Source organism: Podarcis muralis, chromosome 12 (assembly GCF_964188315.1).
Source record: "Podarcis muralis chromosome 12, rPodMur119.hap1.1, whole genome shotgun sequence".
NCBI lineage: Eukaryota > Metazoa > Chordata > Lepidosauria > Squamata > Lacertidae > Podarcis > Podarcis muralis.
This window is the reverse complement of record NC_135666.1, coordinates 25,681,551-25,753,493: the sequence shown is the minus strand read 5'-3', so window position 1 is coordinate 25,753,493 and position 71,943 is coordinate 25,681,551. Positions and strand designations below refer to the sequence as shown.

General features: G+C 42.9%; 2 protein-coding genes across 5 annotated transcripts; one reads left to right on the top strand and one right to left on the bottom strand.

Moving 5' to 3' along the window:
- The first annotated feature begins 19,956 nt into the window (after positions 1-19,956).
- On the top strand, positions 19,957-52,399 carry PTER (phosphotriesterase related). 4 transcript variants are annotated; one of them, XR_013394798.1, is made up of 6 exons: positions 20,090-20,155; positions 39,848-40,296; positions 40,850-41,115; positions 46,938-47,078; positions 48,033-48,175; positions 50,241-50,376. XR_013394798.1 is itself a non-coding variant. In XM_028749917.2 (5 exons), the coding sequence occupies exons 2-5, from the start codon at positions 39,865-39,867 to the stop codon at positions 50,449-50,451; spliced, it is 1,050 nt and encodes a 349-aa protein (XP_028605750.2). In that variant the 5' UTR covers positions 19,957-20,151; positions 39,848-39,864; the 3' UTR covers positions 50,452-52,399. The 4 variants fall into 4 exon arrangements, 3 of the variants coding, with proteins under 3 accessions (XP_028605750.2, XP_028605751.2, XP_028605749.2); XM_028749917.2 differs by lacking the exon at positions 48,033-48,175 and having other exon boundaries at positions 19,957-20,151; positions 50,241-52,399; XM_028749918.2 differs by lacking the exon at positions 48,033-48,175 and having other exon boundaries at positions 50,241-52,399.
- Positions 52,400-55,623: 3,224 nt separating this feature from the next.
- C1QL3 (complement C1q like 3) lies at positions 55,624-64,566 on the bottom strand. The gene is made up of 2 exons (XM_028749919.2): positions 63,658-64,566; positions 55,624-56,282 (listed from the first exon to the last, which is right to left on the bottom strand). Exons 1-2 carry the CDS (start codon positions 64,243-64,245, stop codon positions 56,103-56,105), a joined length of 768 nt encoding a protein of 255 aa, XP_028605752.1. The 5' UTR covers positions 64,246-64,566; the 3' UTR covers positions 55,624-56,102.
- Between the last annotated feature and the right edge of the window lie 7,377 nt (positions 64,567-71,943).

The window sequence follows — 71,943 nt, the reverse complement described above, 5'->3', positions numbered from 1 at the left end:
GCATATTCTTGCATTGTAAGGGATTGAACCAGATGATTCTCAGCGTCCCAACTCTACAATTCTATGATTCTATGATGATTCACCCATAAAAATGGCCAGGAAAAACGCTATGCTAGAATACCACCCAAATGTCATCATATGGCATGATCCATGAAAACCTTGGGAAAATTATAGTACAAAACTCCCACGAAACTCTAGGTTAACAGGCTTGCATTTTTCTTTTCGGGAAGTGATTAACATGGATATGGGCACTAAGCTTCTACTAGATTCCACTAGATTTCCAGAAGCGGCTTTTACATTGGGTGAAATATAATATAAAACACAGAAATTATCTGGTAAGGTGCTGTCTGAATGAAGCCAGAAGCCACCCATGTATGTGATATTATTATTATTATTATTATTATTATTATTATTATTATTATTATTATTAATTGCAGCACTTAGGAGACTGCCATATAGCAGGTTGGACTATTTTTCCATCCAGCCCAGTGTTATCTCTGTCTGGAAGCAGCTTCTGATTCTTCTCAATGGAGATGCCAGGGGTCTTCTGGCAGAGGTGTGGAGCAGGCTGTGAGTGTCTACAGTCCCTTTGCTAGGAATTAAAGCTTTGCAGCATCACATCAGGGATGCGTTGTACCCTGATAGATATAGGTATGCTCTAAGTCAGTGTTTCTCAACCTTGGGTCCCCAGATGTTGTTGGACTACAACTCCCATCATCCCTGAACTCTGGCCTTGCTAGCTAGGGATTATGGGACCCAAGGCTGAGAAAGACTGCTCTAAGTATTCTTATGATCTTTTCTAAATATAATTCTCCAAGGCGGCTATTCTCTATCCACTTTGGAGCAAGCGCCATTGGAAACAAATACATTTGGAACTGAGCAGCAAGAATGTGATGAAGTAAGACTTGCCTCCTGCCCCTCCCAAGAGCTGCAAGGGGTTTCCTAACAACTCTCAGCACCCTTAAGAAACTACAGTTCCTAGAATTGGGGGAAGTCACAGCTGTTAAAGTGCTATAAAGGTAAAGAGACCCCTGACCATTAGGTCCAGACTCTGGGGTTGCAGCGCTCATCTCGCTTTATTGGCCAAGGGAGCCAGCGTACAGCTTCCGGGTCATGTGGCCAGTATGACTAAGCCGTTTCTGGCGACCCAGAGCAGCGCATGGAAATGCCGTTTACCATCCCACCAGAGCGGTACCTATTTATCTACTTGCACTTTGACGTGCTTTCAAACTGCTAGGTTGGCAGGAGCAGGGACTGAGCAACGGGAGCTCATCCTGTCCCGGGGATTCGAACTGCCGACCTTCTGATCGGCAAGCCCTAGGCTCTGTGGTTTAACCCACAGTGCCACCCGCGTCCGTTAAAGTGCTATAAGAACATATTAAATGGTATGTTGCAGTGGCCTCTGTGATCCTTGACAAGTATTATTGGGTATAAACTCATGTGAGGTGGGGGGCAACACCACTGTATATCTTCAAGATTGACCCAAGGCATTCTGGGTAGAGCTGCCATTACTTGCCTGCACACATTCTCCTTGCACTACTGACCTCATGTCTCTGAGGTACATATGTTACCATATATATACGCATCATTAGATTGATACTAGTTTTCTGATCCTGAGAACGTTTGTCTTCTGGTCCCAGCCTTTCAGCAAGAGCCATTCAAGGAAAGCATCATCTGTCTCCAGCACGACCCATAAATCCAACTGTAAACATTAGAGCTGCCTTTTCCGTTCCTGGCCTTTTGACACACCCAACTTCCGAAATCTGTTCAGTATTCATTTGATACCTTTTCCCCAAGGCACGGCCATCGTCTTCAAGCAAAGTTGCCATCCGAAATCCTTTTCGGAAATCAAATATAGATGGTGACATTTAACTTAAGCAATTAATCATTATTAATTGCTTTGGTATTCACAGGAACAATAATAATTAGCTCATCTGAATGTAAGGCATCCCTTCACTGAAGATAGGACAGACTTGATGATGAAGCTAGATCAAGAACTACATTTGCATTGGGTTTTTTTTTTTTTTAAGTCATGGCCAACTCCATGTTCAAGCTGAAATGAAATTCAAATATAAAAAAATTCAATCAAAGAGTTCCATTTTTGAAAAATACATTTTAGAATTTTGTCATGTTATTTGGGCAAAAACAGCTATTTCTTGTTTGTTTTTAAATCCGTTTAAATCTGAAAAAGTAACACATTTTGAATATAGACAATGTTTAATTCTATTTGGTCACTGCTACAGTTTGTGGACCTTCTTGGCTCAGCTTAAGTGAATAACCCACTCTAACCAGAAATCCTATTTTTGTGTGGTTCTGCCTCTATTGCTTGCCATAGTGAGCACAGGGTTGTAGCCACCAAAGTCCTACTCATGGTAGACCAATTGAAATTAATGGGCCTAAACGCTGTCATGACCATTAATTTCAATGGGCCTAAGCTGAGTAGTATCAATATGGGCTACAACTCATAAGGAGAAACAACTTTTAGCACTGCTTTATTCTCTAATCTCTCCTACATATGCTTTGCCCCTTGAAGTGATGATACCAATGACAAAAAACAGAGCATTATTATTAAAGGTAAAGGTACCCCTGCCCGTACGGGCCAGTCTTGACAGACTCTAGGGTTGTGCGCTCATCTCACTCTAGAGGCCGGGAGCCAGAGCTGTCCACAGACACTTCCGGGTCACATGGCCAGCGTGACGACGCTGCTCCAGCGAACCGGCACCAGAGCAGCACACGAAATGCCGTTTACCTTCCCGCTATAAAGCGGTACCTATTTATCTACTTGCACTTAAGAGTGCTTTCGAACTGCTAGGTGGACAGGAGCTGGGACCGAACGACGGGAGCTCACCCCGCCGCGGGGATTCGAACCGCCGACCATGCGATCGGCAAGTCCTAGGTGCTGAGGTTTTACCCACAGCGCCACCCGCGTCCCCTAGCATTATTATTACAGTATTATCATTATTATTACTATTACTATTATTATTACTACTACTATTATTATATATTTTTATGTTTATTATTTATACCCCACCCATCTGGCTGGGTGGCTTCCAACACACATAAAAACACAATAACATCAAACATTTAAAACTTCCCAATACATGGCTGTCATGTTATAGTTATGTTGTAGAGTTATTTATCTTCTTGACATCTGATGGGAGGGTGTTCCACAGGGAGCAATACGCAGTAGATCCACTGAAATCCATGCAGTTTGTCATGACTAATTTAAGACCATTGAAGCCAATGATTACTTTGAGCGTGACTAGGTAATAACCTGGGAAGACGATGTTAATCACTAATAGTAGTAGTGCAAGATGTTGCTTGCGTATTGTCAGGCGTATTCTTGTTCAGGGTTCCAGTCAGCTGTGCCCTCTGCCATGTTACCATAAGTTACAAGGGCCGAAAACAGGCTCTCTACTCCCCCTGTGTTCCCATTCCATATTCTGTTTTTCCTTTCCAATTCACATTCAACCACCTGTGGCAACTGAGCATGGCCAGTCTTCCTTAGGCTCTCGTCGGGCATTTGCTCTCTCGAACACACATGATACGTGAGAATCAGGCCATTGGCTCGCCTAGTCCAGCATAGTGTTCTCAAAGTGGCCACCCAGAGGCCTTTTAATAGCCTGCAAACAGGACCTGAGTGCAAGAGCATGCTCTCCTGCAGCAGTTTCCTGCAAGCTGGTATTCAGAAGCATACTGCCTCCAACAGAGACATCACGGTTAGCAGCCCCCTCTTCTTTCTCTGTAGTGTATCTTTCCGTTTCAGTCCTGCTGGTTTGCCAACTGAGTTAACTGTTTGGCAGTGACTATGATGAATTTATTGGGGGGGGGGGGTTGTCAATAAAAAGTTGCAAGGTTGCCTGTTGGATACCTTTCCTGCACCAATTCCCCTCCTCCTCCCCCGCCACCGCCCATGCTGTTTCTTGTTTCTTCCCTCCCTGTTCCCAGTTATACATAAATCAGAAGAGAGAGATATGGGGATCTTCTTTTGAGCCCATGGAGATGAACAGCTGTGAATAAGACACACAGATAAGAGAAACCCCTAGTAAGAAGGGAGAATAAAAACTGGGAGGAAGAAGATACGGGAAATATTGGTTTTTGAAATATAAACACATATTATTCAGGGGAGAAAAGTATAACTGGTTTTCTTCCTTTTACCGTAATTCTTAGACTCCTGTGTTGGTTCATTCCCATGAATTTGAATTAGGCATTTACCTTCTGCAGCACATTTTATTCCTTCTGGACTTCTGGGTTGCGATCATAACCTAATGAAACTCGGGTAACAAATACTAATGAACTATGAGTTAAAAGTGAATGTTTTCTGGGAGATAATAAAACTATTTGGGGTATCAATTTATATTCCCATTTCTGATTTATTTATAAGTAAGAGTGGAAATGCTTCTACTTCACCTGGCCTGTGGGGAAAAAAATCTCTGATTTTGTACTGCATATCTAGTCACAGCTCAGACAGAGGGTTTGGGGTGATGATACTGTGCAAATGCATTTTCTCTGTCATATTTCAAAGCATAGGTTTGCAAACACTCTCTTTCCAGTCTGGGAAGTTTAAATTGAAATAGCCTTCAGCTGCCCTCACCTGGGATAAAAATAGTTCTCTCTTTCACACACACACACACACACACACACAGAGAGAGAGAGTTGTGAGCAGGTTTTTTAAAAATCCAGGCATCCAGCTGACAAAATGGTCCTGGTTGCCAAAGAGGTCATAAAGCATGTTGCTTCTCCTCCCGTATGAGCTGCTGTATGTGGGAGCTGGCCACTTCTTCATCTTACACCTTGCTGCTTAGGGAGAGAGGAGAGAGTGACAAAACAGAAACCCCAGCAAGGACAGACACTCTCCCACTGTTGTTCATGCAACTTAGCATGTGCAAGGAACATGAGGGAAGCTATGCATGTCAGTAGTGATGTATGGAAGTGAGAGCTGGACCATAAAGAAGGCTGATCGCCGAAGAATTGATGCTTTTGAATTATGGTGCTGGAGGAGACTCTTGAGAGTCCCATGGACTGCAAGAATAGAATAGAATAGAATAGAATAGAATAGAATAGAATAGAATAGAATAGAATAGAATAGAATAGAATAGAATAGATTCTTTATTGTCATTACACAAGTGCAACATTGCACAAGTGCAACGAAATTGGATGCCATCCCTTAAAAACAACAAAAGCAAAACAACAACAACAACCAAACAAACCACATTCCAGCCACACCCACACCAACACCCATCAAACTCCCAGGTCACACTATCGAGTTACAGCATTCAAAAAGGCCACAGCTCTTGGATAGAAACTGTTTTTCAGTCTATTTGTCCTTGACTTGATGTTTCTATATCTCCTGCCAGAAGGCAGTAGTGCAAACAGACTGTGTCCCGGGTGAGATGAATCCTGCAGGATGTTGTTTGCTTTCCTAAGACAACGGGAACCGTACAGTTCTTCCAAAGATGGGAGAGGATGACCAATAATCCTTTGGGCTGTGGTTATGACCTTCTGGAGCACCTTCCTCTCCCTAGCTGTACAACTGGAGAACCAAGCACAAATACAGTATGTAAGAATGCTCTCTATGGAGCCTCGGTAGAAGGACACCAGCAGTCTCTCACTCAGATTGTTCTTCTTTAAAAGTCTGAGGAAATAAATTCTCTGCTGGGCCTTCTTCACCAGAGCAGTGGTATTTGCGCTCCAAGTCATGCCCTGATCGATAGTTACTCCCAAAAACCTGAATTCCGCCACCCTCTCCACCCGTTCCCCGTTGATATACAAGGGCTGAATGTCCGCCTTTTTTTTCCTGTAATCCACCACCAATTCCTTGGTCTTAGCCGTATTAAGAGCCAGATTGTTCTCTCCACACCAAACACAGAGCCGCTCCACCTCGTCCCGATAGGCGGACTCATCCCCTCCTGAAATGAGCCCTACCACCGTAGTGTCATCAGCAAACTTGATGATTTTGTTGCTGGAATAGATGGCTGTACAGTCATACGTATAGAGAGCATAGAGCAGGGGACTCAACACACAACCCTGTGGTGAGCCGGTGTTAAGGCTAAGGGCTGTGGACATATGTGACCCTACTCTAACCCTCTGAGAACGTTCTGACAAAAAATCCAAAACCCAGAGACAGGTGGAGTTGGAGAGTCCAATCGCCTCTAGCTTGGACACCAGTCTATGGGGGAGGATAGTGTTAAAAGCAGAGCTAAAATCCACAAACAGCAGCCTCACATAACTCCCCGGCTGCTCCAGATGGGACAGAGCAGCATGGAGAGTGGTGGTGATAGCGTCTTCTGTGGATCTATTTGCCCTGTATGCAAACTGGTAGTTGTCAAAAGTTGATGGAAGACAGGAAATAATGTGACGGCACACCAGTTTCTCAAAACACTTCATGATGATTGGAGTCAGTGCAACTGGTCTGTAGTCATTCAAACTACTGATTGTGGATTTTTTAGGCAGAGGGACAATAGTTGACGACTTCAGGCAGGGTGGGACAATAGACTGGTGTAAGGACTTATTGAAGATCTTAGTAAAGACCCTCGCCAGCTGATCCGCACAGCCCTTCAACACCTTTCCAGTGATGCCATCAGGTCCAGCCGCCTTCCTCGGATTCGCCATCCTCAATACCTGTCTCACCTCATGTTCCTCTACCGTGAATGAGGGGCCCCTATGGGCTGGTGGCTGTAATACCGGCGTCTCAGGTGGCTCCTTCTCGAAGCGAGCAAAGAAGAGGTTAAGCTCCTCCGCCAGCAAAGGGTCACCGTCGACAGCACCAAGGTTAGGTTTGTAGTTGGTAATATGCTGAATCCCCTGCCACATCTGTCTTGTGTTGTTGCTCCTTAAATTATCCTCAATCCTCAGCCTATAATCCAATTTTGCCCGTCGAATACCCCTCTTCAAGTTTGCTCTTGCCACACTGTAAAGCTGCACCTCGCCTGACCTGAAAGCCCTGTTCCTTTCCCGCAACAGGCACTGGACCTCTCTATTCATCCAGGGTTTCTGATTGGGGTAAAACCGGATGGATTTATTTACTGTGACAGTGTCTGTGCAGTGATTGATATAGCACAGAACTGCCGCCGTGTGCTCCTCCAGGTCTGAACGATCGAAAATATCCCAATTGGTTCTCTCAAAACAGTCCTGCAGCTGGTGAATAGCACCTTCAGGCCAGATTTTAACAGATTTTAATATTGTGGGAGCCCGTTTCCTGAGTGGGATATATGCTGGTACCAGGAACAGAGACATATGGTCGGACTGGCCCAAGTGTGGCAGCTGTAAAGCCCTATAGCCGTGATTTACATTCGAATAAACTTTATCCAGTGTCTTGTCCCCTCTTGTGGGACATTTCACATGCTGATAGAGCGTTGGGAGCACTATTTTAAGTTCAACATGGTTGAAGTCTCCCGCAATGATGTGCACAGCTTCAGGATACTTGTCTTGCTGGCTGCTGATAAGGCTCTGCAGGCATCCCAAAGCCAAGTTGGCATTGGCATCTGGTGGCACGTACACACCAGTTAACATAACAGCTGTGAACTCCCTAGGGAGATAGGCTGGTCTACATTTAACAGCCACATATTCCAAATCCGGTGAACAGTGACTGCCCACAGTCTTCGAATTATTGGACCAGCATTTGTTCACATATACACACAGCCCCCCTCCTTTGGTTTTTCCGAAGTCCATGCCTCGGTCATGACGATGTACCGCACAGCCTTCCAACTGAATAGCTGTGTCTGGTATGGACGGTTGAAGCCATGTCTCAATGACAAATAAAACGCAGCAATCTTTTACAAGGCTGTTCTTTGCTGCCTGCAGCCTCAATTCATCCATCTTGTTGGCAAGAGATCTCACATTAGCAAGAAATATGCTAGGGAGCGGTGGTTTAGATGGACTCCTCTGCAATCTTACCAGGACGCCAGCCCGACAACCCCGCCTTTGCCTCCTGTCTCTACGCCGCCTTCGCCTCCTCCCTGGAGGCATAGTAATCCATGGAGAGCCCGGTGGCCTGGCTACTCCCACAGGAACGTTATCTGGGCGAAAATAATCAGCTCTTACAGCTTGTTCACACTGTAACCCGACCTTCAGAAGTTCCTGCCTGCTGTAAATCTTTCTTGCCCGGCCAGACATACTCAGACCAAGTAAAAATAATAAAAACAAAACAAAACGCTAAGGGAGAGCACTAAGCCGCAGCGTCTATGCGCGCCGCCATCTTGTATATCTTGTATCCGGTTACTGGCTATTGGATTTCCATTAAACCACTCCTTTCCTTATCTGCTTGTTCAAGGCTGAATTAATTTTCGGTCCTCTTCACAATCAGGAAGGTGCAAATCCCGTGTAGACAAATGGCATCCCAAAGCCAGCGCCCTACAGCAGCTGAACTGCCAGTTGGACTTTAACTGCCAGTTGGACTTTACCTGGCTACTCCCACAGGAACGTTATCTGGGCGAAAATAATCAGCTCTTACAGCTTGTTCACACTGTAACCCGACCTTCAGAAGTTCCTGCCTGCTGTAAATCTTTCTTGCCCGGCCAGACATACTCAGACCAAGTAAAAATAATAAAAACAAAACAAAACGCTAAGGGAGAGCACTAAGCCGCAGCGTCTATGCGCGCCGCCATCTTGAAAAGAAGATCAAGAAGATCAGACCTCTCCATTCTGAAGGAAATCAGCCCTGAGTGCTCACTGGAAGGACAGATCCTGAAGCTGAGGCTCCAATACTTTGGCCACCTCATGAGAAGAGAAGACTCCCTGGAAAAGACCCTGATGCTGGGGAAGATGGAGGGCACAAGGAGAAGGGGATGACAGAGGACGAGATGGTTGGACAGTGTTCTCGAAGCTACCAGCATGAGTTTGACCAAACTGCGGGAGGCAGTGGAAGACAGGAGTGCCTGGCGTGCTCTGGTCCATGGTGTCACAAAGAGTCGGACATGACTAAACAACAACAATGCATTTCAGAACTGAGCCCAATTGGACCCACCCTGTCTAGGGATAGGAAAATATGTAAATTTTGCTTTCTCTCTAGCTCTCATTTATACCAATCCTAAATTCAGTTCTATACATTTTCACAACAGTCTGTGAAGGAAAACATCATCAAAATACATCAAGACTTTACTGTGAATTTCTCATTGTACACACAGTTTTCTATGCAATTTTGCCTCATATACACATTTTGGCAAATTTATGTACACTGTTTTCACTAATACATGAATATATGCACACATTCCACTAGTATATGCCCTTTTGTACACATTATTTGACTGGATAATTGCGTTCAAAATTTGGAGAACTGCAAATTTCAAAGAATGGCTGTTTATACACACACACACACACACACACACACACACACAGACACAATATTGTTTGGAAAGTGCAAATTAGGAAGGGTTGCCTTTAAATATAAACTGAATTGAATTGCTTGCCCCACGTCCCTAACTATGTGTTTTCAATAGAGGTTGTAAAAAGGACTCTGTAAATACAAACTATATAGGCTTTGTATGTGGAGTCTAGAACCTCGTAAAAAACAAAATCCCTAAATGTGCAGGCAAGCCTACTGTCACAGAGCTGTACTTCAACAGAGTCTGTTGTCAAGCTCTTTTGAACATATGTAAATTGGGGGCAAGGTCAATCCTGTAGCATGAACTGAACAGCTGTTGGTGCTATCAGGTCTCTGCTATTTCCTCTTTCCAGTCTAGCTCCTGGAAACTCTATCTGGTTCCTAATTTCTAAACAAATAATCAGACCATTGATACATTTATTCAGGTCCAAAATAAATTACCCATGTCATTTTGCTATTTTGAAAACACAGTTGGAATTCCACAACCAGCACCCAAGAGCAGAAGAATCTCATGTGATTTTGTAACAAGCAGAAACAGCTTCAAGAACATCCTAGCAACATTGTAAAATGTGCTGCTAGGGAAATAATAAAAGTCTAAATTTAACCTTAAAAAAGGACATTCAAAGCCTTTAAAAATTGATTATGGAGTGACACTGAAAAATGATTCCAAGCTTGCAACTGGGGGGGGGGGGGAGGTGAAGAAATTTAGAACTGAAATATTAGAGGACAAAAAGAGGGGAAGGAAGATTAGGCTGCAACCACGCCTACTCAAGATGCAGAAGCCCCATTGAATTCAATGGGGCTTACTCTAGTTTAAGCGGGGTTGGGATTGCTATGCAGCTCTTTTTCCTGAAATATTTTTTCCTTGTTTGTTCTCCCTATTCTTTGAGAATGCCAGTGAGTATATGGATACAGGTCATTTGAGCTATATATTGTACTTGGGTTATCAGAAACCCTTTCATAATGGAGGAGATAGCTTTAATAATGAATGCACCAGCAACTGATTTAAAGGGGGAGAGTTGCTAGGAAGAAAAAGCGCACAATTCAGTGGTAACTTTACTTCTCCCTCTGTGTTCTTGTGCACCTCCCATTCCTTAATATGGCCCAGTTGACTGTACTTGGATTTGTAGTAGTCAATAAATGTGATATGCAGCAAAATGGACAGAAAACAATGCAAACAGTACAATAAAACACTGTCAGTTCTGTGCATTATGTGCAATTCTGATCAGTGCTTTAATTTTTTTTTAAACAAAGCAAGGCCCATGCTGATGAAATGCATACTGACCAGTACAGGCCAGCATACACAACGATCAAATGAAATGCTTTCATAAAGTAAATGTAAAAGACTGGGACATTTCCTCTTAAAATGGCATTCTTGGATGGGATTAGGATAGATCTAGAGATGACAGTATTCAGTCCCAGAAATTTATAAGCATAACAACAACAACAACAACAACAACAACAACAACAACAACAACAACAACAACAACAGCAACAACAATTTATTATTTCTACCCTGCTCATATGACTGGGTTTCCCCAGCCACTCTGGGCGGCTTCCAACAAAAGATTAAAAATACATTAAAACATCAGTCATTAAAAATTTCTGTAAACAGGGCTGCTTTCAGATGTCTTCTAAATGTAATATAGTTGTTTATTTCTTTGACATCTGGTGGGAGGGCGTTCCACAGGGCAGGCGCCACTGGTTCCCTGTAACTTCGCTTCTCACAGTGAGGGAAGCGCCAGAAGGCCCTCTGTGCTGGACCTCAGCGGGGAAAGAGGAAAGAATGTTAGGGTTTGCTTGGCACAATGATCTAACGTGGATGCCATTGCAATTAAGGTTTTTGTGTAGCATACACTACCAACATCCACAACCATTGCTTGGCAACTCACACACAATGTTTCTGTGGAATACTGATGGGTCCCAAATTAATCATTTGTAGATAGTAATCAATCCTATCTTCAAAGACAAGAGCTAGGGGACATCTGCTGGCAATACTGGATCCAGGGGCAGAGGAAGGGGGTGCGGTGGATGCAGGTTGCCCCAGGTGTCACCACTGAGGGGGAGATACGCTGTGGCTTAGGCTGTCTCCTGGGAGCTACACAGTGGCTTAGGCATGTGCAGGCTCCGCTCTGCCCAAATGGTCCGCCTGCTGCCTCCCCCCTCAGCTGTAGGGCAGCTGAGTGGGAGGAGGCAGGTAGACTCCGGAGGCCCTGCAGTGTGCCCTGCTCCTCTGGGTGGCTCGCCCCGCCCCTATGGGAGATACGCTGTGGCTTAGGCTGTCTCCTGGGAGCTACACAGTGGCTTAGGCATGTGCAGGCTCCGCTCTGCCCAAATGGTCCGCCTGCTGCCTCCCCCCTCAGCTGTAGGGCAGCTGAGTGGGAGGAGGCAGGTAGACTCCGGAGGCCCTGCAGTGTGCCCTGCTCCTCTGGGTGGCTCGCCCCGCCCCTATGGGCAGCTCGCCCTCCCCTGGGCGCACCTTCCCAGGCACATGAGCGGCTTCTTCCGCTGCTGGCTGGATCTTCAGATACCAGCAATACTTTTTTGTATGTGAGGAGGAAACAAGCTACTTGGAGGCGACCCGTGTAAATTCAGAGAGTCTTTGGGAGGCTGGATGCGTAACATAGGCAAAGGTCCAACCTATATACACATTGTAACATTCCTCATTGCATACCTTTTGGAATGTGGACCAAAAACAAATTCCTTTTTTTCTGCAATACCTAGGATGCTCCACTAAAGAAGTTTGCAACGGTTGGTTGTGGCTTGGGAAACTTACGGCCCTTCAGATATTGTTGGACTCCCGTCAGTCCCTGCCACCATGATTATGGGTGATGGGAGCTGTAGTCCAACAATATTTGGTGGTCCACCACCCCTGGTCTAAATGATTGATCTGACATTGTAGAAGAGGTCATAAAAATGTTACAATATTATGTGATATTAATTAAAAGGCTAACATTATTGGGGATTTTTTAAAAAAAGAATACAAGTAGGTGAGTTTGAAGAAGACAGGTCCTTCAGTAGTCAATGACCTAATAAGTAGCTTGTAGTCAAATTGTCACAGCATTTCCATTTGCTGAAAGAGAGAACGGAACACCTGGTGATGCTATTATTGCACTATGGAGGTTCGTACATTTCTTCTGAAGCATCCATTACTGGCCATTATTGGGTATATAAGACTGGGCTAGGTGGGCCAATGATGTGACACACTATGGCAGTTCATTTGTTCACATCAATGTTACGTGCAATTGCTGCAGTAAAGTGCTAAACACTGACCTGCCACTGGTCATACTGTAGCTGCTCTCTAGATAAATAGAGTTAAGTCTCTAGGGCTGTTAATCTGACACTTTTCATGAAAACTAAATTCGCACCATAAAGAAGCAAAAAGGGAAAATGCACAGCCTGGTTTAATAAAATGATGTTGAGTTGTACAGACCTGTAATAAACCAATAAAACTGGGGAAGTGGCTCTATTTTCAGAGCCATTGAAAAGATGTTTTCGGAGCAGCGCACTAAATAAAACTAATTTATTCTGGTAGTGTTTCCAGATGGACGAAGGCATTCTGAAAGGAACCCCATTTAAATTTAGTGGTAAGCTTACAGAGGCTTTGTGTAATTGGAAAACAATGGTAGTGCCATGGCTTTTTGCAAAGAATGGCACTGGTACAGAAATATATATATAAATGTATTTCTATGGCACCGGTATCAAAATAAATTTGTTGTTTTTCCTCTTTCTCTATGCAATAATTGCATTTTTGTATCATTTACATCCCTAATAAGACACTACAATCACTATTACATGCGGGTTTCTCTTGCTAGATCAGTAAAATTAGAAGAGACAGGCACCACTTTAAGGCACTTGGGACAATTTACTTTGACATAATAGGGCTTTTCTGGGGGACTAAGGAGAGAAGTAGAAGCCTTACAATGCATTCCCATTTTAGTATGGTTAGATGGACCTGCTGCTTTTCATATTACTGATTACAGAGGTTTTTTTAACTTGCTATAAACAGAGCACCACATTATCCTGGTTCTCGTTTTATCCTCCAAATTGTTCTCTTCCCTCTGTTATTCACCCAAGGTCATACATTTAAAGCACATGGCTTCCCCCCAAAGAGTCCTGGAATCTGTAGGTTGTCAACAGTGCTCAGAATTTTACCTCTGCGAGGGTTTCAACTACAGTTCCCAGAATTCTTCGAAGGGAGCAACAGCTGTTAAAATGTGGCATGGATGTGCTATAAATGTATGATGTGGGTGTGACCAAAGTATAACCCAGTTCATTACAAGGTTCCTCCTATATCTGTTGTGAATTCTGCCTTTGAAGAGCTGATATACACCTTTGGCGCCTGCATTTATTCATAGGGATCATGGTGTGTTATACTCACTGATTAATAGTGAAACATTGTAAATGGGCATACTATCACCGAGCCATGATTTTGTCTCACTGGAGTAGTTCAAAAGCAGCTGCCAGATGGAACATAATATTACATACCGCTGCAATATACAGAATGTCTAGGTTTGGACATCATATGTGATTTAAATCATCAGAGGAACAATCTAGAAGCGTTTCCTGTTGTGCTACCATCCCCGTTCCCACTCATCTTTCCCGTGTCAGCATACACAACCAAGCTCTGGGATACAAACATATCCGAAACTCTATTAAGGCAGACTATGTGCCCATATGGCCCAGTCTGGCTATACTGATGTCACACCCACGCCAAACCATAGCTGTCAACCGTCCCTTATTTGGCGGGAAAGTCCCTTATCCCAGCGCCGTGTCCCGCGGCTGTCCCTTATTGATGATGTCACTTAAATTTCCTGGGTTTCAAAGGAAGCAGCTCCTCTCCCTCCCTCCCTGCCGGCCAGGGAGGAGGGAGGCTCCAACTGTGTTGCTTGGCTGCGTTGCTCACCCAAAAAGGAGTCTAAGTATGACTGGGGGGGTGGAGCTTGCATGCTTTGTGCCGATCAAATCGGCTGCATTGCCTGGGGACTCGCCTTTGCTCAGCGCTTCCCAGCAGAGAGGTGACGGTGGTTTTCCTTGCTGCATTCCCTTTGCTGGGTTGCTGCACTATGGGAACCACCGCTTGAGGCTTCGTTTGACTGCTGGTTGACTAAAATCCCTTATTTTGGCAGCTGATCCCTTATTTTCGAGGCTGCTGGTCCCGTATTTTCAAATCTGTAAGTTGACGGCTATGCGCCAGACATTTATTGCATTTCAACCATCATGGTTTCCCACCTGCAAACAATCCTGGGAACTGTAGTTTGTTAAGGGTGCTGAGAGTTGTTTTGGTACACACACACCCCCAGAAAAGGTCATTTATGTATGCAACAACTGTGGCCCATGTTTTTGTTAGCCCCCAAATGGAAAACAAGCGAGGTCCCAACCAAAGAAGATGGGCAGACTTAACGTATAGAATAAGAGAACAAGAAGAACATACGTTTAAAGAAGATGGGAAAACATTGATTGAATATATGGAAAATAATTGTGTACAGCTGAAAACACCGGCAGCATTAACAGTGTAAATAAGCTCTGATAGATGCAATACAGTAATGGAAAATGGATTGTTATAGTTTTTGTGAAATATGAAGGGATATAAGATATGTAAAATGAACCATGGAAAGAGAAGAAGGGAAGTCACTGATATCTTATGTAAAATGTTTGTTTGAAATTGTAAAACAGAAAATTTAATAAAAGTTAGAGAGAGAGAGAGAGAGAGAGAGAGAGAGAGAGAGAGAAGAGAGAGAGTTGTTTGGGTACCCTACACAGAGCTCTAGCTCCAAGGGAGAAACATGACTGTTAAGGTGTTTTAAATGTATTGTGTGGGTGTGACTACCAAAATCAGTATGTGACCACCAGAGGATGTACGCTTCTGAATACCAGCTGCTGGAAACCACAGGGTGGGAGAGTGCTGTTGAGCTCATACCTGGCTGGCCACTAGGAAAACAGGATGCTGGACTATAGATGGGCCACTGACATTGTCCTGTTCCAGCAGGGTCTTATGTTATTATGGCCGCCTTTCTGATTGCCTGTACCTGGCTCACTCCTTAGTGCCTGCTAACAGCTATAAAATGAGTCTTAAAGCAACAGCACTGGATGGGGTTGGTTTTTTTCATCGTCTGATAACTACCTTTCATAGTACATTACGCACAAACTTTGTTCCAAATGGTTAGCTCTGGGTCCTTGGGGCTATCTGCATACTTCTCTATTCTTCTCTATGCTGCCAGCTTCCTTGTGCAGACCTAACCACCTTCTTTGGAACTCAAGTTCGCCTGACTGAGCTAATCTAAACATAAGAGCAGCAAGGTGCAGATTTCATCCTTAAAATGTAATAGATTTTATTTATCCAAGATCAACAAATAGCATCACAATGCAAAGTCTAAATTTCTTTGTTGCCCAGGGGAGCCCAAGAGGCAATAAATCAAAGCAACACAGCAGCCAAATGGGTGATTGTTTTCAATTAAAAGAAAATAGACCTTGCCTTTCCTTGTCAGGATACACACTTAAGAACATACTAAATAATCAAGCTAGAACGTCTGCTCTCAGGAACAGTTGTTTTGTTTTAATGGAAAACCCTCGATGAATAAAAAAGTAGAAGGATGAAGCTTCCTACACATAGCAACTTCTGGTTCTGTTTTGAAATTTATTAGCACTAAAGGTGACAGTGTCAACAATTTTGAGTTTACAATATGCATTACCAAAATGGAAGGCACATAATGCTGCTTAATCCTAGGCAAGTTTACTTAGAAGTAAGGCACAATTTTTAAACTGGCTTTCTTTTTTCCTTAATAAAAATGACTTTTTTAAAAAAAGAGTAGAAGTCAATTAATTCAAGAGGACTTACTCACAAGTAAATGTGCATGGAACTACAGCCTATATACACACTTGAGAAGCAAATAAATGAAAAAAAAAATGGCCCCCTATTCTGCAGATGCTCTTGGGGGCCTTGCCAATTTTGGGGGTAGTTTTTCAATATAAATTTTGCCCAAGATGACTATTTTAATTTTCTTTGGAAAAGCTTCATGTAAATATTGGAGGGAAAGTATTAAAATCCCACCTCCATTTCTGTGATACTCATTTGGTTTCATGAGCTGCCAGAGTACAATAATATCTACTAGCAACAATAAAGTCCTTTATATTATATTTAAGCAAATGTTTAATGGTTGGGAATAATATGGGCTGTTTAAGTGATGTGATTTTTAAAATAATTTAAACTATATTCAATATACACAGAGGCAAGCAGCATTAGATCCCTTTGTAGCACAAGTCCAGGAGTTCCTTATATCTATGCTGCTGCAAGCATATGTGATATTAAGCACATGATAAACAGCAGCCAAGAGGGTCTGGATTAGGGGTCAGCAACCTTTTTCAGCAGGGGTTGCGGTCCACTGTCCCTCAGACCTTGTGGGGGGCCAGACTATATTTTTTTTGGGGGGGGGAAATGAACGAATTCCTATGCTCCACAAATAACCCAGATATGCACTTTAAATAAAAGGACACATTCTACTCATGTAAAAACACACTGAATCCCGGACCGTCTGCGGGCCGGACTAAGAAGGCAATTGGGCCGGATCCAGCCCTGGGCCTTAGGTTGCCTACCCCTGGTCTGGATCAAGACCACAATATGCAAGGAAGAGGGTTTGATTCCTTCTTCCTGCACCATAGTCGGAAGAAGAAGAAGAAGAAGAAGAAGAAGAAGAAGAAGAAGAAGAAGAAGAAGAAGAAGAAGAAGAAACAAACCCCTTTCTTCCAAACTGCTATATTCTCCCCAGGAAAGCAGCTTCTATTGTTGTAAATTATACACCTACAGTCAGGAAAACATTTGCTACATTTTCTCAATAGGTGATCAAATATAGGCAACCAATGCTGAGTATTCATTTACCACAGTGTTCACATAACCATTTGACAAGCTGGTTGTCTGCGTTGTTCAGCCAAGTAGGGAGCAGTACTTTCCTTTTTAAAACAATCCCATCGCTTCTCTTGATTTCTTACTAGGTGCAAAAGTGTAGTAAGAGATTCCTCATGGTCGGACAATACTTTTCCTATTTGACCATGTGTACTGGTAACATTTCCACTAGGCAATGAGCATTTGCTTAATATAGTCATGGGCACCCTAGAATTCTTCCTTGAAAGTCATCGCTGACCTACATTATCCACACAGAATTGTTTCATCAGAATAATTCGTCCAGGCAATATGAGTAGATACCGATGGGGCTTCTCTGTTGATCTTATTAATAACTCTCTTTTTTTATATAATTTTTTTATTAAAGTTTCAAAAGTTTTTTATAACAACAAAAACAAACAAAACAATACAATAAAAACGACAAACAAAAAGAAAGTACAAAAAACAAATATAATTTCAACTCTTATTTTCTTGTAACTTATTTCCCCGACTTCCTCATACCTCCCCTTTCTGTATTCCAATTTCTAATTAATTATTTAGCAAATCCTTCCCTTCTTTTTAACTTAATTTTGATCTCACTTTTTCTCTTTAACTTATCCATTACCGCTAATAACCACATATTTTCTAATCAGCGTCATTTTAACATTCATTCATTTTACAATATTTCTTTAAATAGACTTTAAATTTTTTCCAATCTTCTTCCGCTGTTTCTCTTCCCTGGTTTCGGATTCTGCTCGTCATCTCTGCCAGACCCATGTAGTCTATCACCTTCATCTGCCATTCTTCCAAGGTGGGTAGATCTTGTGTCTTCCAATACTTCACTCTTATTAATAACTCTCCTGGAGTGGGTTGCTTTTGGTTGAGGGCATGCCACTTTATTATTATTATTATTAATTGAATTTATATACTACTCTATACCCACAGGTTTCAGGGTAGTTCATGGAATAAAATCAAAATAGAAAACCACAAAATAAACAATCAAAATAAAAACAACAACAACCCAATAACCACCCCCTACTAGAAATAGAAATATAATACATATCAAAGTTAACGAACTTCAGCCTGAAAGTGAAGGCTCAAAGTTCTACTCCTCTCTCCCCACCGCAGGTCTTCCCATCTTGCTCCTGCCCCCCCCCCCTCGCAACCTTGCTGTGCTAATGAAGTATTAACAGGCTTGTCTCTCTGGATCAAGTCAGATAAGGACAAAGTATGATATTATAAAAGGCCTCACACGAGTACCCTGTCACAGTTAAAATTCAATTTAGTACAGTATAGTCTTAGGACACCAGCTTGAGAAATTTCAGTTTCAACTGATCTAAATCATTTCAGATCCATCTGTTCGCCTTCTGACAACACATTATGTTAACATACATGCTGTGAAAGTACCTGCAATAGCTTCATATGCTTAATTTATGTTCCACACCTGCCACGCAACAGCATCTTGAGCACATTGCAGGTTTTGGCCATGCAACCTCACCAAACTGGATTAAGGTGAACATGATGCCACAGGAAATGTTCTTTATGTGAAGTGTAAAACCATTTTTATCATGGCTGTTTTCTAAATCTTTCGGTTTTCCTTTGCTTTGCTTCTAGATGCACAATGCACTTAAAGCTCTAAAACTGTTGTTGGTGTTTGGTTATATAAAATGCCACCGAGTTTACAAGGCACTGATTAACGTAGCACTTATTGTTTTGTTCTCATTAAAGATTGCCTTTTGCCCTGACACTGTGCAGATCAGGCTGCCTGTTAAGATGGCATACCTAGGGATCATGGGTGTAGGCAGGATTTTTGTTAGGGGGTGCAACCTTTTGTTAGGGGGGGCAGCACCTCATATTTGTATTGTATTGATTATGTGGGGGGCAGCTTCCCCCCTGCCCCCCCAGCTATGCCCATGCCTAGGGTGCTCTCTTCTGCAGAATGTCATGTTCAGTTGTGCATATGAGCCCCACGTTGTACATATCCGGATTCCAAGCTAATTGGCAGCAATAATATGGGATGGAGCTGGGGGGGGGGGCTTCAACGGGAGGGGAGAATTGTGCCAAATGGGCTTGGATCCTGTTATGTACTGAGTTGAATAGGATCCAAAATGCAGCAGTCTGATTGGTCCTAGAACAATGCAGCAGTATGATTGGTGCGCAGGAGCCACCCAATCCAGCTCCAGGTGGAAGTGAATCCACAACCTGATTGGCCTACAGGAGAATCCCGGAATTAGCCAATCACGTGCAGCCCATTGTGTAAATAATGTATATAAAGCAGATATTTTGGGGGAACTTCCATTCCTCCTCACCACTATGAGCTGAATAAAGAGCATGAAATCCACTCTCGACTCCGAGTATATTTCAGACCCTAAAACAGGTTAACAAGCAGCTTGGATTCGAATTGGGGAAAAGAACAAGCCGGCTGCCTTTTGCGCCCGTGACGTGTCCACAGCTTAATTCCTTGCTGATCGTCACAGCACCTGTCGCATATGGCGAGGGAGAGACGAGTGTGGCTTCCTTCTTGTCCGCATGGCGAGAGGGTGCACGGAGCTCTTCCCCTGCTGCGGGCTCCCTCAGTAAACGTGCATAAGATCGGGTGGTTTGCAAGGCAAAGTTAAATTCCTGCGGGTTTAACTGGGGTTTCCCTGAGGCCGCCTTGGCGTTTCCCTTCCTACGGGCGCGCCGCTTTCTGACAGGTCCTGAGGCGAGCAGAAGGGAACTCCAGCTTTAGGCGGGAATCGCCTCCCCGGGCAGGCTCCGGCCTGGGGCCTCAGCTGCCGCCCTGGTTGGCCCAGGAGAAGGGCGGAGTTCAGGAGGCGGAGAGGCGCGGCGAGACGAGCGGGGCCCTCTTGCTCCGGAGTGAAGTCCACTTCCTTGCAGGGAGGGGAGCTGCGAGGGCGACGGCAGCAGCAGCAGCAGCAGCAGCAGCAGCAGCAGAGAGTGACCTGGGACGGTGGGTGAGCCTGGAGAAAAAGGAGTGAAGAATCAGTTTCTTTTAGGGGCCTTGCGAGCCCCACCCGCGCTAGCAAGGCGGGAAGTGTAGGGCGCCGCTTTTGTCAGTCTCGCCTGCTTTGTTTGGTAGGGACTCGGCTCTCTCCCCGCCCAGGGTTTAATAAAAGGGCGCGAAACCCGGCTGAAGGGTCCCCGGCCCCGCTGCTCGATTCTCTATGCATGTAACTAGTCCCCTCGGATATACTGTATTTGCGGGGTTGAGGCCTTTCATTGCCACCAGCTTAGTGGCGGTGAGCGCAGGGATCTCTTCGTGGCTTTTCTCATCGCGGTGGACTTTGGGTCGTACTTTCCCCCTCCTTTTTAAAACCTAATCTGGAATTGCAGAGATTGTTGTTAGTTTGTTATGAACCTGCAATCGTCATAAACTGCTGTGAAGATATTGTAAGAATCTGGATTACCGTGCTTACAAAGTGCTTTGTGTATGTTCCTCAAAAGCACTAATTAGAATTTATGCTGTAACCCACTGTAACAGGATTGGTGTGTGTGTGTGTGTGTGTGTGTGTGTGTGTGTGTAAGCTCTTATTTTACCAGTCCTGCCCCCCCCAAAGTAATTAAAGCATGCAACTGATGAAAATGTAGTGATCAAAATGTAATCATAAGTGATTATTTGTCAAGCGGTTCCTGCTCCTGCCAACCTAGCAGTTTGAAAGCACATCAAAGTGCAAGTAGATAAATAGGTACCACTCCGGCAGGAAGGTAAACAGCGTTTCCATGTGCTGCTCTGGTTCACCAGAAGCGGCTTAGTCATGCTGGCCACATGACCCGGAAGCTGTACGCCGGCTCCCTCAGCCAATAAAGCGAGATGAGTGCCGCAACCCCAGAGTCTGCCATGACTGGACCTAATGGTCAGGCTTTACCTTTACCAAATTCACAGTGGAGTAAGAAGTAAGTGGTATTGTTGTGCCCAAGTGGTGGAGGCAGACCCAGCTCCAGGTTTTTGTCCCTACCTACTTATTTCTACTGTCCTTCTCTTTCTCCCTATGGCTGTCCTCGTTCTTTCTTCATGGACCATCTTGCATGCTTTCTCTTGCATGCCGCCCACTCGTGTGGTTCTCTTCCTCCACCTTTCACTCAGTCCTTTTATGCTCGTCTGCCTCAGCTATTCCCCCCAGTTGTGTTGCCTGCCAGCGGCATTTGGAAGCCACTGGGGCTGCTGCAGCCACCCCACTTTCTTGCCAGCTGAGGCTCCTGGGTTCCCTGCCAGGGCAGATCTGCTGCTTCACAGCCCCTGCAGGTGATGTCAGGAGCCAGTGCTGAGACCCACAGCAGCCTTTCATTGTCCCCATTATCTGTTCAGGCTTTGGGATTGTCCAGAGCAGCAGACTACTTACTGGACATGATGAGTTAGGGTAATGCTTGCAGTTGAACATAGCTGGGATTTGACAAACTAGCTGTCACTGGCTATAGCCCCATGGTTTGCCTGGAATAGATGACTGCCTTTCTGTCCTGGAAAGCGATGACGTTGGTAGGATAGGCAGGGTTTTCGCAGAATGCAAGATCTGGTAGCTGAATTATGGACACACTCTGAGTCACATGAAGATGAATGGTAGTGTAATGAACAAAGCTGCTTGCTATTATTAATGATTTTGTAAGTACTCGTATGTCAACAACAGGTTTTGCGTCAGGACCAAATGCTTCTGTTCTAGCTAGCACTTCTTCAGTTTCAGCCACCATGAGAGTCAGAGGTGCAGATAAATGGAAAAGCTACAACCTTGACTCCTTGATTGAATGCTGCCCTTGTGGATAACATTGGAAAACAGGTGCCCTGACTAGACTAGATATCTACCATTGTCATCTTTTTGTATATAGATAACGTGGCCCATAAAATCGATATCCTATGACATAAGATTAAGAGCTGTTCTGATGTCATGCTGTCTTTCCTGGGATTGCTTTGGGAAGAATTTCTCTTAGGATAATGTTATGGAAAGCATTATGTTGGAACTGGAAAACCAGTATTATTATCATCATTTTAATGTTTCCCATGAGTATTCCATGCAAGTTATTCTAAAAATGTTTGTCTGTAAAGGCCCTGAGAGCTCCAGAATTCGAGGGAAGTTTGATTGCTGTGCCTGTTGTCTAGAATAGGAGGGAAGCAACAATGAGAGCTGAAGGACAGAAGCAAAACATATTGGGTTTGTTGGACAGTCTGTAATTAAAATATACTGTGCACAAATGTGTGCCTGAAGAAAATTAATAATAATAATGCTAAAGTGTTTAATGTTGTCAAAGATCCTAAAACTAATGCTGAAGGACCTCTTAACAATATCTGCTGACCCCAGCCAGTAAGTTGGCAGGGTGGTGGTATGCAGCCCAACAGGAGCTGGCCCTGATATTGTCTGTGCCTCCCTCCCTCCTTCTCTTCCTCCTCACAGTGCAGGGCAGATGGTGTCTTTGCAAAATTGATTCCATGCTCTCACCTGATTCTCAGCCCGAGGAGCAATAACAGAGATGGCTGTGGAAGGTGCAGTGAGCAGAACGATTCTTGTCACTCCTCAGAGAAGGAAGAGATGTGGTTGTAGCAAGGGACTCCCATCAGAGGGGGACAGAGGCAACAGTGTTTGGAGGAATGTTTCATTGTTTCAGTTGTCTCTACACAAATGCACAGAGCATGGGAAGCGAGCAAGAAGAACTTGCATTCCTGAAACCTGGTGGGATGATAGTCATGAATGGGATGTAGAAACAAAGAGGTACAACGTGTTCCAAAGGAACAGATCAAACAGGAACAGGCAGTTCCTTTTCTTTCACCTTGATTCTCCCTACAGCTTTTATGATCCTTTTCGATTTTCTGTCCTAAGCTGTTGTCTGATCACTGCTTTCAATAGATTAAGTCTGCAATCCTCAACAAGCCCCACTGAACACAGTGTGGGACTTACTTCTGAGTAAACACAAACAAGATTTTGTTTTTTTTTTTTTTTTTAAATAATTTTTATTGCATTTTTTCAGACATAGGCAGAAAAAAACAAAAGAAAGAAAAAAAAAAACAAAAAGCAAATACAAAGAATCATAACCTTTCAACAACTTATTTCTATCGAGCTTCCCCGCATCTCCCGCACAATGCATTCTTAACAATAAATTTATCAGCAAATTATAACCTTGTTTCGTGTGTTTCTTTTATACTTTCAATTGCAGTTTAAGTTTAAATCCCTTGTTGTCCATTTACTCTAAAAACAGAATATATTATCATTTTTAACATTTAAACATTGATTCTTTCAATAATGTTATCCAATTCCGTAAATGTTGCATTCTCATTGCTGGGGCTAGCATTTCAAATTATGCATCATTTTATAGTTCATATAACTTATAAAATTTTTGCAAGTAATTCTTAAATTTTTTCCAGTCCTCCTCCATTGCTTCTTCTCCCAGGTCTCGGATTCTGGCAGTCATTTCGGCCAATTCCATATAGTCAATCAGTTGCATTTGCCACTCTTCCAGCGTGGGTAAATCTTGAGTCTTCCAGTGTTTGGCGATCAAAATTCTTGCTGCAGTGGTAGCATACATAAAAAACGTTCTATCCTTCTTTAAAACCTTTTGGCCGACAATACCCAAGAGGAAGGCCTCCGGTTTTTTAGGGAAGGTGTACTTAAACACCTTTTTTAACTCGTTGTAGATCATTTCCCAGAAGGCCTTCACTCTTGGGCAAGTCCACCAAAGGTGAAAGAATGTTCCTTCAGCCTCTTTGCACTTCCAACATTTATTATCAGACAAATGGTATATCTTAGCAAGCTTGACTGGGGTCATGTACCACCTGTATACCATTTTCATAATGTTTTCTTTCAAGGCATTACATGCCGTAAATTTCATACCGGTGGTCCATAACCTTTCCCAGTCTTCAAACATGATATTGTAACCAATGTCCTGAGCCCACTTTATCATGGCTGATTTAACTGTCTCATCCTGGGTGTTCCACTTAAGCAGCAAGTTATACATTCTCGATAAAACCTTGGTCTTTGGTTCTAACAATTCTGTCTCAAGTTTCGATTTTTCCACCTGGAATCCTGTTTTTTTGTCCAACTTAACCACCTCGTTAATTTGGGCATAATGAAACCAATCTCGCACCTTATCTTTTAAATTTTCAAAGCTCCGCAACCTCCAATTGTCACCTACTTTTTCTATTAGTTCCCAATATTTCGGCCAGCCGGTCTCCATATTGGGTTTTTTCCACGCCTTAGCCTCCACTGGTGATAACCACCTCGGAGTCTTACTTTCAAGTAAGTCTTTGTATTTCTGCCAGACCATAAAAATTGCTTTCCTGACAATATGGTTTTTGAACATTCCATGTGTTTTTGCCTTGCCGTACCACAGATAAGCATGCCATCCTAACGAGTTGTTAAAACCTTCCAGGTCTAGGACATCTGTATTCTCTAATAGAATCCAATCTTTCAACCAGCAGAAGGCTGCCGCCTCATAGTATAACCTTAAGTCTGGCAGGGCAAACCCCCCTCTTTCTTTTGCATCAGTTAGTATTTTGAACTTTATTCGGGGCTTTTTGCCCTGCCAGACAAACTTTGAGATATCCCTCTGCCACTTTCCAAAACATTCCACTCTGTCCACGACCTGCAAGGTTTGAAATAAAAACAACATTTTTGGCAAAACATTCATCTTGACAGCAGCAATTCGGCCCAGCAAGGAAAGCTTCAGTCTCGACCAAGTTTCCAAATCTTTCTTAACTTCTGACCAGCATTTCTCATAATTGTCCTTAAACAAATTCAAATTTCTAGGCGTCAAGTTTACCCCCAGGTATTTCACTTTCTTAACCACAGTTAACTCTGTTTCCTTCTGAAACCCCTCTATTTCTAAAGGCGTCAAGTTTTTCCCCAAAACTTTGGTTTTTTGTTTGTTCAACTTAAATCCTGCCACCCGACCAAATTCTTGTATCAGTTCCAGAACTCTTTTTGTACTAGATTCTGGCTCCTGTAATGTTATTACTAAGTCATCTGCAAATGCTTTCAGTTTATATTGTTTCACTCCGACCGTAATCCCCTGTATTTGCCGGTCCCTCCTGATCATGTTCAGCAAAACCTCCAGGACTGATATAAATAATAGGGGGGATAAGGGGCACCCCTGGCGTGTTCCTTTTTCAATATAAAACTCCTCTGTCACCACATTGTTCACTATCAACTTAGCTTTTTGTTCTGAATAAATTGCTTCTATACCATTTTCAAACCCTCGTCCCACTCCCATCCCTTCCAAGTTTTTCTTCATAAATTTCCAAGAAATATTGTCAAAGGCCTTCTCGGCATCAATAAAGATTAACACTGCTTTAGTGTTAATATTTGTTTGTAAAAGTTCCAGAATATCGATAATATTCCGAGTATTGTCAAACAAATGCCTGCCAGGAAGAAAGCCTGCTTGGTCCTTATGAATTACTTCATTTAACACCTTTTTCAGTCTACTTGCCAAAATGTCTGCAAATATTTTATAATCCACATTTAGGAGTGAGATGGGACGGTAATTCCTAAGTTGAGTCTTTTCAGTTTCCACTTTGGGTATCAATGTGATGAAAGCTTCTTTCCACGTTTCCGGTGCCCTTCCTCCCCCCATAATCTGATTGCAAACCTCCATTAGTGGTAGAATCAAATAGTCTTTTAATGTCTTATAGTATTTGGAGGTAAGCCCATCTGGGCCTGGAGATTTGCCCAACTGCATATTCTGAATGGCATCCTCCATTTCCTGTTGTGTTATTTTGCAATCCAAGATTGATCTCTTCTCCTGAGACAGTTCTGGTAAGCCATTGAGTTTCAAAAATCGTTCCATCTCAGACACTTCCTCAGGCCCTTGTGTATACAACTTTTTGAAGTATTTCTGGAAACACTTTCTAATTTCACCTGGTTTCTGGATATTTTTCCCTTCCACCTCTAGATTGGTAACGTAATTAAGTTTCTGTCTTTTTTTCAACTGCCATGCCAGCAGTTTCCCACATTTGTTTGCTGACTCAAAGGATCTTTGTCTCATTTGTTTAATTTTCCATTCCACTTCTTGATTTATCAACTTCAAATATTGTGCCTGATGGAATTTAATTTCACGCAAGATCTCTTTGGATTTTGGTTTAGATCTCAACCTTTTCTCTCCATCTCTTATCTTCTCCAATATTTTATCCTTTTTCCCATTCCAGAGTTTTTTCTTAATTGAGTTTTGTTGTATCAGAAACCCCCTCATTACAGCTTTACTGGCGTCCCAGATTGTTCTTTTCTCCACTGAAGTATTCAAGTTGATTTCAAAATAATCCTTTAAAGTTTTTTGGGCCTTCTTTACGATCTCTTGATCTCTAAAGAGGGTGTCATTCATTTTCCATCTGAAGGAACCGGCTGAAGTAAGTCTTAATTCCACTTTCAGGGCGTTGTGGTCGGAGCAAGTCTTTGGGCAGATCTCCACTCTTGTAGTCTTCGGTGCCAGCCCTCTAGTTGTCCAAATTTGGTCGATTCTCGTCCATGATGAGTGGGCCTCAGAAAAGAATGTTCCCTCTCTACCTAGGGGGTTCCTTGTCCGCCAAATGTCAATCAAATCCATATTGTCAGTCAGTTCAAAAAAGGTTTTCGGTAGTCTGCCGTCCTTAGTTGTTTGATTTTGTGACTTATCCATCAAAGTGGAGACCACCCCATTCATATCTCCCATCATAATGATGTTCGAGTAGTCCAGATAGTCCAGTAGTGTCTCATGTAGCTTCTTGTAAAATTCAGCTTTCCCCTCATTTGGTGCATAAATTCCTAATATCAAAACTTTTTCTCCTTGAGATTGTATTTCGATTGCCAAAATTCTCCCTTGCTCATCTTTAAACAAAAATTTCGGTGCTAGGTTCTCCTTTGCGTAGATCACCAGGCCCCTCTTTTTTACTTTGTCTGATGAAATAAATTCTTGGCCTAGTCTTTTGTTAATTAGTACTTTCCTATGGAGCCTAGTCACATGCGTTTCTTGCAAGCAGATTATATCTAGATTTTCCTTTTTCAAAATATGAAAGATCCTTTTTCGTTTTTCCGGGGAATTTGCACCATTAATGTTCCAACTGTACAGCTGCAGAGACATCCTGTATCTATCTGTTGTTGCTCTTTATGGGGTGTCCTCCTTTTTGTCCGGATCCGAGGGGGATGGTGTTGGTTCCAATCCAGGCTGTGGCAGAGGCCAAGGAACTGCTATTCCCTTCTGAAGATCTTCTCCGTTGTCGTGCAGGAACTTCTGGTTGTCCTCTTTTGACTTAATTCTAACCTTCTTTCCTTTGTATTTAAATGATAAGCCTTGTGGGAACTCCCACCTGTAAGGTATTCCGTTGCCTCTCAAGAGTCTTGCTAGGTCAGTGTAGATGGCCCTGAGATCCAGTAGTTGTTTTGGTATATCCTTATAAATTTCCGCTCTTCTATCCTGGATCTCAAGTGATTTCTTAAAATGAAGGTCAAGTATTTTGTCTCTCTCCTGTTTAGTCTTTAAAATGATCAAGCAATCTCTGGGTCTGTCCTTTCTGGTAACACTTCCCAGTCTAAATGCCGTTGTTATTTTAAAATCTTCGTCTTCCTTTATTCCCCAAAATTTGGAGAATTCTGCTGTCAGAAAGCCAGTCAAGTCTTCTTTTTCAATCTCTGGGATAGAGCGTAATCTTAAATTATTTTCCCTGTTTCTCAACTCCACCATAGACAGGTAGGCCTGCTGGTCACTGATGTGCTTGTGTAGTGGCCTTACCTCTCCTTTCAATTCATCCACTTTTTGAATTGCTTGGTCAGCTTTTTCGTTCGCAGCTTCGGCCAGTTTCCGGTTCTCAGACGTAGCGTCTTTTAGGTTGCCAATTGTTTGTGAATGCTGAGCCACTTGTTCAGATAGCTTTGTAATAGAGGATGTGGCTAAGTCAATTTTTGCTGTTTGGTCATCAACCTTCTTATTTAAAATTGCAAATTGTTGTAACATCTCCTTCAGAAGTACATCAGATCCACCTGCAGCCATATCCTCAGTTGCTGGTTGTTCAGCTCCCTTAAATTCAGCTGTTGCTGAAGGCTCAGTTCCTTTTAGTTCAGCTACTGTTGGAAGTTCAATTCCCTTCAGTATAGCAGGAACTGATGATCTACGTGACTGAGAGGTCAGGGTTGTTTGCACCAGCTGGCCTTTTGTTGCTTTCGTTTTAGATCTTGTTGACGGTTGGCCACTCATTCCCCACCTGTCTATGAGTCAAGGTCAAACTGTCAAAAGTTCCAAGGGAAGGACAGGCCTCAGTGTAGATAACAGCAGCGGAGAGACAAAACAAAGTTAGTTCCCAAGGAATTATAAATCCCAGTCTCCACTAGAGGGAGTATAGTTGGAGGGAGTACAGTTGAAGTTCAGAAAGGAAAAAAGTTATAGTCGCCATTAACGCTCCTGCAGCTAAATAACTTTCCAATAGTCCTTAAAATTTTTCCCACTGGCAGAGCCCTTCCAAAGTTGCCACACGTATCACCTCTCAGGGCACAAGATACAGTTACTTAGTTATGTAGTCCAAAATTGCCTCTATGTATCTGTTTTATAAATTGTATCAGCAAAGGACATTCTTTTCCCCTGCCACCCCTAGGCTGGGTCTTAAACTTTAGAGTCCACCAGGGGAGGAGGTTCCCAAATTGTTTCCACACTCTAAAATAGATTAGTTAGAAAACTTGCCTTTCCTTTCAAACCTCAGTGCTGTCAGACGCATAATACTTCCACTTTAAAGTCCATTTCAAAGCATCCAGCCTGTCAATTCCTTTGCCTTTGATCTGTAAGCTTTGCCGGAAGACGGACTTCCTGTTTCTCGTCACTCCGCTTTCAGCCGAATTCAAAATCTCTTAAATATTCTTAAAATTTGTAAAGTTCCAATTACTCACGGGTTGTAGTTTTCCAAAATTAAAGTTTTCAGGAAGAAAGGTCAGCGCTGATCGGCAACAGCAGCGCGGCTTCGCTCCGCTGACTGCGAAACGACCCTCAGTGCCGCTACCCCCTCCGCGAATCCGGAGCCCCGTTACGGGGTCCCTTCAACGTTTTAGGGGCTGCTTCTGGCACCCGCCGGGTCTCAGGACCACAGGCTCCTACCCCCTGTGGTTTTCCTAGGTGGGTCTCCGCTTCGCCGTAGCGGACGACCCGTTTTCAGCGGAGCTCCCCTCTCCTTACAAGGAGCAGGCAGCCATTACCGAACGCGCCGCCTCCGGAAGTCTCCAACACAAACAAGATTTTGCACTATGTGGCTATGCTTCAGGGATGGTGGAAGCAAAACCTGTGATACGGACTTTTGTGTTTTCCTGTCAAGTGGTGTTGTATTAAACAGGCTATATAAATGTCAATTGTTATTATTAATCTCTTTCCTACATTAGAAGATTTAATGGACATACTGTTTTCCGTAGTGACACCATTGTCACAATCACTTCTGCTGTTTTAATTAGAGGTGGCAACAGTGGCAGTCAGATGTTTAATTACATTTTGTAAAGGTGACCAGAATTAACTCATAAAATTAGCGGCTAATGCAGTGCACACAAAGTTGACTGCTTCTGACCATAGTTAGAAAGAAGAAAATAGTGGTCACAAAGTCCATTAGAGAAGAAAAATCCAGGATGAGTGCTGTGCCAGAGAGGAAAAGGGAATAAGAAGCCCTTTGAAGGAACTGAATCAATTTGTTTCATTATCTGATTCAGTGCAGATCTTCTGGCTGGCTCTTAATTTTTTCAAATGACTCCATGTTATTCTTTGGAAACCTAACATACTGTCCCAAATAGCCAGCTGTTAGCATTACCTACAGGAATTAAATATTAAACCATAAGCAAATAATTCATTGTTTGTTCGAATTGTACTATTTCAGTCTGGCTAAGAATTCAGAGAAAAGTTTCTAACTTAGGAGGAAATAAATTTGTGCCATCTTGATTTCTATAGCCAAATATATTTTCACTCTGAGTGTTACCATTTCTTTGCTACTTCTGGTTCATTTGGTTGTTAAATGGATGCAGTCCTGCTAAAGAGAACCTTCAAGTACTCTGGCTAAACCAGATCTGGGACTCATTGTCTCTCTTCCCAGTCAAAAGGAACTCTGCAGTGTTTGAGAGAGTGAAATGTTTCAGTTTATGACAAAGGGTGAAATGTGATATATCTCTTCGCAGCTGGTGTGCTTTCTGCCATTCCGCTGCAATCCTACAAAAACTTGGGAGAATTGTAGGATTGAGTTCCCTTGAACTCAGTGGGACTTACATTTGAGTAGATACGTTTAGCCTACTTTCTGCTGAACATTACTCCAGAATTGCACAGCTTGTGACTTAAGTCAAGCCAAACATAATCTAACAAATAGGATGCAGAAGAAGGAATTTCAGTTGTAGCTTAGTCTATCTGCTGAAAATACCCTCTTGTCTACAACTATAAGAGTTGCAGGAGCCCTGTCTTTGGCATCTGGACATCCTACCAATATCCCCCTTGTTTTTGCAGTCCCAGCAAAATATGGAGTTATTTAATTTACTATAAGGGAGATGAGAACATAGGAAGCTGCATATAATGAGGAAGACCAATTTTCCAAGTAGCTCAATGCCGTCAACCCTGATTTACAGTGGCTCTCCAGGTTTTCAGACCAGAATCTTTCCCAGCCCTACCTGGAGATGCAAAAAATTGAACCTGGCACTTTCTGCAGGTGCTGCACCATTCGGTTTCAGCCTTTCCTCTGCTTTGGATTTAGGGAAACTCTCTGATAAGGTTATGTCCCTGTGGCTCAGAATAAATAGAAACAGCAAGCCATGTTGTTGTTTTGCAACCTTTATAGAAATCTCTGGAAAGAATTGCTTGATCCAGTAATCATTTTGTATCCTAGAAGGATATGTGTACTTTGTTTTCCCCAACCATTCTTTCTGATACAAATAAGTTTATTACAGAAACTGTAGCAAAATTCCTGTTGAGAGCAAGCTACATCTGCATCCAAATAAATGTAACAACTTTGTCTTATTCATCAATAGATTTTTTGATTCTGTATCTCATTTGTGCATGTTAACAGTTGCAGAAGTTTTATTTGGAGGTCTGTTGGCTGGTTCAATAAATGTGTTGACAGGTTGACTTTACCCCATTTCGGGGGCTCCATTTGGGTTTGTTTAATGTGATGAGCATCTTGCTCATTTACATGCCAGTTCCTACTTTACCCCCTTCCCTTCTCCTGGCTGTGCTGTGGCAGGAGCAACAAATCACAAACTTTGACTTGTTGATGTCATCCAATTGCAGCTTGTGGTTTGTTTGGTGGGGGAGCCTGGGTTTGGGCATCATGACAAGGCTTGTAGTTTGGCCATGGTGCGGTTCTGGCAGGAGTAAGAAACAGGGAGTTCTGAGAAGGCCTGCAAATTTGGATTGGCTTTAAGGAGAGACAGAGAGAAACTAGAACTATGGGAGTACAGGCAGCCCCCTACTTAGGCGGAGGTTACTTTCTGAACCTCCGTGAGCATAAGTGAAATCATGTAAAGTAGCCTGCACCCCACTTTAATAGGGATGGTGTGCAGGGAGAAGAGAGAGAGAAACTCACTTGCTGCTGGGGCTGCTGTCTGAAAGCCTGTCCCAAGTCTTCCCTCGCTCAGGCCACTGCCTGGCATGCCTTCCCTCACTGCAGAGCAGCCCAGTATGCCTTCCCTTGCTCACTTCCAAGCAGCAGCCCCAAGTGAAATAACACCTGTCTGTCTGTCTGTCTGTCTGTCTAATGATGACCTGCTTAAACATGGTTGCACACAAGTGGAATGTGTATAAGTGCGGGGGTGCTGCTGCTGAAAAACATAGTGGCATTAAGTAAGGAGCTCTAATTGACAGCACCATCCTAACAGAAGAAAATCTCACTGAATTCAGTGGGGCTTACTCCCAGGCAAGTAGCTATAGGGTTGCAGTCTTAATCTTACAAGGGACACAGTTTCTGTTCCCCACCCTTGCCCCCTACCTGAGCAAGTTGGCCTTTAAAAAAAGAGAGGATATTTTGGGTTTTATTAAAACAGGTTTCTGGATGAATACTTACCTCTTCTATTGCATGCTTGCTTTCTTTTTTTAAAAAAAATGGTGTGGGTGTGTAGACTTAAGCAATACTTCCTCTCTCCCTTACATTGTTTTAAAAAGATTTTATTTGACAGTGAATGTCCCACATCACTTCAGCAGTGGGGAGCATGTGTTTTGTTGGCTTGCCTCTAAAACAGCAAATAGTCTTACTGATGGGGGGGGTGTATTATCCTTCATCAACATTCTCCCACCATTAGGATGAAACCATAGTCATGCAATTGTTCCAGAATTTTGCTAGTGGGGTTGTACTTCTGCTAGTTAAACTGCTGCCCATGGTACTTTTAAAAAATGTAATGTCTCCATGAGCTCGCAGGTCCTTGTTTTGTTTGAACTTAAAGCATTTTAAAATTAAGCAATTTTAAAATTAAGCAATTTCCCGCAATATGACTTTTCCATTCCACAGTTTGCATTTCACTGCTTTTCACACCTTTTCTAACATACTGATATGTACAGTAAAGTTCCACTGTGAAATTTCTTCAAGCCATTTCAGTTTTTTGCAGGTCTTATTAAATGTCAGTGACAGAGCGCCATGCCTGCCATTAAAGTATTTACTGCTGTCTCTAAGAAATAACAGTTCTAAACCAAGATACAATACTTTGCATAGACATGCTTTTTGCACGACTATGTAAATAACTCTGTGAAAGTACCAGGGGTGGTGGTGGGGCGGGATTGAGGACAACTCATCTTTCCGAAAGAGCAAGCTGCAATTATCTCTCCACCCCATAGAAGGCTACAAATAGCTACTGGGACATGCCTGTACTGAGCATTTTGGGTCATAGCAATCTGGATTTAGCATTGTTGTTCTGCATCGCATTTACAATAAAATGCATTTTTAATATGCCACTATAGAGAGCCTGGACTAACAGCATTAAAATGCGCTTGCCAAGCTGAAATGACTGCAGAGACTGTGTGTGCGATTATTATAGTACAGCAATAAGAGATTACTATAGGAAATTAACCTAGGGAGTGTACTCCTTACAAAAGTATTATAATGACTCGGTGCTGATATTCACACTACTCCACTGGCACAAACCTTATTTGGTAGAGAGATGTTTGCGCTGCTATAATAATTTGAGGAACCATTCTAATCTCATTGGAAATTAATACCCCTGTTTGAAAATAAAAAGTACTGTCACCTAAGTGTTTTGCCTGTGGGCATGGTTCTGGATTATATTTATAATTGGTTGTTAAACTATGGTGACTGATCAATTGTTTGTGGTGTGCTTTCAGGTTGATTCTGTCTGTGGGGTTTTCTAGATCAGAGTGTTAACTTGCCAAATTAGTCTTGTCGGATGAATCTAGCAAAGAATACCAGCTTCTCTTCTTCCTTTGCTGCTAACTATGTAGGGCCTACATATTTAGAGCAGCTTCGTTGGAATAGAAAGGAATATAGCTTCAATTTCAAAATCTTTTAGTAGCCTCCTATGCGGCGGCTGGAACATAAGAAAATGTGATCTGCAAAGAACTATCTAGCCAGAAGAGAAGTGTTAGAAACTCAGAAATATAAGCAAATGGCTCCTTAAAACAAGGTTGCAGTCTCCAAAACAGAATATGCAATTGTCATTTTGAGGCAAGACAGCTCTAAACTTTTATTTTTCAAATGATGGACTGGCTGTGGTTGATTATCAGTTAAACGTCTGGCTTGTTCAGATGACAAGCTTGAGCTAGGTTAAGAAGTTTGAGAACTGAAAGAAGAAAAGTCGCTTTATCTAGGGACTGTCCACATATATATTAGCCTATTCCAACCTCCTTTTCTTAATGGTGACACAAATATTCTTCACAACTGTGAGCAGGGCAGTGGGGTGGGGTAAGCGAATACAAGCTACAACCATTCACTGTTATGTTGTTCACTGCTCCTGCTGAGACTGCACAGAGAAAGCATTTTGGTTCCTGAAATCCCTTCTGATTGTGCAGATAAAATATAGCTGATAGAAATCTACAGGTTGTGGCGTTAGTGTGAGGAAACAGTCAAGATCCAGTGTTCCCCAGGCATGCACCTCCAGGAGGTGGTGATGTCAGGTGCCATCTTGGTGCCCAGGCATCTTCACTTGGTTGCAAGTGGCTGATAGCCAGGTGCAAAATGTGCCGACGCCTGGCTAATTTCAAACACTGTAGAAGAGTGGTCTGCAGTGCAACTGAGTTTAAAAAAAACACTGGAATAGACTGATCTATGACAGGTTGGTCAGAACAAATGGATCATTCTTTGGGGGCAGTAGTTTGGATTATATGTCCTTTTGTTCCCTTCCAAATCTATGCTTCTACATTTTTCTCCAGTAACGTACACAATCAAGCTTTGTGCCAAGAAGAAGTTGGATGTGCTTGCATCAGTATTCTTAAGTTACCTTACATACAGTTTCTCATGTTCAAGTATGACTCTCTTGACAAAAAAAGGAACGTGAGTATTGGCTTAGGGTCAGGTTTTTCTGATCCCTTATCTGCTGTGTACGTGTTTAATTATAGGAAAAATCCATAGGAAACTCAATGGAATTTTGGGTCAAGTCAGAACTACAGAATGTAGTTGGGGTGTGTGTGGAGGTTTCACACTTGGGCTGATTCATATGTTATGTTCAGCTACTGATATTTGCATTTGACAGTATGTGCAAGTAAACAACCCACAAAGATGGTGCAACATATGAGAAACGGTGCATATGTAATGATGCAAACTTGACTTCTGAAGCAGGATGAGATCTAGTGGCAGAAATCTGTGCTCAAGGCAAATTGTGCAAGTTCTTGCACGTGGGTTATGCTATTTACTCAAGACATACAAGCGCCCACCAGTTGCTAGAAGTACCATGAATCTCCCAAACTGAAATAGTGGGGCAGCTGTTGACTTCATTGTTACAGAAAACTAGATGAAAAACACACACACCTCGGTGGTTAAAATGTTTTTGTGCTGTGTAGTTTTATCAGAGATGAAAAGGAGCCATGCAGAATAAGTTATGTTGAGCTCAGCATATTGTTTAAATCTAATTAACTCCCCAGTTGGTGTTTGTTTAAAAATGAGAACATCTCTTTTAAGTGACGAAAGCCAGTCCGTGTTATGCAATCACATTAACCTTTCTTTCCTTCTTTGCCTTGACTGTAAGCATGGGTAGGATCACTGAATTTTCACCAGAACTACAGCCTGCTCTAACAGAATGTTAGCTCCCATCAAAAGTAGCCAATTAATAGCCAGGGCAGACAGCTCAAATTTAATCAGAATGTACAGGAGATGTATTTTGCTTTTAATGCTTTGCACTAGAGAAATCCCCTTGAAAATCTTGTTGATTGTAAGCACTGTTTGTGACCTAACTTCTGTCTGCTTCTGGACCCAGGAATCTGTGCTAGCAAAGCAATATTTCTTTACCTTCAATAAACAAATCAGTACTTTGACCCACATACAGCAAGGGAGACAGAAGCTTAAATCCCTTGAGAAAGGGTTGAAGGAGTGTGCATGTTTAGCAACGAAGGGCTGATTAATAGTAGCCATCTTCAAATATTTGTTTCTGTTGCTCCAGAGGATAGGGCCTAAACAAGTGTGTTCAAATTACAAGAAAGAAAATTTCCACCAGGCATTAGGAAGAACTTTCTGGTGGCGTTCGCTGTTCAGCAATGAACAGATTGCCTCCGAAGAAGGTGATAGACTCTACTTTGTTAGACATTTTAAAGCAGAGGTTGGAAGGGTACCCATATTAGGAATGGTGTAGCAACAGATTCCCTTCCTTGGCAGTGATTTGGACTAGAGCACCTTTTGAGACGGGACGCGGGTGGCGCTGTGGGTTAAACCACAGAGCCTAGGGCTTGCTGATCAGAAGGTCGGCAGTTCGAATCCCCGTTGCCCAGTCTCTGCTCCTGCCAACCTAGCAGTTCGAAAGCACGTCAGAGTGCAAGTAGATAAATAGGTACTGCTCCAGCAGGAAGGTAAACTGCGTTTCTGTGCACTGCTCTGGTTCGCCAGAAGCGGCTTAGTCATGCTGGCCACATGACCCGAAAGCTGTACGCCGGCTCCCTCGGCCAATAAAGCGAGATGAGCACCGCAACCCCAGAGTCGGCCACGACTGGACCTAATGATCAGGGATCCCTTTACCTTTTGAGAGCCCTTCCAATTAAGACTCCAATCCCTTTTTCATTCTATCCTCCAGTGATATTTTCCTTTAGAGGAGGACATCTGCCCTTTCATTCCCAAGAAAAGCATTTTTTTTCTAACACAGATAAGCCATGCAGTATTATATGATTCTATGCAAGAGATAAATGCAGTGGCAAATCGGCAGGTGTTCTTTCTGCATGAGGTGAGGTTTCGCAGAAAACAGCTGAGCCATTCACCGACTGCTGGGTGACACGGACTCCGTTTGCTTATTTGTTGGTGCTTTATATTTATAGTGGTACACTGTGGGTAGGTCATCCTGTGGCGCTATGGAAGGGTGCCAATTTGATGCTTTGCTTCTCCGCAGCCCTAAAAATGGGCCTGCTGGAGAAACGAGCCTCTTGGGCTCTTTGCCCTCTTGACTCCAGCTTATCTGTTGCATTCTCAGAGGGAAGGGGAACCACAGACTATCTGCTTGGAGGGCTTTTTACCAGTAACAAACCAATGTTTATGGTATTATGCGCTAAAAGGCAGACAGGAAAGGCTTCTGTTTAATCAATAATGTATGCTCCAGTTAGTCTTATCCTCTGGACATCATTAAACATGTATTTTGTTTCATAACTGATGATTTTGGCTGACTGGAGTTTATAACTAGATATCCTCAAGCCTTTGCATCTACCATCAGGCAGATCTGAATTGAGCTAGGCAGTCAGCTATGTTTAGTGTTAATGTGGAAAGTAAACTTAAAAATAAGTGAGAGTTGGGAGTTAATTATAAATAGAAGTGGAGGGTATGCAAGAGCAGACCTCATGCCTCTGAACACAGTCAGACAGCAGCAGCAGCAGCAGCAGCAGCAGCAAGGCTTGATGTTTAAATGCTGTAGCCTACTGTGGAGGAGCTTTACTAATAAGCTTAAAAACTTTAAGGTGCTACTGGAAGGAATTTCTTTTGTTAAAAACTTTGTGTATTAAAAATCAAATTAAACCACACTACATTTTGTTTATGGGACACAGGTGACGCTGTGGGTTAAACCACAGAGCCTAGGATTTGCCGATCAGAAGGACGGCGGTTCGAATCCCCGCAACGGGGTGAGCTCCCGTTGCTCGGTCCCTGCTCCTGCCAACCTAGCAGTTCGAAAGCACATCAAAGTGCAAGTAGATAAATAGGTACCGCTCCGGCGGGAAGGTAAACGGCATTTCCGTGCGCTGCTCTGGTTCGCCAGAAGCGGCTTAGTCATGCTGGCCACATGATCCGGAAGCTGTACGCCAGCTCCCTCGGCCAATAAAGCGAGATGAGCACTGCAACCCCAGAGTCGGTCATGACTGGACCTAATGGTCAAGGGTCCCTTTACCTTTACCTTTTGTTTAAATGGTAAGGAAATGTACGTTCAAGGTTTACTTAATAATGTTAATTGGCAATGGAGCAGTATCACTTAACAAATGCGCTCCATTAAACAGATCCACCATAATATCTCACCAGCTTGGAAAGATGCACACTGGGTTCCTTGGCATACAGCGCTGATACTTAGGCTTGCAGTCCAACTCTGATTATTTAGGAATAAGTTGCATGGCACTTGGTGGGCTCTACTTACAACTAAACATGTGGGATCAGGCTCTTAGTGATAAATGATATAGGTAGACAAAGTGAAAGAACCAGGCAATTACCAACTTTTTTTGGTTAATGGCTGAGAAAGCCAATGACATTAACAGTTGATAGGGAGTACTGAATTACCGAACGTTGCTGTTTATTTAATTATTTAAGCCCTTGACTTTTTAGAACTCTGGAATAAATTGCAATAATGTTTTCCTTTAAATCCATTATTAATTCTGCGATATGTTTCATTTCTAATGAAAAGAAGATCCACCTTTGGTGCTAAGGAAGCCTTGATACGCATCTGTCAGAAAGGTTTGTGCAAGTTCAACAAATCTGCATACAGACATTTGTTTTGCATAATTTATGGTGCTTCCATGATACGCACTAGTATCCATAACTCAGTTGTGTCCTAAAAGCAACAGCATCTGTCTTGGAAAAGTCTGCTGCACTGAAGGCTCTCTGTAAGTTCATACTCTCCTTAATTATTCCTATCTAATTTTTTTTTTCCTGAGTTGCACAGATTTTCTTTCTCATCCTTGATGACAACTTGCCTAACACAATGGCATATTGATGTATTTTCCCCCCTTCACTTAGAAATGCAAGGTCTCTAATGCTCTGGCATCCTTTTCTGTATTCCCAATCTCTTTTCCTGTGGTTGCATTCCCACTTGGGTAGTCTTGCTGTTGCAAGGCCAACTACTTAGGCTTTACTGAATCTTTAAGGACTTGTGGTTCACTTGATTGTACAATAGCAGAGTGTGAGCCTCCCATAGGGCTTTGAATCGAAGCAAGAAAAATGTAACTAAAATTCTGGAGAAAAGCCAGTATTTCATCCTCAAGATTTCTACCCCCCCCCCCCCCCGGTCAGCACTATACACTGGTTGTTTTCATGCTCTAGCAAGAGCGAAGATGTTAAGATTGCTTCGTATTTTTCTCCTCTCCCTTGTACCACAGAAACAGCCAGCAAGTACTTTCAGTATCAGGACAGAGGTATAGGCAATAATTTAAAAGGAATTCACCTTACCTAGATTCACTTATTTTATCAGCTGTTCTCTGTACCGATGTCTTGCTTGTGCTTCACTATCCCCAAAGTACCCCAAAGCCTGAAAACTATTCTGAAACTGTGTTTGGGACTATAAAGTTACAGACTTGGAGGTGGGTGGGGAGAGGAAGTCCATATATACAGACTTAGTAATGTTTGAACTGACTGCAAAACAAAAAGGCTTGTCATCCAGTTTTGGTGACAAGCCCTCACAAAAAGCCTTGAGTTTTGCTTTGACTCATCAGTGTGCATTAGTTTGTACACTGATAAAAAGATTTGGCCAGCATTATAACTACATTACATAGACTGGATGACTCTTTTAAGAATGTTTAGTAAGTATCTTCAGATGGAAGGACAAGCTATGCCAGCCAATCTTGAGTTTCTTCTAAAGTATCCTTGTTCATTTTGTGTAGCCTGCTCTCTCTCTTTTTAAAGGATTTCTTTTATTGAAAGATTTTCATAGACCTTCATACAACATCTCTGTTCTCAGTTCATAGAGTCCTTTCTATAGGTCAGTTACATTTGGTGTGAGACACTGCTGTCATAGACATCAAAAATGGCAAACCCATACCAACACCAGAAATATAAGACAAATTAGGGGACACCCAAATACCTTGGCTGACCCATCACCAACAGCGCACCTTCTTAATAACCCAACAGTAAAAACAGCAGCAACTACTAGGCCTCTGACCACCTTTGAAAAACTTCTCCTGACATCAGAGGGACACAGCAGGGGGATGGTATCCACAATATACAAAATATTGCTCCAAGGCCTTACAAAATCCCTCACCACAATCAAAGATTACGAAATAAACCCTACCCAATGGTCTAAACTGTGGTCTAAACCACCCTTCTCAGCCAAAAGAAGGGAACTCACATCGAAACTAGTTTAGTCTGCTCTTTGATGCATGGAGCAAAATTGGTGTAAGGGTCTTTAACATCTTTCTATCTATTTTCCTAGAATACGCCTTTCTAAAGATGCCTTCGCTGAAGGGTAAAGTCCAGACTGTTTTGGGCCTTGTTGAGCCTAGCCAGCTTGGCTACACGATGACCCACGAGCACTTGACAATGGATTACACTTGCTGTTACTACCCACCTCCTTCAGGCCAAGAAGCACTCTCTGAAACATCCATTGAGATGAAGAACTTGTTTTGGCTGAAACAGAATCCCTACAGCCACAAAGAGAACCTCCTCCTGCATCAAGAAACAAGTGCTGTGAAGGAAGAACTGCTGCAGTTCAAAGCTGCAGGTGGTGGGACCATAGTGGAAAATACAACCACAGGGATAAGGAGAGACATGAAGACCCTAAAGCAGCTTGCGGAAGAAACTGGTGTCCATATTATTGCTGGTGCTGGCTTTTATGTGGGTGCCACTCATTCTCCTGAAACACGAGCGATGTCTGTGGAGCAGGTGGGTCTCAAAACGTGCTGAAAGTTGGGCGCTCTTATTGGCAACCTCTGGATACCTCAAGATATGTTGTTTGCCTTTAACATAATTAAAATAGGAAGCCTTGAAATTGGGAATTAGGTGTGTGTGTGTGTGTGTGTGTGTGCATAATACACTGGGTTGGATACAGAGGAATTCACCTCTATGGTAGAATAGCTTTTCTTGACAAGGCAAGATCCTTCCATGAGAAAATGAACTGAAAACCAGTGGGTTTGCTGCTGTTATCACAGTGCATCCTGCAATCTCATGCACAGTATCTTAGGATGCATGTGTGAGCTAAGTTTCTGTTGCCCACACCCTTTGGTGATGGTTTGCCATTTTTCAATGCCATCCTTGGTGAGGTGTGTCTATTGACTTTCAGGAGAAATAGAAAAACATTCCCGCTCACTCAGGCATTTGAAGGCCGAAAGATACTGACCATGGCAACCTTGAAATTAGGAACGACATTGTTTTACTTAAGTTTTGATACTATGCAGCACAGAGAGTTTGAACTTAAAATAATGTTTATTTTCTACAGCTGACAGAGGTTATAGTTAATGAAATTCTCAATGGAGCTGATGGAACCGACATAAAGTGTGGGGTCATAGGAGAAGTTGGCTGCTCGTGGCCTCTGACAGAAAGTGAAAACAAAGTACTACAAGCCACGGCACATGCTCAGTCACAGCTTGGCTGCCCTGTCATCATCCACCCTGGCAGGAACAGTGATTCACCTTTCCAGATCATTCGATTTTTGCAGGAAGCTGGAGCTGATACCTCAAAAACCGTCATGTCTCACATGGACAGGTAAATGGGCCACTCTGGTGTTGGATTGTTTGTAAATATTTCTGCTTCTAAACCAGCGGTTGTCAACCTGGTCCCTACTGCCCACTAGTGGGCGTTTCAGGATTCTAGGTGGGCGGTAGGGGGTTCTATGGCACAAGCTGAATCCTCCTTCCATCAAGCGCTGGTGGGCAGTAAGGAAATTTTACCATCAAGGAAGATGGATTTGTGGGCGGTGGGTATAAAAAGGTTGACCACCCCTGTTCTGGACAGTGGAACTTTTAAGAAACCCACAGCAGGTTGAACCTAATCAGGTTTTATCAGTGTTCTGATACTTCATTACAGCAAGCATTGTCACAGTTCCAGCATTTGCAGTACTCAAAATATGGCAATTGCAGGGAATACTTTAATGCAGATACATACCACACTGCCAGACTGAAACTCTAGTGAAGCTGGTGACAATCCTCAAAGTGGCATGTATGTGCAAAACTGCATAGTCCTGCTGACATCTACAAATCTTTAATTCCAAAGTGCCGGCAGTCTAAATGGTTTGTAGATCTCGGTGCTCATTAGAATAAGAGTGTCTGTTCATGTTGGGGAGTCGCTCCTTGAGCACCTAAATAAATCATCACATTTCCAAAGTCTACTTTGTGTTTATCAGGACCCATTTATGTCAGAGAAACGTTCAGCACCACAACTAAGATATTGTGCTGAGATGCAACACTTATAACCGTGTTTGAACTATATGAAGTTGCACAACCCCCTTCAAAACTTATTTGAACATCAATGTCACATCAGTGTCACTTTTCCAACGTCATTGGGTAATCCCTGTCTGGCTCTTAAACCTCTTTAGTTGCTAGCCGCCCCCCCTGCTTTGCACACCCCCAACACTTACTGCTAACTCTCCACATTCACAGGCGTACATTCAGTGACGCTCCTCCCTTTGGACTCCTGTGTTGTCCTTTCTCTCTGCCACTTCATGTCTCTTTACAGTTTCCCCCTCCGTTCAGTATTTCAGTGAGGCCACATCAAACACACCGGAGCTCACAACTGGGCATAGATGCAATAAAGCATCCTTGCTAGTGTCCCACATTCTCCTGAGGGTGCCTAATCTGTAGTTTGAGGAAATATAGCACCGAGTTGCATACAACTTTGAACAGACACAAATATCTCCTGTCTTTTCATCTTTGACTAATTTGGCTTCTTAAATTAGCATACTCTTCTGTGGCAAAAACTCTAGGTGGGATACTGGTTGAGGGGGCATCTTCAAGTACTTTAGTTAATATCATCTAAAAGCCCGGTCTTGCACATGTTCATTTGGAAGCAAGTTCTCCTGAGTTCTATGGAGCTTTCTGTCAAGTAAGTGTGCATAGGGTTGCACCATAAGCCCATTTGTGTGCATGCATGCTAGTAGAAGCTGCAAGGGGAAGGACCATAACTTCTTGGTGGAGCATGTGCTTTGAATGTCCCAGGTTCAACCTCTGGCATCTCCCAGTGGGGCTGGGAAAGACTGCTGTCTGAATTCTTGAAGAGGCGCTGCCCTTTAGTGCAAATAGAGGTTCTTCAAATGGGGTATTCTGCTAAGTTTTTCTCAGAGCCGACCTGTTTATTTAACACCACCTTGCCAACAAAGGTCTGTATAGTTCAAGCTATGGTTTTCCCAGTAGTAATGTATGGAAGTGAGAGCTGGACCATAATGAAGGCTGATCGCCGAAGAAGTGATGCTTTTGAATTATGGTGCTGGAGGAGACTCTTGAGAGTCCCATGGACTGCAAGAAGATCAAACCTATCCATTCTTAAGGAAATCAGCCCTGAGTGCTCACTGGAAGGACAGATCGTGAAGCTGAGGCTCCAATACTTTGGCCACCTCATGAGAAGAGAAGACTCCCTGGAAAAGACCCTGATGTTGGGAAAGATGGAGGGCACAAGGAGAAGGGGACGACAGAGGATGAGATGGTTGGATAGTGTTCGCAAAGCTACCAGCATGAGTTTGACCAAGCTGCGGGAGGCAGTGGAAGACAGGAGAGCCTGGCGTGCTCTGGTCCCTGGGGGGTCACGAAGAGTCGGACACGACTAAACAACAACAACAAACTTAATGTCCATTAATTTAACTGTGGTTTTAGGTAAATGCCACCTATCGTTTGAATTGGTTGCATTTTGTCAGCTAGCTGGTATAAAGTGGTACACCAAGATCCTCTGCAGTTTTCAGATAGTCCGCCAATAGAAGCTTGAGAACTGCAGATACGGACGGTGCTGAGCTTTTCGCACCAAAGGTTTGATTCTGTGTAAGATGAGCTTCCCGTGTTCCTAACTGGTAGCTGGTTCAACCTGCTGCATAAAGGCCATCTGCCTTCCCCTCCAGTACGTGGCAACACTTGGCATGGACACATTGGAGAACTATGTATCTGCAGATCAGATAGCTTTAAATAGCCTGGCTCTCTTCCCTGAGTTATCTGTTGCAGGATAAGAATGGATCTTCCGCTTTCTCCAGACTATGTTGCAAAAACAACCCCAAACCGCAACAATTCCACACCTCCTTAAATAGCTACATCACATCGGTTGAATCCTCTCCTGCTACAACTGCAAGATGTTACTGCTACCTCTGTAAACAAAAGTCACAGAACGTCCGTGGAGAGCAAAGTAGTGGATGCTTCACGCCTTCAGTTGAAAAAACACAATCTGTGCTTCTAAGCCACATTTATATGACCTTGTGTGGTTGATGATTAGTTGGCAGATGACCATGTATTGATTAGCATTGCTGAAGGCTGGAAGCTATTTGCAGTCATATGACTTATCATTGAATTGTTGTGAGTGCTTTATGGCACACTATGTAAAATGATTTTCACTGATCATACATGTATATGTATATGTATTTATACATGTACATGTATAAATGTGCTTTACATGAAACACAATGTATGTTACTACCTAAATTTCCACTCATGCTTAGGCATTTATGAGAAAACAAAAGCCTAAATGATTTTTTAAAAAAAATAAAACACAAACTCTCTTCCAGATTGCAACTACTTTCTTGTCCGATTGCCTAGAATTAATTCTTGATTGCTTCAGGTAACCATGCTGGCCTAATTTAAATAAATCCCCAACTCTTTTAATATATATTCACTTTTAATATATATTCACACCTATACCTAGAAAAGCATATTCCTATGAACGTGATTTTAAAATTATAATAATATAAAATATTGCCACAGTTCTACTGCGTATAAGTACATTTACATAGCAATTTTGGCTTCTAGTGTTGAGCTGTAAATGAAAGCCATACTACTTTGAAAGTCCATTGGATAAGAATCTCTGGTCCTATGTAAACTGTGATTATTATTATTTTTAAACAAGATTTTTATTATTAATTACAGTTGGCAATAATGAGTGTCCTGCTGGTGCCAGTTGTGTTTGAACAAGAGCTTTCTCTCACTCGTTCCATCTGTTCCTTCTACTTAATCCTGCTGTTAAGTCACAATATTGAATTTGTGACATCAGTCATTTCCATAGCGACAGACTATGATGCAACCGAATTAAATGTTAATGGCTTTGTGGCATTAAGCAGAAGGAGCACCAAGGTAATGTAGGTGAGAATGATTCTTTTGAGTTTCACCCATACAGTATTTTTGGGTAGTCAGGCAAGAGAAGGAGAAAGGGTAGAAGAATGCAAATAGTTTGACAACACCCCACATCCAACACTTCATGGAGGGCAAAGGGCAAACCCTCCTTGTTTCCGCTCTGTCCGTTGCCAACATTTATGCCAAATGTACGCAGTAAGTTATTGGCAATATATATACAGTGGTATCTCGGATTACATACGCTTCAGGTTACATACGCTTCAGGTTACAGACTCCGCTAACCCAGAAATAGTACCTCGGGTTAAGAACTTTGCTTCAGGATGAGAACAGAAATCGTGCTCCAGCGGCGCGGCAGCAGCAGGAGGCCCAATTAGCTAAAGTGGTGCTTCAGGTTAAAAAAAGTTTCAGGTTAAGAACAGACCTCCGGAACGAATTAAGTACTTAACCCGAGGTACCACTGTGTGTGGGTGTGTGGGTGTGTGTATACGTACTTCTTGACATCACCTCAAGGTTTCATTAACCAGAAGGACAGGAAACAAAATATAACTACAATATGTTAGAAATGTACCCCCATTTTTCAAAGGGGGTTTCCTTAGGTGGAGAAAAGCATGAGTTGAAATACATAATTATTTATTAAACATGTTTAAATATAAAATATTAATTGTATGGCTTTTCCCCAGTGAAATATAAATAGCTTTGTTTCTAGGTTTGTTAGGAGGTATCTGCTTATTTTATGGAGATATTGATTGCTTTTATCACCTTAGGCTAAAATAAGCACAACTGGAAACCTGGGGTGTGCATATGTTCTTTTTAACAAGCTTTCTGAATCTGGACTATTGCTAGCAATGCAGGCTATGTGAAACTTCACTTGCCCACAAACCTTTAGAAATGCCACCACTTTCCCCCCCTTTTTTTAATGTCTTGAAGAAGACCAAACTAGTCTCTGGAATTAGGTCTGGAATATATTTAAAATTTATTAGCAACTTCCTCCCCAAGGTTGCCAAGGAATTCTAAGGGGGAGGGGAGAATCAGTGCAGTTTTGAAAGATTCAATCCACCTTGATTCAAAATGGCATCCAGCTGGATTCAAATATTGACTAAAAACTGCTCCTTGATCATGCAAAATTTGGGTAAGAGCTGTCCAAATTCACAGTGAACAAACAACTTTACACAATAAATATGGTAGAGGATTTGGGGTGTGTTCTTACTCCTGAATGAAAAATGTGTGACATTTAGCTAAGTTTTACTCAGAGCAGACACACTGTGATTGCATAAGAAGAGATTGCTGGATCAGGCCAGTGGCCCATTCAGTCCACTATCCTGTTCTGACAGTGGCCAACCAAATTAATGGACCTAACTTAGTCCTGTAGATTAATTTTAACTTAGTTGAATACTACTGATAGACTCTGCTTCTTGTTTGAGAGACTGTACATTTTGTCTCTATCCATTTTTGTTTTTAAGCATATTGACATAGAAATCCACAACAAAGTCTATCCCTTCCAATAGTTCACAAAATGGAAAGATAAAATGTAATTTAATACAGTCCACTGTTTTGATGGTTATAAGGATAAATATGTTGTAGCTTGAAATGTTTTCAAATTTCAAGGCTTGGTGACAAATTAAACAAGGTTGTAATTCTACCTGAGACCTATTGGTTATGTATATGAATCCTTAAAAAAAAGTTTTATCAGCAAAATGTTATGGTGGTGACGAGACTGGAAATACTCTGAACCAACATAAAATAGGAATATGGGGAGAAAGTTCAAGAAATTAATTTTATTTTAAGAAGTGTTTACAATTTCTTTGCTAATTGACTTTACACCATAAATGTTGCTGAAGAGTAAAAAATAAGTAAGAAATCAAACTATGATGACTAGCTAGTCTGTTGAAACCCGTATGTGTCAAAAAATAATAATATTTGTAAGCATATCTGGGGTCAGAAACTCTGCAGTTATGTAATGTAGGCTGCAATTCTGTTTACCTGGGAGTAAATCCCATTGAACTCAACGGGACTTACATCAGAGCAGACATACAGGGTGAGTCCTTTAAAAGAGGCCCAGAGTACACATGTTCCACGGGGCCTCTTTTAAAAGACTCACCCTGTATATGCTGGATTGTGCTGTGAAGCTGACTTCTAATGAATGAATCTGTTATGAAGGAATATTTGCTGTGTTTGAAGGCTATTGTCAAATGAGGTTAAATGATTCAAGTCAGCTATGAGAGAGAATTGCATTGAGCAAGTTTATAGTGTATACTGTGATTTGTACAGGACTATATTTGATGAGAAGAAACTGTTGGAGTTTGCTGAGCTTGGATGCTACTTAGAGTACGACCTCTTTGGAACAGAATTCATTTTGTACCAAATGAATCCTGATATTGATATGCCAAGTGACAATGAAAGAATTTTAAGGTATGTATTGCAATGTACAGACATGGAAACTTCTGCTGGAGATAGCAATGTTGTTAGTGTCCAGGTTTTGAAAGTACCACAAACTGAACCTGTGTGTAAGTTGCACTAGCATGGCATTTCAATGTGCCTGCCTTCCATGTATAGCTATTCTATTTAGTTTAACGTCTTAAATCACAAAGGTCCAGGGCAGACATAATACACAGTCGCTAAGCATGGTTAAGAAATAAGAAGTGGAGAGCCCGTCCTCATTCCTTTTGCATTAAAATTTATCCTTCTCTTTCCCTGAGATCTTTCACCATAGACCAAACCAGGTGTTACAGCAGCACAATATTTATGTTCTGTAATTTCAATATCCTGTAGCAGTGATAGAGCCATTTAAATATTCACCCAGTGCTTTTCCAGCTGCATTGGCTCCCTGTGGAGTACAGGGTCAGATTTAAGGTGCTGGTTTTGACCTTTAAAGCCCTTCACGGCCTAGGACCCTCATACCTATGGGACCGCCTCTCCTGGTATGCCCCACGGAGGACCTTAAGGTCCATATATAGCAACACCCTAGAGGTCCCAGACCCTAAGGAAGTTAGATTAGCCTCAACCAGAGCCAGGGCCTTCTCAACACTGGCTCCGGCCTGGTGGAATGCTCTGTCTCTTGAGACCTATCAATACTAAATTCACAACGTTACAAAAAGCAAAGCGAATCAAGAACTGATGGGACAAGAACAAACGTTTCCACAGAAGTTTCAACACAAAAGAAATACTGGCACTCTGGCTGTTGACACACATTACTTACTATTTGGTTGTCAGTACAAACCAGCGTCGTCTTTTTAGCCCTTATGTGTATGGGGACGCTGCAAAAAAAGCATGATTGTGCATCACAGAATAATAACACATTGTTTAAAATCCTGCCGCTCTCATTAGAAAATAAGTTAAGCTAGGTAAAACTGAGCTTTGTTTCAGCTACTCCGTCAACCTGCCCTATACCGAGTTAAATTAACACACTGTGAAGTTGCTCCTAAAACCTCTGCTTCTTGACTAATCTGGAGCCAATTTTGTGATGAATGAAAGCGCTCCTTGGACAGATACGACTGGAAGTTATGCAGGTAGAAAGGCTATTATTATCAGTAATGCTTTTGCTATTGATTGTGGCAACAGTTCACAATACACCTCACCATGACAATTCCCTCATAATTCCTTCCCGAAACTGGCATTGAACAAAAGTAGCAGTAGGTTTTTATAGGGAGACAAGATTGCCTTTCACCCAGAACGATTTGCGCATTTATGCTAGAGATGCCATTAAACTTCTTTTTGTGCATTCAGTTTATTGTTGGTGAGCATGCTAGGAAAACTGGCAGGCTACTATTAATTCATAGTCAGCTCATGTTTGACTTGTATTCATCATAGTCATACAAATCAAGCTGACCTCTGTGTCTGGTTGTATAAACACGGGAGAGGGAAAGGTATTTTTCAGACTTCACTCATGTTCAGTTCCACTAACGCTGAATAAAAGATTTGTAAATATCCAGATTTGCATGTGCATCTTTAAATATGTCCCTTGAGACAGCATAGGATTGTATAGAGATTTTTTTTTGGGGGGGGGAGTGTCTTACGATAACTTCTCAACATTTTATTATTGGAAATTATTACTGAAATATTCAAAAGTATAGTTATGTTATGGTGAGTTTGGAGCGCAATTATGTGGAAAGTTGTTTTCTTTTAAAATCATTGCTGGCTTGCTTATTTATTAATCTGTCAATTCAAGGATGTTTGAGGTGGGTGAAGCGATTATGCTCTTGTACTACTGCATTCATAATAATATATTGCTGCTTATTAGCTCAGATGTGGCTACAGCAATCATGTAAAGCTCAGCCTCACTGATAATAGCAACATAGGCAACTCTTAATGCTTGTGATCAGATAATCTCGATTCATTCCACTATGATTACAGTGTTCATAATAACGAATAACTGAGTATCCCCAAACCACCCATGTCCAACTACAGAATTCTGCTCTCTGGACTGTGCTGACCCATCAGTATTTCTGAATTACACCTGTTTTGCTAGTAGAACATTCAAAGCACGGTGCTAATAAGAGATCCAGCTCTGTCATCTCATACACAGGATTTCAGGAAGCAAACTTTCTCATGTGAATAAGCCCTTGGCTGACTAGGTCTTGTTGCTTCATCACACCTGTATTTGGTCATAGGTTTATGTAGTCAGATCTAAGACAGAATACTCTTGGATGCCTATTCTTTATATATTTCATGCATTGAGAGTGTGCAGAGTTCTGTTTGCTGGTATCTTGTGCATGGAATCGCCAAACCTCAGCCTTCATTCACAGGCATTGTAGGATTTCCGGGAGGTGGGTGGTGGCGGTCTGTGTTGCACTGCATTTCATCTTCAGTTTTCCTAGCTGTTAGACAACTTCCCTCCCCATTCAGCTGACAGCCCTCAAATGCATACTTCTCCTTTTGTCTAGATGTTTCCCAGCCAAACTGATTTTTCACTTCCCTCACAGAAGCTGCATTATTTGAAAGCATTCTATAACGTGGATAAATATTCCATTATGTCACAACAACTCTGCCAATAGCTGGTGCCTAGGCAGGCAATTACCAAAGTGTTGGGCGAGTATCATTTTCAGCCAATTTATAGGCATAGCAGCTGTGTTTGCATATCATGCTAAACTATAGTTTAGCACAACTAGCAGGGACAAGCCACAGCAAGCCTTTGGATTGTGCAGTCTCCCTGTTCCTCCTCCCATGGAACCAGGACGAGGAGTTCAGAAGCTACTGCTTCCACTTTTGATTATCTACAGCTTGCCATGTCATCTGCCATGTCCCTTGGACCCCAGACCTGTAGCCCATCTTAAACTGTGGCAAGTTTCAGACAAGCCACTTTCAGTAATGTTGGGTTGAAGACTGCTTATTTGAAACTGATCACAGTTGTTGGTCCAAATGATATGACAAGCAGCAGATAAGCAAAAACAGAACCAAACTGTTCCTCCTCAGGAAGGAGGGAAATGCTAGTTTATTACATTTCTTTTAAAACACACAAGAATAGATCATTTAATTTAAAATAATGTGAGTCTGTACCTGATAATTATTTCTGCATTACTATCAGATTAATATGAACTATACATTGACAGATGTGTATTGTCTGTATTTTTGCAGGGTTCGGATGTTGATTGAGGAAGGCTATGAAGACAGAGTTTTGCTTGCTCATGACGTGCACACAAAAAATAGGTTGAAGAAATATGGGGGTCATGGATATTCTCACATACTTGAAAACATAGTACCAAAAATGTTAATCAGAGGCATATCGCAAGAAAAGATTGATAAGCTCTTGGTAGGAAATCCCAGGCGATGGTTGACTTTTGAGTAGGGAGTTCTAAGTATTGCTGTGGCTAGATTTGCTTCTGTGAAACTGGAAATTTGAAACCTAAATTCTTTGAAGAAAACTAAAGTCCTACAAATCTGGCGTCTTAAGAGTAGGATAAGCCATAGTGTACCTACTGTTTGTGTCCAGGTCCCTTCAGATACAGGGAGTGGGGGCAGTTACACAGCTTCGCTAAAGGGCAATTTTTATCTGTAATAAGTGTTTGCTTGGCAAGTATGGTAGAATTGTATAACTCTGTTCCACATACTATTTCTAAAATCACCATAAAACTGCTTAAAGCTGCTGGGATGCCTTCATGCAGTGCTTTTGGCGGATACTCGCAACAGCCTTGAGAACAGCATCATGCTGTGCAAGGGCCTAGACTGATGGAGTAATTATGATGGCTTCTGCGGACTCATTCCGGAGTTGGGCCCAAGCACCATTGCTGGAACACTTATGCATAATCCTAGCTGGGATCATGCAAACCCCAGCTGCATGCCTAAGGCACTTCTCCACAGGCAATTCCTCTTTTTTATTTTCAACTTCACTCTGATGTGTCAGGTGACACCTGAAAATAGGAGTGGGGAACCTGTTACCCTCCAGATGCTGGACTGCAGTGCCCATCATTACTGACCACTGGCTAGATGCTAACTGGGATCGCTGGGAGTGGAGTCCTAATAATATAAGGATGGGTACAGGTTCCCCAACCCTGTTTTAGTGCCACTGATCTGCAGGAGAGCTGCTATAGAGAAGGGAGGAACCATGAGTAGAAGCAGAAATACAATAATACTTTTGTCAGCTTTCCATGAAACATACATCAAAGTCAGCTGCCCAGTATATTTGTATTTCTGATTATTTATGGTCAAAACACTTTAACCCCTGCGCCTCCTTTGACCTTCCCTTTTGATATTTTGTGTGAATGCTACTTTGAATTGAAATTTTAAAATAAAGCAAAAAAATATGACTGGGGCGCCAAGAAAATATAGAGGTTGCATTTTTTTAAAAACGTGGGTCTTTTGAAGATGATGTAATGGCTGTATTACTTTAGGAATTTTCTATGCATGTGTATTCAGACATTCAGGATTTACTCCCAGGTAAAGCGCTTGTGGTTTCAGGATTTCCACTTAAAAGCACAGTCTTTATCCACTTAGTTTAATGGAGCATACTCCCAAGTAGGTGTGCCTAGGGTTATTTTTGGCTAAAATTACCTCCCTCCAAAATGATTTTTTTCCCTAATACTGATGCTCCTATTAAGTATCCATATGCTCTTTGTTTAATGATTAGTTTTTACAAAATAATGTTCAAAATTTAAAAATGTTCACAATGTATAATTACATATTGAGAATATCTTTAAATAGCATTTTAAGGGCTGGATTGCAAAACCGTATCAGGGTGAATAAAAGCATTTAAAAGCCTCCAATACACACTAGCCTCAATTGAATGCACTTCTATCTCATTGAAAATCAGCAGCCACAGGCGCACAAAATGAAGTGTCCTTGCTTTGATTTCAACAGGCTTAAACGTGCTCATTTCTGCATCAGCTATTGGTCCATGGACTCAGGTGATCCAAACTTTTGTTTCTCTTCTAACCCCTCCCCCCCAACATTTATGATGTATTTTATAAACAAAGCAGTTGAGCAAGATTTCACTTTTAGAAATGCTTGTGTCACAAATTATTGTGGAGACAATGCCCAAAATCAAAATATGTAATAACAATAACAATCTAATGTAAGAAAGCTTATAATTTACAAATCAGTTTGTCAAGATATGATTTAAAAGAGAAGTTTGCCTTTTATTGTTTCTGTGGTTCTAACCAAAGAAAAATGCTGATTTTGCTAAAGAAAGTGTTATATCTGTTTAAAATGACAGTCTGGTGATCTAACGTCATTTATTATATTTCCAAGCGTGCACAGCACTTGATATCCTGTGGCAATAAATTTCTTGTCTTATTTCATATTGGCTGTGCATGTCTAGTTATAGGCCACATTTGAGTGAACTGCATAGAAAAAGGGATTGCACATGTGTAGTGGAAACATTATTCTGCATTTCCAAAAAAAAGCAGCACTCTCTACTGCATCCAGAGTTGCAATGGAAGCTTCTCTCCAGGGGGTGGGGGTGGGGAATAGCCCCTCTGCATAGGTGAATCTGCTCCTTCATGACTTTTGTCTCGCTTGAAACACGCTATTTGACAATGGGGAAAATCTCCAATGCTTTGCGGTCAATTGATGTATACCAAGTGTACTCTCCATCAAATCAATTGTGAAATCAGTGGATGGAAGTCAGATGTATTTTTCATCAAAGCAGAAACATTCAGTTCATATATGCTTACATTAAAATGAAATAAAAAATTACTGCATCAACTCACAAACAATCATTAGGATAATTTAATCAGAATTGGCTAATCTAGTGAAAAGTACTCTTATTTTGAGAGAAGAATATGTGCTGTTGGATACATATTTTGCTATATATAAATAGCATGGTGGAGCATCATGAATCTGAATGCCTTCCAAAGAGGGAGAGGAGAATGGAATAATGACATAATTCCAAAGTTCCTTTTGGAGAATAGATCTACCTTTTTAATATCTGATTTACAAACATTTAAAAAATAAGACTGCATTATGAAATAAGGGAATGATATTTTGGAAACTTGAACATACTTTCAAATGGAAGTTGAGCTTTCATGGTTTCTGTTAATGGGCTTGTGCTGTTATTTCTCTTTATAAGCAAAATATTAAAATAAGTTCATTTACGCAAGCTCCATATTTGCAACATGTTGATCCTAAAACCATTATACCCAGAGTTAAGTACAACTGGGTTTTGGTGGAAATTACTTTCATGTAAATGCATTTAGGAGTGAATACAACAAGCATTAGAAAAGCACTTCAAAGGTGGACTTGAACAGTCCAATTTAGAGTTCCCCCTATAATTTCTGCTTTCAATTGTTTAGTGGGTTTAAACAAAAAAACTGTCAGAAGCATTAATTGTGTCAAATGGTCTTTCATGGAAGTACAACTGAAACGTCTCTTGAACCTCTTGACATAAGAAAAATAGGTTTAAAGTAAACATGGTTTTTTTGTTTCACATTTGAGAACATCTCCTTTTGCATAATTTATTACCTTTTAATGATATACATATATTAAACAATCCTATTATTTATTCTGCAATCTGGCACTCTGAAGGCCTTTGTATTGGACTAATGGTAAGATCTAGCCCATCCTTTTTGTTTGGCACTCTTACAGTGCAATCCTGCATGCCTACTCAGAAGCAAGTCCCATGCAGTAGTATCTTGGGTAGGTGGGCATAAGGGTTGCATCTTAATATATCCTCATTACTCCCTTTGTAATCATTACAGTGATGCTTTGTCATACTGTATATAAAATCTTAAAGCATTTATGTCAAACAAAATAGAAACTAGAAGTTTTCATCCAATATTGTTTGTTTCTTGAACACTCATTTCAGTCAGACTTTAAATAATCCATTAAGAACAGCTGTCTTAAAATTGTCTATATACTAACAGGTGCAGGAGAGAGCAAGTGTCACTGGTTAAAAGGGTATAATGAGTTGAATTGGCTCCTTTACTACATGTGTTTAGGAAGGTAAATCAGTTTAATCAGGCGGCTGCTTTCTATGTTTTATGTTTTATAGTGATTTACCGCACATCATTGATCTTCTTGAGGGGAAAGTGATATATAAATAGTGATATATACTGTTGCTTTAACACTAGCGGACCAGCACTTGGCTATGGGTTCTGTTGGTGGCTTTTGGCATATCATATACTCCACCTTCTAATTCCATAGCTATTAATTTATAGGCTTGTTACAGAAATAAGATGATTGAAAGGCATTCTGCCCATGAACACCACCATCCTAAATGCAATTGATGGTCTATCGAACTGTAGGTCTTTTCTGATGCTGCAGTGGTACAGTTTATTTGCATAAACCATCCTAAGCACATGCTGGGACAGCTTGCTCTACAACTAGGGTGTAAAAATGGTTTACTCATCTGATAAATAGCCAGCCACCAACAATCATCTCTCTCACATTCTAACATGATGAAGGCTGCAATCCCATGCATGCATACTTGAGCTTACTTCTGAGATGACATGCATAGATTACGCTCAAGGCCCCCTTTCCATATATGCACACATACACATGTACCTGCACAAAATGTTTAACTTTATGTGTGCAAATATACCAAACCCTGCAGACAGGACTGCATTGGATCATTGGCAGTGTGACTGGCACACCAGCTGCCTGTGTGAGAAGCTATATAAACAGTTGTACCTGTTTGTATTTACCTTACATGCTGCGTGTGTTAGCACCATAAAGGAGACACTCCCATCCAGCAGTAGCCAAGTGTGGATGGAGCCCAAGAAATTAAGCACAAGGTGAAAATTATGTAGGTAGGATCAGGCTCAAGCGTCATGAAGTTCTGAAGGGCAAAGCAAATGGGCTGCATTTGGCAACATGTTGGGACAAAACTTGCTCCCCCAGGACCGACTATCCACTTTTACGGTTTTTCCTTATAGGCCAATGGTTATTCGTGCCTGTGAAAAAAATGTTGCACCTGGAGACACTGCTGATAGTGGGCATATGACACTGAAAGTAGGGTATGGTCTCCCCAGAAAGATGACCCACATGGTGGGAAGAAGTCTTTGTAACACGTGACTAGGTTTTTAAAGCAAAGGTAAAACACCAGATCATATACCTAATGGAAACTGCAATATATTGTCTTGACAGAACTGGACTCTTCTATGGTTTTCTCTCTTTTGCACATTGATTCGGAGCACTGCAAGTGCTTCCATGTGCCTGTGGCCCCTTTGCTTGTGCAGAGACTGCCCATTCACTTCAGTGGAGGCAGCAGAATTATTTGCATAAAGGAGTTTATACACAGATTTGCTCCCTCTCTTGAGATGAATGGGTCAACCCTTGTGGGTGATGCAACTCCTTCTGCATATACTGGAGCTACAAAATGTGTGTAAGAAATCAACGGACTGGAGCAACAGAGAAAAATGGAAAACGAGACACAACTGTGCTACAATCATTTTCAACCCCTGACTTGCACCTATATACAGTTAAATTAGAGCTAAGGCTTGAAGCAGGTTAATTTTCTATTTCTAGGTAGTTAAGGGCATATAAGGACAAGGCAAATGATTCCTTCGGAGGGAATAAGCAAAAATTCAATTACATCTTCTTTTTATTGTAAAATCATTCCTCACCACATACTATGAGTTGGATCCACACGCATCATAGTTAGCAGGTAAGTCACAAGTACCAAAGCTGATGGATGGATAAAAGCAGCAAGATCATAGCACACCAAAAGTATCATATATGCCGAAGAAATAATTCAGTGCTTTAAAGATTTTTTCCCCCTCTATAAAAGTTGTGATCTATATAGGACTTCATTCACATGGACACTAACAACAAGGAGTATTTTGCTTTGGCGATAGTGGATCACACATCTGTTTAACTTGCTTTATATTTTTTTAAAAACACACTCTCTGGGTTGTACAGATGTGAGTCAGGTAGCATTTTGCCCCACGTTAATGAGGTGTCCCTCGGCCAGCATCCTCTGGGTTTCTTGATTCGTCGATTTTGTGTTTTTTGCCACGTGAATCCATCACTTAGAAGAATGTGATTTTGTGTTTCACTTAATTATCAGTCAGCATAAATTATAAATCCAGAAAATGTGCTGTATTTGTTGTTGTTTCCTCCATGTGCTTTCCCTCCATCTAATTTTATGTAGACTTCATCTCCTGGCTCCAAATGTAGAACGACGCTGTTGCTGGCATAGTCGTAGTTTTGGTCTGCATCCTGAGCAATGGCACTAGCTCGCACCTAAATAAAACAAAACACAATGAGAATATGTGGTTTGCAATTATAATACTCGTCAGCTCTGTGGAACGGAAGTGCACAGGTAGCTTGCTCCAATGCTCTTCTTGGTAGAAAAAGGTTTTGCCTTTACCACTGTGGCTACTGACATATCAGAGACTAGCAGAAGAGTCGGCCATAGCAAATTATTTTAAATTACGCCACCCAACATCAGCTTGTTTGACATGACTACCGTCCATCAACATACGCCTGTAACCTTTCGCAAAATCACTTCTAATAACTAGAAACACTATTTTATGTATTTGTTTGCCATATGCATAGCCAGGGCTGGATTTAGGTTTGATGAGGCCCTAAGCTACTGAAGGTAATGGGGCCCTTTCTATGTCCAGCTGTCCTTTGTCAACAACAAATTGTCACTGTTTTTTGTGTTGAATATATGCCGTATGGTAATTTATGGACCTAATAGGTATCTAAAGCCATTTGGACATAACAAAAGGCTAGCAGGCAGGGCCCATTATTTCCATCATAGGAGCCTACACAACACAAAACACTGTTGCTGTATGTAGGTTTTATTTTATTTGCTTTTTTATCTTATATTTTGGAAATGTACATCCAGGTTTTTTTTTCTTTACATTTTTTGGGGGGCCCCCAAGAGAGTGGGGCCCTAAGCTATAGCTTGTTTAGTTTATACGTAAATCCAGCATTGTGCATAGCCCATGCTCTTGGGAGCTCAGGGTAGTGTAGGTGAGGATTACTCTTCTCACGTTAGGATGAGAAACAGACAGGCCCAAGGTCAACCCAAGAATTGTAATGGTGAGTTCAGAACCAGTACAACACTAGTCACTTTACCAGATCAGTGCCCTAGACGTAAGCCAAAATATACAGAATTGTGAAACAAGCAGCGGTAGTTCAGTTATTTAGAGAATGATGCTGAGTTTTGTGAGCCTGGTGTTTTGCCGGTGTGCTTTGCACCTTATTTTCCTTGAACTGTGCCTCCCACTATGCATGACAAATTGCTTCTGACACGAAGGGGAATTTTTCAAAGCAGCTTGTGAACATATGAAATGAAAAAGGAATAAGCTAGCATTCCACTGGGCCAGCACAAGCCCACCTAATGAGCCTAAGCAGAGGAAGGGGGTTGGGGGAGGCAGGAGAATCCAGCCACAGTCTCGATCTCATGTCACATTCAACAGGTATGCATCCGTTGTAACATTGCACTTGACTCCTGTTGGCTTGGCTCGTGATCAGAATCAGGCCCATGGTAGGAAAAAGGATATGAGATTATCATAGAGATGTCAAGAGGGGTAAGTATATAATAAAACCACCCCTTGATGCCTTTGAATCAATGAACTTTACATCATGTTGAAAGCAGAGTTTAAATTGATGTACGAAGAAGACGCAACACAGGAGCAGGAGCAAGCTACAAAATCAACTACCTCCACGTTCACTGAATATATGCAGTTTGAAAGCCATTCAGCAAATTTAACTAATGCAGGGAACATGTACATCACACCAGCTTTTCTGATTTGAGATTATATTTTAAAATCCTGAATTCTTAATTATGCAGTGTCTACAAGCTTAGAGTTGTAAGTGTCTTGGAGTTTTAAAGAATGCCATATTGAATTTTATATAATTAACAAATCTGGCCGCAATCCTAAGCCCACTGAAGTGGAACTGCACGTAGACCAGTTTAACAGAATCGTTTCAGTAGCAAAATATTTAACTATTTATTTGTAGGCGATTTATGTTAGTATAACACATCATCTGCCTTGTTGCCTGTTCTTATTCCACCACAGATATACATGACTGCTGGTGATTTAGTGCTTTTGCAAACCTAAACTAAATAATGCATAACTTGGCATGCAATCTCCTGGATATATTTTTTAAAAAAATCTTTTTGGAATTGAAAAATGTACAGTAAGTAAAAAAATAATAAATACACAGATGCCTTTCAAAAGTATAAATGACAGGTTTTCAAATTAAATTTTCATGTGATATGATCCCACATTAATTCAGAAATGTTAACAATGGATAAGACTTTTCACCATGCTAGATCTCATAAGGTATTAGGAAGCTTAGAAATCACAGAAGCAGGAAAAACCTCCTCTTCTGCATCATATAGCAAGGTTCGGAAAGGCTTAAAAGATTTGTAATTGCTTAACAAATGTTCTAATTTAAGCTGATATACTGTATAATATCCTAGGCAATTCTACTTTGTATCTTCAGAAATATGACACATATATTTAAGTGATCTGCCTTGGCTACTCATAAAGCAAAAACTATCAAATTGTGTATTTCCTAAGGGTTAACGGGTGCTTGGGAGGAGCAGGTGACTTCAGACCATTAATCCCAGAAATCCTAGGAATTACCCTGTTTTGAGATCATTACTGATATTACAAATAGTAAAGAGGAAGAATGGATGATTGGTTTTGTTTGAATTATTATCACAGTTTTTTAAGCTCAACCAATGTCTGCATTTTTTTCAATCGGACTGCTTAAATTATCGCGCAGATTCCATTCATGCACTATTTAAATGCTGCACGTCGAATTTATGTAGCATTTCATGTTACAGTCTGATGAATCCTCCCCACTCCCCCACAAAAAAGCACGAGGTCTATTTTGCTATTGGCTCTAGCATTAAACGTGCTTCATATATCACTATGAACACTATGTAAAGGCAGTGGGCACTCTCCACAGCAATGGACATTGTCTGCACTAAAAGAATTGAAAGATTTATTGATTGAACTCCTAAAAATACTTTGCAGATTGCAGTCATTTTGTGTGCAGCTACAATGCCTTGTGACTTAACCTTGATCCCATACAATGTGTGTGCTACCTTTGCAAGGCTCTGCCTCTTTTGTTGTTGTTTGGCAACCAATGTAATTTCTTTTTAAAGCCTATAAGGACAATCTTAGAAAAAACCCTATGTGTATTGCAGTACACGTTAAAGGTGCCTCAAAATTAAAAACAATTAATGTGTGTGTTACATAAGTTTCACAATGGCTCGCCTCACTGAGTTATACAAGTATACAGGGACATTAAAACTGCAAACAAACCAATTATGTTATAGCTTCAGCACTTCTATATTTAAGCTAACTGTTAAGGAAGGCAATGTGTTACATGGGAGTCCTTGAGATATTCAATAAATGTTGCTCTTGAATGATTCCACCCCCGACCCTGCAAGTCATATTCACTCTCAGTACTCATGCTTTCCTACATTACCATGCTGAATCTATTAACACCCTGCTCTCTTTTTGGCCAGTCCCACCAATATTTTGTATTGAAAGCTCTATTGTCCAAGTTCATTAGCTGCCCGCTTCGTCAGATCAAACAGTCCCCCAAACTAAAGCTACTCACTAATTTGAAAAAAATGTCTTAAGAATTTCTTATGGCTGAATAAATATAAACTGAGTTCAGAGCTGCATGATCAATATTTGTCTATTCTGTTTGTATAGTGACTAAATTAAGCAATTTATAAATGTCTGGAATTATGTACTTAGTCTATCTTCAGGCTTATTTTAATATTTATGATCATAAAAATATGCCATGCACTCTACTGTGTTCTGTTTTTATTTCTATCATGTGTTAATAATGCTTTTTAATAACCAAAATTAAAAAGTTTTTTTTTTCTGAACCAGATGGTTGTACGTGTGAGACATGGCAATTTGCTGTGCTGTATTTAATGTTTAACAATGTGGGCTCATCTCTAAAAGCAATATTTATGGCAGGTGTTTGCTAATTTGATTAATTTCTACTGATGTCCCCATAATTTCATTTTTACAGTGCTTTTGAGAAACCATAAACAAAAGGTTAAGTGGCGTATCAGATTAATATACCAGCCTTTGATGCTTCCATCTGTGATCTGCCGTTTAACACAAAGCTGAAGTGACTGAAAGAGCTCTCATCTGGTTACGGTACACTGGTATTCTCCAGTACCAGTGTTCAGCAATTTCAGCTTCATTATTCTGCCTTTCAGGAAAAAAATCTCTTCAGTCTCAGGCACTTTCTACAAACACGCAGTATCATATTTCAGCTTTTTTGGAACCTTGGTTAGAATACTGTGAAATCATGTTCACTGTGCTACCTACAATTAAGGCTATATAAAGTAATGAATGAAAATAAAAGATTAAAGGTGAACCCCTCATAGTCTGGTGAGTTGCTGCAAACATGAAAACAATGACCAGCAAGCCCTTTGGGGAGAAACGGTGTAATCTATGTTTACTGGACAGTATTTAGCACCCTACTGATATAAAATAACTATTTAGAAGTAAATGTAAAATTCATACTTTCTGATAAAGGTTTGAAAAGCTACCTTATTTCTAAACTTACGACTTGTGATATAGTTTGATCAAACTCCTTTTTTTGTTTTCCCTTTTTTAGGATTAAATGTTTGTGCATACATCTGTAATGTTTATTATACTTTATTTTCACCCATAAACAATCTATTGGACTTCTGCATCAACAAAGTCCTTCTAGGCTCATGTTCTGACTCATTTTATCTTACCCTGTGCCATTATCAATCTTGCTTACAAAGACAATAATTAATGCAAGTGTGTTTGTGTGTGGTATGTATGTCAGATCTCTGGGGGCCACTTTAAAGCCAAAGGAAGCAGGCAGTTGTGCCACCATTTTGACTACTTAAAATGGATTATATATGCCTTTCACGTTATAGAAACGTGTGATCTTTTAATGTTTGGCCTAGTGAAGCCTTGAAGTGTGGCTGGGAAGGGGTGCCAAATTTGGAAGCAAAGCAAAGATGATGTTTTAAAAGCTTTCCTCTTCGCAGACCTTCCTCTTAACCGAGGTTGGAAAGTTCCTTCCCCTATGCGACCCTGTGCGAGTGTAAGCCACGCTGAGCAGCGTAGGACTTGTGGCTGAGTCAATAAAAACGTAGTATTGATAGGGTTGTAATGCGGGAGTTATGTTTAGTGCAGTGCCAGCGGCGTCGTGAATCTTGAACTTATGCCTGTCATTCTAGCATTTACCCTCCTCGTCTCTCCACCTGTCAATGTGGAGTTTGTATACAGTATATAAAAAAAGGTTTTGGTTTAAAAAAACAAACAAACCCTGACCACTCTCCAGGTTATTATCCCTAAAGCCACGAATCTGGGGCGGAAAGTTCCCATTCCCTGGAGCCCAGTCCCTTCTCAGCGCCGGCCATTTTCTTCCTTCCTCGAGGAGGCGTGGGTGGGTCCCCCGAGAGATCCTTTCCAACCTGCTCCGTCGTCGGAGCAGATGGAGAGCCTCCCCTGTCTCGAAAAGGCTCCTTCTTCCCCTGCTCAGGAGCTTCTCCTCACCCCCGGGAAGCCGCCCCTCCACAATCCCCACCCTCTTCCCGCCTTTCTCCCTCCGGCGCCACGAGGAAGGCGCGCAGCAAAAGGCCCGCGCTTTTCCCTCGCCCTCAGGCGACGCGCGGAAGGAAGGAAGGAAGGGCGAGGGGGAGAGGGGAAGAAGCAGTTCTCGACGGGACTGCTTTTCATACCAGTTATTTTTTAAATTTCCATTTAAGAACACACACAAAAAACCGCAAAAACTACGCCTGCGCGCCGCGCGCTCTTTACTTTCTTTCTCCTCGCTTTTTGCAACTTGGCCAGCAAAATCCCCGAGGTGAGTTGTTCTGCCCTTAATGACTGAGCGCGGCTGGATTCGCGCCGCGTCCACCGGGTCCTTGTCAACCCATTTTGTTCTTGCTGTGGCCTCGCTCATTTGTGACTCCGAGAAGGCGGCTGGGGGGGGGGGGGCAGGGAGAGAGAGAGGAGGAGGAGCGTTTATTAAGAGACCCAATTAAAGGAGGCGGGGGGAGGGGGTCTCTCTCTTGCCTCAGAAACGACCACCATGGGGGGGGGGACGGCACACGAGCGGGCTGGGTTTCCACTAGACGCCGCCTTCACACCTCGGGAAGGGAGAGGAGGCGGGTGCCCCAGTGGGGACGCGCCCGCCCCAGATTCCTATTCCCGGATTCCCCCCCCCCCCGGAAGGTCGGGGCTCCTCTTTCGCATGACTCCGTTTCCCTCTCTCTCAGGACTCCTTTCCCTCTCCCCGGCATGAATTGATTGACCCGGCGCCCGCCTGCTTTTTGCGACTCACGGTCCACTGAGCCCCATCAATTAGGCACTTTCACTCTCTGTACTTAATGGGGGGCGGGGCGGAGGGCAATGCGCGCTTTTGCTGCCAAAGGCGGCCAGCCCGCCCTTCTGCACCGGGGGTCCCTCGGGCTCATCCTGCCAACATTTCTGCCCCAGAGGCACCAGCGACTGACTGAACCGCCCCTTCCAACTTAGGCTCGGGTGCCAGACTGCAGCTCCCATCACCTCTGGCCATTGGCCCTGCCAGCTGAGGCTGATGGGAGTTGGAGTTTCACGTCGATGGGGGTCGCAAGCCCCCCATCCTGGGGTTGCCACCAGCCGCAGCTCTTTCATAGGGACTCGCGCCCGACGTCCCGTGGAGCCTCCGCTGTTTTCCCTCGCGGAGGAGGGGAGGAAGGAAAGGCGTCCACGTGGATTTGTCTTGTGGATGGGCACAGGCTCATGGTGCACCGCTTCCTCCCTAATTTAGCCTTTCCTCATAAGAGGAGGGGAAGGCCCTTCCTTGCTATTTATCCAGCCGCAGGGGCTGGGAGAAGGGAGCAGCTCGCGCAACTTAAGTCGCCTCGGGAAACAGCGACGCTTACTCAGTAGCACATACGGAGCTGACGGGCTGCCTCGGGTGTAAGGGCAGCAGGACGCTGCAGCCGATCCCCGTGGCTTTTCCTTGCCATTTCCAGACTTTACTGCCTCCTGGGAGCCTCCCGCAGCTCCTTCTTCCTCGAGCGGGCAGGCTGAGCCCCGGGACCTTTTTAACGATCCCGGGGTTGTCTGTCCGTCTCTCACACACCCTTCCTCACCACGTTCAGGTTCAGCACGTGAACAAGGAAGAGTGTCTTAAAGTATATAAGCAGAGTCCCATCTCTTCACCACTCATAGCTCCTAAAAGTCTCCAAGCTAGTTTGACAAAAGAGATCTCTTAACATTAGGAATTAAGCGCTGGGCACCTCCCCAAATCTCACCATCTCCCCGGCTTTGAGGCTGCCTCTTTTCTACTCACTACCACTTCCAGGCGGCGCTCCTCTGGATTCCTTTGGGTTTGGGGCTGGCAAACTCCCCCCGGGCAGAAATTCAACAAGTGCAGCTTTGGCACAAACGCGCTCTTCTCGCCTTTGCCGCCTCACCTGTTGAATTTCCACCTGGCTGGCCAACCAGGAGAGTCGCGCCAAGTAATAGCAACGCGGGCAAACAACAACAGATGGCAAGCCTGACCTCTTGGGCCTCGATCCGAGCTGCTGCTGCTGCACCCCTAAAGCGGCCTCCCCTCCCTCCCTCTCTTTCTCCCCGCCAGGCCCCACCTGGTTGTTCTTGCACAGATCGGCCCACATGCTGGTGCCGTCGCCGCCGCGCATGAGCACGTGGTAGGTGAAGAAGTAGATGCCGGGGATGGAGCAGGTGAACTTGCCCGTGGTGGGGTCGTAGTGGTTGCCCAGGTTGGTGACGACGTCGTCGAACTTGAGCACCTCGTAGCCCTCGTGCTGCCGCTTGAGGCCGGCGTAGAAGGCGATCTTGGGCACGGTGCTGTAGGTGGCGGCGCTGATGGCCCCGGCCGCGTTCAGGCCCGGCGCCCCGGGCGGGCCCGGCAGGCCCTGGCGCCCGGGCTCTCCCTTTTCCCCCGGCGGGCCCACGGGCCCCGGCGGGCCGGGCTCCCCCGGCGGCCCCCTGGGCCCGGCCTTGCCCGGCCGGCCGGCCTCCCCCTTGGGGCCCTGGATGAAGGTGGGCAGCGACTGCATGAGGCCTCGGTCCGGGGTGGCGGCCGTGCTGGGCGCCTTGGTGCCGCCGTAGGGGTCGCACACCATGCGGCAGGTGCCCAGCATCTCGTAGTGCGCCGACGTCCCCGCCGAGCTGACCAGCACCGGGATGAGGATGACCAGCAGCAGCACCATGACCACCCCCAGCGCTCCGGCCGCGATCAGCCGCCGCCTGCTGCCCACCAGGCGGCTCAGCGCAGGGCGATCCTCTTGCCTGCTTTTGGACAAAATCTTGATGGCGGGACGGGAACCTCCTCGAGCCGAAATCCTCGCGGGGCACCTTCCCCGCGTCCCAGGGGGCTGCTCGCCCTCGTGCTCCTCCTCGCGGCCGGAAGGGCTCCTTCGCCCGATCCCCCAGGCCGAGTCCCGAGAGCCTCGCTCCCCGTCGGGGGCACCTGTGGCTGCCGCCGCCGCCGCCGCCGCCGCCGCCGCTGCTCCCCTCGAGAGGAGCCGCGCACACTTTTATGCTGCTGCTGGCGATCGACTTTTCCCCCCCGCCTGTGCCAGCTCGAATCAAGTTCCCTTCTTTTTCTGCTCCTCCCGGTCGCCTCTCTCGCTGCCTTCCCGCGGGGTTTTTTTTTTTTTTTCCCTTCACCTCTCCCCCTCTCCTTTTTCCAACCCCTTCTTTCCGTCACTCATTCATTCTGTCTCTTCAGCAGTCAGCTGCACCAGCTCGGCGAGGGGAGCGGGATCGGAGATTCCTGGGGAAATCCTGCTCGCGCCACAGCCGAATGGAGAGAGAGAGAGAGAGAGGGGCGCTCCCCGCCGTCCGCCTTGGCCGCCTTCCTAGCTGAAGCTGCCGGGGTCCGCGAGCCGCTCGGTGCCGCTGCCGGGAGCTGCCCACAGGCTGGTCGGAGCGCGCGCAGCCACGACGAGAGGAGGCTGGCAGAGGCGCCGCCGGGGTAATTTATAAGCGCCCGAAAGCGCAGGGGAAAGGGGAGCTGCCTTGGCATCTCATCCCAGCATCTGCTCGGCTCATCCCACTCGCCCAGAGTTTGGCATCTCTCTGACAAGTGTGGGGAAATGTTTTCCTCCCCTCTCTCCCTCCACAACCCCCCTCCCCGTCTTACTTTTTTTTTTTTTTTTTAATTCTCGCTGAGCGGAGAAATTGTGAGCATTTCCCTTGCTGAGCCCTGAGTGATGACAGTTCCCCCACCCCGTTTTATTTTTGGTTTTTTTTTTTTTTTTTGCTGGAGCAGATCAAGGAGGGGGGGAGAGAGAGATCTACTTAGCACCTTTTGGATAACCTTCAGATCACTGATCCAGAATGTAAAGGTCACCCACACTTCTTGTTGGATAGTTCCCCCAGCGGTCTCTGTCTGTCATGTGAAATATCACTTTTAATACAAGGGCAGTGTATTACAGTTCACCCAGCAAAAAGCCATTTGGAAACAGCATCCGCTCCAACCACTGCCATGCACTGTGTTGGACATTTTTCCTAGTTTAAATCTGCATCTACCTAAAACACATGGAAGAAATACCCTCTGTCTGTTTCTCAGGAAATTAAATGTGGAACTATGGTAGTATGTAGGATACAAAGGACTTTCCCCTGCTCTTTGGCCAGACACTGCATTATTATTATTATTATTAGTCATCTGTTAACAATATTTCCTTAGGCAACACTGTAAATATCTTTATAATAGTGCTCCTTTAAATATATCAGGCTAGGAGACCCTCCAGCAAAGGCAATATACATCAAAGACAAGGAAGAAGTTTCTGTGCCAACTCTGAGCACGTTTTCCCAAAGAGAGGAAGTGTATGCTCAACTGACTTCTCCTTTCTTAAACTGCCTTCCATCCCTTCCTCCCCACTGGAGATGGGGTGAATGTCATTCTCCAGCAAGGTGACTAAGCCACCAGCTTTCCATAATTTGAACTGGTAGTTCTCTGCAACAGATATCAAGCTAGTACCATTTCCCTTCCAAGCACAAGGCAGAACAGGGCTGCCTTAAACAAATAGGCCAAATTGATTCCTAAATCATACTTCTGCATTCAGGAGCAATTGGACGTCAATCAAATGCAGGTGACATTTGCCTGTCAATACAGGGATGATGGCTGAACGAGTGTGACTTATTACGGCGGGGCAAGAATCTGAAATGAGCGAAAGCAGCAAATAAGCAAATAACACCATCCCCGGTGAGTGTTGATCAGAAAGCTGTGATCTTGTCTGGGGCTTGCATGGCACGAATCTCTTCTTTATAATACCGCCCCCCCCGCCCCCCGTGGACTCCCGTTCTTTTTCTTCTGTTCCGTAACACAATAAGGTCAAAGAAGCAGCCAGTGGGGAAACAAAGATCCATCGATTCTTCCTTTTAAGTAGAAATGTCAGCGGCTCCTTGCACTCTTCCCTAAGAGAATCAAAAAGCAAAGACAGTGTGGCCACACCATGCCACAGATGGACCAGCCCAGCTCCTTATCTCCACAGCGTGCTGCTGATAAAAGCCTCAGCTTTTGGCATTTGTAAATATTCCCAACGCCGCCCCTTTTTCTGATTTTTGTCAGAGCTCAACCTTTAATAAAGTTGTTATCTCGCAAAGACACAATCCGGTTGCCAGATCCCTTTGCTTCAAGCTCCCAGGCCATCCTGTGAAAGGCTTTCTTCTTCTTCTTCTTTTTAACGGGCGTCTGTCTTGTTTATGCTACATCAGCTTCTCCCCAAAGGAAGGTTTTCTTTGTAAAGAGAGAGAAAGATGGAAAAGTCAGAAGTGCAACCAGTTTTTTGTATTCCTTGCATCAACATTAAGTTTTCAGAGCATCATATTTAGCTATAAAAAGTATGCACAATCTATCATTAAATATTATTATTGCAGTCATATCCTACCTTTCCTTCAAGGAGCTCAAGGGGGTGAACATGCCCCCCCACTCCAGCTTGTCCTCACAACAACCCTGTGTAGGTAGGGCTGAATGGGGATTGCACTAGTCCAGCACTCTGACCACTACACCACACTGCTACTGACAAAATCATTCCTCAAATGTGGATCATTATGTAGCCAAAACATAAGGGGGAAGTGTCAGCAGGCTGAGAGAACCTCCAAGTTGCAGAAGTACCAAAAAAGAAAAGGGGGGGGGGGAGAGAATAGGGAATAAACTCTAAGGGGCAAGGTGGGGGGAAACAGCATGTTCAATGATGATTGGATATTTACTGACTTTTAAAGATGAAAAAAATGCAGAAGAGAAAGGCAAATAAGGTGTGGCTTCCTGACTGGTGGAACATCGGAGAGAACTCTGCACTGCACTGTTTTGTTGGATGGCTGGGTACCCCAATTGGGGCCATTCTGAGAAACAGGAATGATGATTAGAATATAGCTCAGTTGGTAGAGCATGAGACTCATAGAGTCATGGGTTCAAGCCCCACGTTGGACAAAAGATTCCAGTATTGCAGGGAGTTGAGCTAATTCTATGATTCTAATCTATTTGTGCAGTGTGATTAGAATATCCACATGCTGGGTGAATCCCAAGGTTTGCAGAAGTAGAAACAATTTTTTTTAAGGGAAGCACCCCCCCCCCAATCAAAATGTGGACTAAGCATGATCAGTAGATACCTGAGATGCCAGGGGGGGGGGGGGAGAAAAGGCAAATGATGGGGGAGGGAAATGGAACGGAGTATTCCAGGAAAGGGTGCAGTTGACTAGCTGTAATTTTGAATAGGAGCACTAGTCTGCCCTGAAACTTTTTGTTGCAGATCTCATTTGCCTTTTTTTTTAGTTTCAAGATCTGTATTTACGTTGAAATGGGTCCAAATATATGTCCATGTTATTCGTGCCAGGGTCAGGGATGGCTCTACAATTAGACAGAGCCAGGCAGCTGCGCCAGGAAACAGATGTTGTGGAGTCAGGAGCAGCAGTTCCTTGCCAGGAGATAGAACTGTATGTTCCACAGCAGGCACCCCCAAACTCGGCCCTCCAGATGTTTTGGGACTATAGCTCCCATCATCCCTAACTAACAGGTCAGGGATGATGGAAATTGTAGTCCCAAAACATCTGGAGGGCCGAGTTTGGGGATGCCTGTTCCACAGGGACTGCCTCAGCTAGCCTGGTGCAGAGGAAGGTGCTGTCCCACTGCCAGTGCTGAACTAAAATCCAGCAGTCAGCCCTGTTGGTTTTTATTTGTGGGGTGGAGAGAATCTTGTCCACTTCAGGAAACAAAGTCTCTTTGGCCATCTCTGCTCAAGGAGCCTGAGCAGCTCAAGGTGCGCATACATGCACACACACACTCTGATCCATTGCACTAATCTAAGTTCAGAGTGCAGCAGCTCTAGGCAAACAAGCCATCCTGCTGTGCTACCCTCAAGTTAATCCTGTTTTATGTATTTAGTTGATTAAGACAAATGGAAAAATTCTAGGCTCTAATTCAACATGCTTGTAAAGAATGTGGCCCCCAAGGATAGGGAAATGTTTCTGATACTTCTATTGCTAAGATATACAGTGGTACCTCGGGTTAAGTACTTAATTCATTCCAGAGGTCTGTTCTTAACCTGAAACTATTCTTAACCTGAAGCACCACTTTAGCTAATGGGGCCCCCTGCTGCTGCCGCACTGCGGGAGCACAATTTCTGTTCTCATCCTGAAGCAAAGTTCTTAACCCAAGGTACTATTTCTGGGTTAGCGGAGTCTGTAACCTGAAGCGTATGTAACCCAAGGTACCACTGTACAATGTTAGAGAAGTGTGGTTGCAGGATGAATTGGACTATGCCTGAGTATCTAAGGGCAGCTTTTTCTCCTGCAAGTGAGCACAGCCTCTTCCCACTTTCAAGGGGTTTTTGATGGACAGGCAGATATTTCACCATTTCAAATGCTGATTCTGCAGTTCTCAGTCTGTCCTCTCCTCCATGCTTCACACACGATGTCCATGTCTTCACACACACTTCAGATACTATGCTCACTTCAGATAGTGCTGCTCATGCCTTTGTGCAACCAAATATTCATTTGGTATCATGAAAAAAGCATAATTTATTGTTGAAAAGTTGCAGGAACAGCCTCTAAACCACCAACAGGAAGCAAGTTGACCTGGAGAAACAAGTACTCACCTTTGGAAGATTTAGCATAGAATGCATACTGCACCCTAGGATATAAGTTGGGGTTTACTGGGCTTAATAAAAATGTTTGGGAGCCACTTTTCACAAGATAAACCACTCAGCACATGAAGATGAATCAGTCATGTGCAAAGTTAGTATTCTCCTCTTACTGCAGCTAGTATTCTCTTACTGCTTCATTCAAAATAATAATATCTGAATAGGTGTTGCAAAAAATGGATGCCATCAGAACAACAAACTTGATGTCATTGCTTTGCCATGGAGTATATTTGATGGCTACAGGCATTCATAAAATTGTTCTGCTACAGGTACTAAATACATACCGGTACTTCCATTCTAAATTCAGAGTCCTCTTTGAAGCGCACATGTGGCACTCTTTGCAACTCCCTCTTGCTTTTTCCTCTGATCTCATCTCTACAGTCACCTTTGATATCCATAATCTTTGATAAAAAGCTTCATTTATTAAGAAGTATTTGACACAGTGGGGGGCGGGTTGCATCCTTTTCAAAGGCCTTTTGCTTTTTTAACTTTGGATATGCTAAAAGAGCTCAGCATGTGTAACCCAAGTTTCTTTGCAGAGCTTGCTGTAAAATGGTTGGGTGGAAATGATCACAAACCATTGTTTTAGGAATACTTTTGCTCTTATAAATAGCATTATTTCCCTCCTCTGTCTTCCCCTTCCACTACTGTCCTCTTGACTCCGTTCTCTCTCTCTCTCCACTGCCACGTTGATCTTCCAACCAGTTGTACATATTTACAATTCTAGTCCTTTTTCAGTTCTTTCCCTTTAAAGTTTGCCCTTGTTACAGCTATCACCAAAATAAAAACAATGTATGATCCCTTGTGCTTATCCGACCAGCTCTCTCTTTTTTGGCCAAAGGTTTTTTGTTTGTTTGTTTGTTTTAAGAATACACCTCCAATTTATTCAGAGTGAGGACAGTTTCACATTTGTACTTTTGAGACCCTTGTGTGATTTGTATCCAGTTTTAAATGTTGTTAATATAGAGTAGATAGAGAGAGAGAGGGATTCAAATGTATGTTTAATCTTTTTTTGGAAACCGCCCAGAGTGGCTGGGAAGACCCAGCCAGATGGGTAGGGTAGAAATTCATCATCATCAAACACAATATATATTCTAGCTGATGGGTTATATCTCTGCAGTCTTCTTCTCACGGTGTTGCCTCCCTCCAAGGGAAAAAAGCCCACTGGACACAACTCAGTGGATTGGATCCAGAACTGGCCATACTTTGAATAGACCCAATGGGGCTTGTGATGTTCCATATTGCATCCACAGGGGGTGTGTATAGGGAAGCAGCAGATATGCATGATTTTTGAGGTATGTCCCATTGACTGAATGGGTCTTACTCCCAGATAAGCGTCCATAGGATTACCACCCATTTAAATGCCACCCATTTTTTAAAAAGTTTAATTACTAAACATGAGTACCATAGAAACATTTATACTTGGGACCTGCACATATTGCTACACACACACAAAACTAGGCTTAAGCAGTCAGGAGGTAAAGAGCACATACTTAATGAGCCAAGTTAAGGGAATGGAAAATTATTCTATAAACAAGAGATAAATAATCTAGATAGCCTACAAAGAGATTAGAACAATGTGGGGTACTACAGCATGTTAAGTAACTGCAGAAAGCCTACCCTTTACAGAATCAAAAAATTACAATAATAAATCCAAGATAAATGTGATAATAACAAAGAATAAAAAAATACAGCAAAATAAAAGACGAATAGAGAGCCGACACAAATAATAGGGTGTGCCATAAATTATTTTTTGTTTCATTTGTTTTCATTATTAAAACATTGTTAGTTTCATTATTCATTTGTTTACATTACTTTTGCTTCATCCGGTGGTGGCTAACCCTGTTCAGCCTCTGAGGGTCCCATTGAGGGTTGGCCCTGGTCCCAAGTGTCACATGCCAACCTGCGAGCATCTCACACATCCACATGCACAGCACATTCATGCACTCGGCTCGGGAGGACAGGACAGGAGGCTGAACGGTCACACATACACATATACCACAGACAGACAAACACTCACTCACTCATCATTTGTGTTCCCTGTGGCAGGACTGGTGTTGCAGGGTCTCCTCATGCCCCACTCTGCCCGGAGGAGCAAAAGCACAGCACCTAAGCTTTCGCTTGAATTTGCCTTCATCATTCGTTTTTTCATCATTGCCTGTTTCTTTTGCAAATTTTTGTGCCTTCACCTATGGGAGCTATAGCAGCAAAGCTGCTTTCAGCAGTCAGCACCTGGCAGCTGCCATTTTGTTTTCCTAGAATGCCTTGGCTATTGCATTGTTCTGAGGAGTTCTAGGGTGGTGGTGGTGGTGGGGAAATGGCAGTCACAGTCCCTTCCCTTAGAAAGCCATGGAAGAGGGTGGGGAAATTTTATGCCCCCAATGACCACATTCTCTCCTGCGCAAATGTCCAAGGGCACATACCATTGGTGGGCAGATCCAAGGGCAAAATTGGCTGGAGCAATGCATATCAATGTTCTCTTCGTATATCAGTTTTGTTATGATATGGACATCCTCTTCTCTGTACTTCATTAAGGGAAGCAAAAGACATTATCCGAGTTTAAGTTTAAGGTGTGAGGCTCAGTGAGTGAGAGGGTGTTGTTGATGGGAAGGTGTGGCCTGTGGAGAATCCCGAGGACCAGATAGACCCTAGATGTGGCCCCCAGGCCTGAATTTGCCCTGCACGGCCCCAGAAGGGCACAACATCTAGAGCATTCTGGGAAAGTAAAATGGCAACTGCAAAGGGATAGCTGCTGAAATTGAC

Bases quoted from the DNA above. Each gene is read 5' to 3' on its own strand.
- PTER (XM_028749917.2), top strand. From the start codon at position 39,865: ATGCCTTCGCTGAAGGGTAAAGTCCAGACTGTTTTGGGCCTTGTTGAG. The intron at 40,297-40,849 runs GTGGGTCTCAAA...TATTTTCTACAG, and splicing joins GAGCGATGTCTGTGGAGCAG to CTGACAGAGGTTATAGTTAA. The intron at 41,116-46,937 runs GTAAATGGGCCA...TGATTTGTACAG, and splicing joins GTCATGTCTCACATGGACAG to GACTATATTTGATGAGAAGA.
- C1QL3 (XM_028749919.2), bottom strand. From the start codon at position 64,245: ATGGTGCTGCTGCTGGTCATCCTCATCCCGGTGCTGGTCAGCTCGGCG. The intron at 56,283-63,657 runs GTGGGGCCTGGC...TGTTTTATTTAG, and splicing joins ATCTGTGCAAGAACAACCAG to GTGCGAGCTAGTGCCATTGC.